General features: G+C 28.7%; 4 protein-coding genes across 10 annotated transcripts; 2 read left to right on the forward strand and 2 right to left on the reverse strand.

The window, feature by feature from the left end:
- The first annotated feature begins 12,318 nt into the window (after positions 1-12,318).
- LOC111291880 (putative protein phosphatase 2C 60) lies at positions 12,319-16,645 on the forward strand. 6 transcript variants are annotated; one of them, XM_022883991.2, is made up of 6 exons: positions 12,319-12,637; positions 13,075-13,504; positions 13,687-14,054; positions 14,595-14,831; positions 15,499-15,772; positions 16,178-16,645. In XM_022883991.2, the coding sequence occupies exons 2-5, from the start codon at positions 13,186-13,188 to the stop codon at positions 15,769-15,771; spliced, it is 1,197 nt and encodes a 398-aa protein (XP_022739726.2). In that variant the 5' UTR covers positions 12,319-12,637; positions 13,075-13,185; the 3' UTR covers position 15,772; positions 16,178-16,645. The 6 variants fall into 6 exon arrangements, with proteins under 6 accessions (XP_022739726.2, XP_089622863.1, XP_089622865.1 ...); XM_089766737.1 differs by having other exon boundaries at positions 16,311-16,426; XM_089766739.1 differs by lacking the exon at positions 14,595-14,831 and having other exon boundaries at positions 16,311-16,645.
- An 18,680-nt stretch (positions 16,646-35,325) lies between these two features.
- LOC111292284 (protein ALTERED PHOSPHATE STARVATION RESPONSE 1-like) lies at positions 35,326-39,794 on the forward strand. Its single transcript, XM_022884579.2, has 4 exons — positions 35,326-36,932; positions 37,357-37,580; positions 38,375-38,598; positions 38,676-39,794. The coding sequence occupies exons 1-4, from the start codon at positions 35,999-36,001 to the stop codon at positions 39,529-39,531; spliced, it is 2,238 nt and encodes a 745-aa protein (XP_022740314.2). The 5' UTR covers positions 35,326-35,998; the 3' UTR covers positions 39,532-39,794.
- On the reverse strand, positions 39,777-41,840 carry LOC111293296 (putative serine/threonine-protein kinase PBL11; the record flags this gene model as incomplete). The annotated part of the gene is made up of 7 exons (XM_089766740.1): positions 39,777-40,247; positions 40,332-40,654; positions 40,751-40,813; positions 40,920-40,979; positions 41,087-41,155; positions 41,276-41,479; positions 41,681-41,840. Coding segments are annotated over 7 exons (1,350 nt in total), but the record flags the coding sequence as incomplete, so codon positions are not given.
- A 6,307-nt stretch (positions 41,841-48,147) lies between these two features.
- Positions 48,148-50,277, reverse strand: LOC111293001 (NEP1-interacting protein 1-like). 2 transcript variants are annotated; one of them, XM_089766742.1, is made up of 5 exons: positions 49,848-50,277; positions 49,128-49,306; positions 48,834-48,917; positions 48,573-48,740; positions 48,148-48,470 (listed from the first exon to the last, which is right to left on the reverse strand). In XM_089766742.1, the coding sequence occupies exons 1-5, from the start codon at positions 49,999-50,001 to the stop codon at positions 48,348-48,350; spliced, it is 708 nt and encodes a 235-aa protein (XP_089622868.1). In that variant the 5' UTR covers positions 50,002-50,277; the 3' UTR covers positions 48,148-48,347. The 2 variants fall into 2 exon arrangements, with proteins under 2 accessions (XP_089622868.1, XP_089622867.1); XM_089766741.1 differs by having other exon boundaries at positions 48,148-48,491; positions 49,848-50,206.
- Between the last annotated feature and the right edge of the window lie 21,812 nt (positions 50,278-72,089).

The raw sequence follows: 72,089 nt of genomic DNA on the forward strand, positions 1-72,089 counted from the left end.
AAGGGAATTTGAAAGAGGACCATTTTTCATTTCAAGTATAGATACTTCCATTGAAAAATAGTTCTTAAGAGATGATATTCTTTTCTCATTGATTTTAAATTCATTTCATGTCTCACATACATGAGGTCATCATCTTTTTTTCTTTGTTTTCTTTTGTTTTTGTTTTTTTTTTTTTTTTACAACCGTGCATCAACTTTCTACTTATATGAAGCCTAGCATTTTTCTTTTTCACAATCCAATTAGATGTTCATAAGTTAAAATAGTAAAAAAGGTTATCAAAAAAATTTGATTTTTTAGTAAATTTGCCTAAAGATAAGTTTCGAAAATCACTTGGTGAAGGGTTGAAAACGAGAAGAATGTTGCATAGATCAAGATACTAAACAACCTAAAAAAGTACGAGAGTTGGGATTTATGAAGAAATTTGGGTGGTGAAGTATTTGAGATAGCCTTAACATTTATTAAATCACCAAAATTAGAAAACTTAAAAGAGTGCTTTAAAAGATTTACAAATAAATCCACCATCCCACCTCTCATAGCCTCAATGAAGATCAATAATTTTTAAGGTTCATCAAGGTCAAGTAGGATGAAGCATTGAAACTTTCATCCTTAGAGATTCTCAAGGTTTTTTAATTTTTCAATTTGATAAGAGCGAAATGTTTACGGAAATGGCTCATGATGCTCATTCTTAACAGTAATCTCCAAATTTCTTGAGATTTTTCACATGCATTTGAAAAATTAATTATGCAAGAATCTAAACAATTAAAATTGAAACAACCAAAACTTATTACAAACTTATAAAATTTTCTCACAGTGGATTTATGTTCGAGAAAAATCAACTTTTGGCAATGCAGATTTCCATTTCTCAAAAAACTGTTGGGCCAATGTGCCACTTTGATGAGACTTTCAATCTTTTCTTTCAATTGCCTGCATTTTTGGTTGAGTGCCCAATTGCCCCCATTTATAATTTAGCTCATAACTCTTTGTTGATAGATTTGGAATTACTTTTAAAAATACTGAGATGAGGTACTAATACTTTACCAATAAAGGTAAAAGATCATAAATTGGAATTAATATTTTTTAAAGAATGTTTCTTAATTTTCTTTGATTATTCAATGGTCAAGCAATAGATTGGGAATAAAAACTTGTATAAAGAATAGACTATTAGGCTGGTTGATGAAGATAAGTCTTTGGGAAAAGTTATTTATGGCAGGTAGTAAGGTTGGTATATCGAATAAAATTGGTATAGAGTCAAGTCTTCAACTTGTTTCCCTTCATAAATCATGACTTAAGCATCTTCTCTTTTCTCTCTTGGTGCACCTACTTCTTTTACAATAACTATATCACCACTTTTAAACTTTTCATTTTTTATGGCATTCTTTATTATCTCCCCAGATATAACCATGTTGGCATAATTATCAGTTGCATTTTCAATCATCATTTCATATTATGAAACTTTAAGAATGTTGACAAACAAAACTATTTTTTTTGGTTAGAGGTGGTTGAACTTAGATAACAACATCCATTTACCTTTAGGCATATTCTCTAAAATTTTCAACATCTTTCTTCTCCATGCTTTATATAGACAAATGATTTAGGGTCAACTTATGATGTGTTTGTATTGGGTAATAAATGACCTAACCAATTCTTTTCATGAAGTGATGTGAGTTCTGTCTAACTAAGCATATCATCTAGTAATGGACCCTATAAGACTATCTAGGAATACAAGATCAAGAGCTTGTTATCACGGGCATAAGCAGCCATATTTTTGTAATACATAGTGACAGGGATAGGTGAAAATTTATCCTATCATATTTCTTAAATTTTAAGACCTTGAACTTGGGTGAAACAATCACTTCTAGCACCAAGCTAAGCTTTAATGCATCCATATAACCATAAAAGTTTGTTCCTTTAATAACTTGAAGCCTTTTTTTAAAAAGGTTTAATTTATGATGAGAACTTGCATATTTTATTTCTTTAAATGATCTTACCTTTGATTCGATCTTATCAAGAACTTGGATTGGATCTAATATGTTTTTTACCCAAAATAGGATCAGTGTATCCTTGGAACTATCTTTGTGTAGCCATTAAAGACATTTATGGATGATGGTATACCTTAAAGAGTGGAGCTTATTATGATGATGCCTCTCAGGATGTTTGAGCTTCACATGGATCAAAACTAGAAAAGGTTAAGAGATCTTCAATATTTTGTGACTAATGCCCATTTTGTGTATGAGCTTTTTTTCCTCTATTTTATTTACCCAGTTTTTTCAACATATCCATTATTTGGGCCAAGCTTTCTCTAATTTCTTATTAAGCTTTCTCAACTTTCTTAATTCGGCTATTTTGTTCTGGTTTCATAGGTGTTGAACCTTTATTACTATAATTAAGAATTAAAATAATGTCTAACTTGAAATTTATACAAAAGAAAAAAAATCTATATGAATGAATAAATAGATGCATGCATTGAATGCTATCAAATAAAATAAAAAAATATTTAATTAAAAATAGCTTGAGAATAAAAATCTCTAAATAACATTCTTAAACAATCCTAAAATCTATTGCCTGATCCTATATTTCAACTTCAAGATCATGGTATTGCCATTGATAGGTTCTTCAGCTAATATGATTAGGCAATGAACTCTCAAGGCTCCCCTTCGTTCCTGAAACTCAACTGACCAGTTTTGATTAAACCCTACACTTTATGTTTGAAAGCAAAGTAGTTTTCTGTTGAATGACTAGTATTCCAAAAATGATCATCACACCGAGTATCAGTATCATATCACTTAGGGTAAAGAGATTTTAGTGACTTTGGAGGAACTGTAATGATTATATGGTTTTTAAGGAGTTGTGGGAATAACTTAATGTAAGTTACGAAGATTGGATCAATGATGGCTCTCTCTTTTTTTTTACTCAATGATTTTTTATGTTAAGTAATTATTCGACTTACAGATGTGGGTTTAAAGTAGAACTGGGTGCATATGCCTAAAGATTTGTTTGCCAACTTGGTTGCTGGGTCGGCTAATAAGCATAAAAACTTTATAAGGCATTGTACATGATAGGATGGGGATATGGATTCAGGCTAATTTGTGTGGGTTGGGTGTGAGCAAGTTTTGCTTGGGATATCAAAAAAGGAGGTTGAAAAGTAACCAGATGGGAATAAGGATTTGGGTGTGAACTAATTTGTGGTGCCTAAGTGGAATTGGAGATTTTTGTCTTATCCACCTCATTTCTAATTTGATTTTCGCTTGGGCTACTAGTAAGACTTAGACAAGTGTTGGCCCTTGATGTTTTTCCAACATATAGATAGGTTGAAAGAGATGAAGATTCTTTAGAATGGGTCACATTAAGATTTTCAACTGTTTTTAGTAGCTTGGCAAGTTGTCTTCACCTTTCGTAGTTCATGTCCAAATTTTTTTTGGTCAAGTTTAAAGGCTTGAATCTACACTTCTAATTATATAATGATATGACGAATACATTATATGAATGATGATGATCTATGAATGAGTGAGATGCATGAAATGAATAAAAATAAATAAATAAGTAAATAAGATTTAGGCAACAAAAATATAACATATAATAAAAAAAAGTATTACCTAATATATGTACATATAAAAAGGTATGCAACCTAATTTTGGACAATTTCTACAAGGGAAGGATATGGCTATACTTACAAGTAAAGTTTCTTAAAATTCACTATATATGTGATTTGGGTTCACTATTTAAAGGTTTCCAAATTATTTCTTACATCATTGTTTATGATAAACTAGTAAGGCACCCAAATCCTCGCCTATTATAAGCTACAAAAGGAAATGATTCAATTTGAGCGAAAGTATTTCATTAGCAACTATAGAGGCATTAAAATCTCATGAAAGCATAGGTACTTTATTCTTTCCTAGAAAGACAGAGCTAGGGTTTAAAGCTTTTATTATACATGTGTGCATGAATGACATAATAAATACTAAAAAAGAAAGAAAATAAAATATTCTTACAAAAAACAAATTTATTAGGCTTTGGATAACATAAATTTATTTGCTGGCTTGACTCTAAACTAGTCTCCGATGGAGTTGCCAAGCTGCTATAATGTATAGATTCGTGGACTTATCACCAAACCTGATTTTAAGAAGTCATCATCAATTTTTTTTATTTAGTTTAATTGATGACCTAATTGAATTTATCATTTTTTTAAAGAAAAATGTCAAGCTTGACTTAGGTATTTTTAAAAGATAAGATTCTAGTCTACGAAACTAAGATTAGTTTGGGAGTACAATTATATGTGAGGAAAGTTAAAGCACCCTCACAATGCCCACCCAAAGGATAGTAACAATTTGATTTCATGTTATTTAAAACTTTACAAAATCTTACCATATAATTAATTATCAAAAATTATCTTTAATTGACTCCAATCTTTTGGTAGAAATTAAAAAAATCCCATCATCTTAAGAGTATTCAAGAAAATAATTGTTTTTTTTTTTGCAAAAACTTCGTTGTCGGATTATTTAACATTTATCTTATTAGTATTTATGCATTTTAGAAAATTTTAATTTTGAAGGAAAAATTGATATTTCAACATTTTCCTTAAAAATATTTAAACAAAAAAAATGATATTTAAACTTTTTCTTAAATTCTTTGAAATTGATTTTGAAAAGGAAAATTAATATTTCAACTTTTTTAATCACGTTTTAAAATTATTTTTTGTTTAAGGAAAAATTAATAATTTAACTTTTTCCTCAAATTTTTGAAAATTTTTTTTATTTTAGAAAAAATTGGTATTTCAATTTTTTCCTCAATTTTGAAATTATTGTTTTATTTAAGGAAAAATTACACTTTAACTTTTTTCTAAAATTTGAAATTATTTTCTTTTAAGGGAAAATTGATAATTTAACTTTTCCCTCAAATTTCTTTGAAATTTTATCTTAAGGAAAATTTAATATTTTAACTTTTTCCTAAAACTTTTTATTTCAAATTATTTTTTTGTTTTAAAAAATGATATGTCAACTTTTTCCTTTTTTTTTAAATTATTTTTATTTTAAAAATAAAACTCACTCAAAACAAAAAAGAAAATTAATAAAAGATCAAAATTTACCAAAAAATATATCTCAGCTCAACTAAGGAAATCAACTCAAGTGGCTTAACTTGGGAAATAGAATATGGCTCGGCTTGCTGCAAAAGATGGCTCAACTTACGGCTCAATAGAATACAAGTTGGTAGGTGGAGCGCGATTGAGTCAAGTCGCTAGAAGGTCAACACATGGACCCTTAAAAAATCATACTCTTTTTATCCTAAAATGACGTAGTATTTGGCCTTGTATAAAAATTATAAATTTTTTTCCTTCACTTTTCCTTCTTGTTTTTCTTTCTAAAAAATAGTTACTCTATCTTTCTTTCTAAACATTATGAACTCTAGTGCCTAAAACCCAAAATCTGGTGAAGGTTGCCATAGCTACCACACTCTCAATCGTTGGCCACGCTACTGGCCACCAACCAGCTTCAAATTTTTTAGAAAAGATTCTTGGCATTTTTTTCTTTTGTTTTTAGCCTTGGTTTCCTTTAAAACAACGTCCAAACTTGCAAATCTATAGAAATAGCCTGTGGTTTCAAAGGCTTGAAAACACTCTTTTTTGTCGCTTTTGTTGGCTTAGACTTTTACTATGTTGTTCTCACTCCTTTTCGTTGACAGATTCCCTTCTCTATTTGGTTTTCCCCAAAAGTTGACCAACTAACCTAGACCTAAGCTTAAAATCGTGGTTTCAAACAAAAAAACTTCCTTTTTGTCATTGCCACCACTTGCCACCACTTAGTCAAACCTAAAATTTCTTACTTTTGCCTTTGTTTTTGGTTTGAAATCCCAAAGTGAAAATCTTAAAGACACCTAGCTAGAAAGCCAAAAGAACAACTGACCATTAAAATTTTTAGATTCTTTATGTTTGTTGGGTATGATCAATCACTAGGTGTGGTGTGTAGGTTTCTTAGTTTCTTGGTAGCTAATCAATTCTTATAGGTTTGATGGTTGGAAATTGATTGATGAAAAATTGGTTGTTGGGATTTGTATTTGGGTTGATTGGAATTGAGTGGTTGTCGAACCAAAACTGAAGTTTTTGTGTTTTTTGCTACTGTATTTCTGCTTAATCTCTTTTTTTTTTCTTGTGTAATTATTGGTCTTGTTCGATTGTGGTTGGGAATGAATTTTTTGGGAATTTGGGTGTAATGCTTCTATCTATTGTGGTGGTTTTGTATGGAATTAGGCTATTTATGGTTGTTGGCTTGATAGATGATTGTGAAATTGATTGCAGGATCATGGCTTTGGATTGCTTGTGATTTGAAGGTTAAGGGTAGTAATGGTTAATTAGCTAGGATGAGTAATCTATAGGATGTGGTTTGATTTCTATTTATGGATTATTGGGCCTTAAAGGATGAACTGTTTGACGGTGTTGTGATAGATTAAGGACTCATGTGGTGCTTGTAATTGTGCCGGTAGTATGGTAGAGATCGATTTCACATGAAGCAATGGTTGGTGGCTTTCTAGAAACTTTTATGGTGGTTTGGATGTGGTCAATAATGGTGATAGGTTCTTCAAAGGCTAATAGTGACAAGTGAGTGGCTTTTAAGCTAATAGCTTTCTTTTGTAATTAGTGGTAGTAGGATAAAGAGGTTTTGTAATATGGTTAAGCTATGGTGGATTGGAGATGATCCCTTCAAGCTAAGCTATGGTGAATTTTATAAGCACTTTGATCATAATCCAAAGAGAAATTTAGATAAGAAATAATTCTTTTCAAATTTTACTATCTTTGGGAAATTTTATGTTCAAGAGATTTAATTTCAAATGATTTTATCTATAAGTTATTTTATTCAGATCAAATCCATATTTTTTTCAAAATTTTCTTTTTATTTTATTATTAATAAAATAATGAAAGAAAAAACTTTAATGAGACAAATGAAAATAAATAGCCAAAGATAACCACTAGTAAACTAAAAAGGATAAACAAGATAAAAATCAAATCAAATAAAAATAAAAAGAAGTTAAATGAGATAAGTATATATATATATATATATATATAAATACAACACTAGTAAAAATACATAGTAAAAAAACAAAATTCAACAATTGGGCTTAGAGCAAGTCTAAACACAACTGATTTGGGTCTTGAATTTAAATAAGGTATTTATAAGTACCTCACAAATTTGGGTTTAAATGTCAACTTATATATCATAGTAGATCTTCATAATATCCTAATGTGAGATTAAAATGTCACAAACTCTCCTCTTTAAAGCTTGACATCCCCGTCAAGCCTAACACAAAGCATAGAACCACAAAACCGCACACACAGAACCACAAAACTACACACATATAATCACAAAACCAAGATTACACCAAATGTTAAGAATCTAGAGGTAGCTCCTACTATGTAGCACTTAGCTCTCTTAAGATTCTAAAAGTGGCTCATAAGGTATAATACTTAGCTTTCATTTGATTAGTGACTACTCTGATACAAAATGTGAAAATCATACTCAACTTGTGAGGTATTGTCTGATTTAATTAAAAAGTCTCACGATTTTATCTCATAAAAAAATTTCACAACTATGAATTTAAGCATTTATTTATATATTAGAACAAAATTTCGAAACATTCCGATTGGGATGTTATATTTATAATTACAATGTTGAAGAGTTAAATTAAAAGTTGTTTTATTATTAGTGTTTCTCATTATTATCCCTTGTAAGGGTTTTTGTTGTAAAGTACAAATTCTCTTCGATTTGCCGACTTAAGAAGTTGAACTTTCCACTTCCACTCCACCTACATATTTGGGAGTTTTGATTCGATAAATGTCATCAAGTGATATTGCAATTTGCCAAAATTTATTGCTTTGAATCATTGTGACCATCGTCAATACTGGAGAAAGCGATAGATGAGAAACAAACAGCTAATTTCTTTGTTCTGCAGAAATTGACTAAATAATATCAAATCATATCTGATAGACTGTGTTGATCCATCTCATTCAAATACATCTGCATTTGCGTTTTCTTTCCATGTAATGTATCTTTTAGGATCAGATTTTGTTATTTGTTTTCCTTCTCTTAATGGGCGGCTAATACTTCAGCGGACCCAAGATTTCTAAGTTCAATATATTATTATTTATTTGCATTAAGATTCTTTTATATATTATTAACGTTGTGGTTTGACAATTTGGTTTCCAAACCTTACATTTTCTTTAAGTTGCTTTCATATTCATGGTTCATTGTCTTTGTTGCGTTCCAAAGCCAACTTGAGTTTTGTCATGCCTGTTAATGACTTTCAAATTCCATTAAAAAAAAAAAACACCACAATTTTCAGTTTGGTAAATTTGGTCAAGGTGCCTCTAACTTAATTTGTGAACCTATTCTCTTCTCCGGATTAAAAAAAAAAAAAGATGGGAATATATCACTTATAATTATTATAATACAATTAATTAATTAAAATTTAATCTTGTATAAATTTATAAAAAATTATATAAATCCTACACTTTCAAATGATGGACAGTCATGTAATTTGTTATTTTGATTGATTAATTATAAGATTATTGTAAAAAAAATATAAATGAAATATTTCCTGATGTGGTACATTTACAATTTGTATTTATGAAGTGCTATTTTGCTTTCTCAATGAAAAACTGGTCATTTGGTATAACTATATATTTATCCAAAAAAACTATGATTTTATCCGATCTAAATGGTTGTTAACAAACAATGAGCAACTTTGGCAAGCAAATGGATAAAAATATTAAATGGATTATTACGTTTTGACTTGATAAATGAATATAATCGTACGGTGTCTAATTATGGTGATTATGAAAAGTAATCAATAGCTACCTTACACATGCACGTGTGGATTGAATTTTGTGGGCGATTCAATTTCTTTTCTTCACCTTCTCTTCTTATTTATTTAATTTAATTTACAGAAATTATACCGAAATTTTTTAACTTTACAAATGGATTAAGAAATTTATACATATTTTATTTTTAATTATTTTTTTATTTTTAATATATTTTAAAGAAAATATTTCATCCTATTAATTCAAATCTAAAAGCTTCACTCAAGTGTTTTTAATAATTCTTTTAAATAAAAAGTTTTCATCATTTTTTTTTTTTAAATTCAACTATGATCACTTGAACTAAAATATCAAAGATTTTACCAACTTTATGCATCGAAATACTCGGTTACGATTTAAAGAAAAAACAACAATGTTATGTTATCGTATGCGGAGGCACGTTGGACTTAATTAGGGGCAATTGCCTTGCTAAAACCGGGGTGAGGAAGGGCCTTTGTTGGCGGCTGAGTTTATAAAAATTTAATCCACCCATCCATTAACCCATTCAAATGCAGATCCCAAAGTCGTAGGCTCAAATTTCATGTTAATTAAGTATATGCTATATTCTTTCTGAACAAGTATATAATATATTCTTAAATCAACTCAACCTGTCAAAAGAATAGCTGGATTTCGCCAGTTGGATAGCTTGCCTCGATTTTGTGCTGCCAGTGAGCGATGGCCGGTGGATGAGGTTTTTCATTTTTAATTTTAGGCTTGGTTTAAGAAAATATATCTATTTTTTATTTTTATTTTTATGAAAAATAAAAAATAATAAAGAAAACATATTTGATAAATTTTTAGAGAAACTGTTTTTTAGAAAATAAAAATGAAAACCTAGCCAATTTTGAGAATAAAAAATATTTATTTTCATTATTTTTTAACAAAATAAGAGAATTAAAAGAAAACGATGAAAACACAAGAGTTGCACTCTTTTTTACGAATCTCACTCCCCTTCCGAGTTGGAATCTTCTAAAAAAATAATTGTATAAAGATATACACCGTAAACTTATAAATTCATATTATTTTATTATGATTATGTTCTTTTATAATTGGTTAGTTACTCGACGATCACAATTATGGGATCTATTTGTATTATTATCGAATATAAAAATTTTAATATATCAAAACATTTTTATTATTATCATTTTAAAAAAATAATCTTTCATATTCATTAATCAAATACGTTTTCAAAAAAATTACAAAAAAACTATTTTAAAATATAAAAATAAAAAATAAAACATATTTTTAAAAACCAAACACTACCTCCGGCGAGATGATAGTGCCGTCAGTACTAACACCAGCACCAGCATCAGCACCAGGACCACAGCCCACAGGCACGTGTGAGGGTGAGACCAGATTTTCATTTTTTTTTAACCGACAATGATATAAATCCACCCAATATTTGCCACTTGCTTATTGACATGCAGCATACCTGTGCCTTTGCCTTCAAAGAGTTGGACACCTGTGCACTTATGTCTTCCTTTTGATGGATATATAAATTAATTAATATATTTGAATACATTGAATTTACAATCTTATAATAGTAAATATTCAATGTTTTCATTAACCTGACCGTGTCGGTTGATTGAATTGGTGTTGAACCGAAACTTATAATTAATTTACATTTTTAAAATGATACAATTGGATAGTTAAAAAATTCATCAAAATTCGTTTAAATTGAATATCGGATGATATTAATAGGATTTGACTAATTTTTATTATTTAAATTATAATTTTAAAATATATTTTATAAGCGATAGAATATAACTTTTTACTAATTTAAAGCTTCGTTAATGTAGTAACTATTTAAATCAAATATATTTATTAGTTAAATAATTATCATAGTTAATATATTTAATAAAAAATAATATGTTTAAATTTTAATTAATATTTTAATTGAATTGATCGATTAAACCCAGCATCCAATCTGTTCAATTTTTTTTTTTTTAAAGAAATCCGTTCAACCTCTTAAACATTGCTAATGCTCCATTCCTTAGTATTATGTTAATAAGAGCAATGCCCATTACTCAATCCACAAGTAATAATTAATTGGCATAAAAAAATTACTTCTATCAAATGAGACTTTTACCGAAAGAAAAATCAAATAAGATTGGTCTTTTTTGTCCAAAATAATCAATAAATAACAACAAATAGCACTAGCATTTTTAGATAATTTTGAAGAAATGCTAGGGCTTTTAAGGATTGAACCATTGCCATATAAATATAGGTCACCTAAACTAGATAGTTAATTTAGTATTGATTGTTATTAAGTATTATCTATTCATTAAAACCAAATCTAAAACTTCCTCAAAAGCTTCTCTATAATAAAAGACTTTGAATAGAATATTAGTTTCAAAGGATGCTTTTTCCAACAATAATTACCAGAATGGTAGTGCAACAAACTTGATAAATTTAAATTTTAAAATTTAATTTAATTAATTTATATAATTATTTTTTAAAAAATAATATTTAGCATTTTTTATATTTAGATTTAATATTTATAATCTATTTCTTTATTCTTAAATTACAATTTTTTTTTTTTTTTGTAAATTAAAAACTTGATACACTCAAAAGAAGTAGGGAGCCGAATAAAATAGTTGCCATAAAGTCTTCATTATTGGTTTTATTTGGGATAATAAAATTATTATCAATGAAAATATGATTAGATGAAGATCAGTTGGACGGGTAAAAATTTTTTTTAGCAAAATGGAAAAAAAGTTTTCAAATAAAAATTTAATAGTTATTTAAATTTTTTATATTTATTTTAATTAATTAAGTCTTGAATTTTTTATTTAAATTAATTCAACTTTTAAATATTTATTTTTATCTAATTAAATCTTTTAATATTCATTTTCACTCAATTAAATTATTGATTAGTTGAAAAAATTAACTATTTTTTCTCTGACAAAGATTTAATTGACGAAAATAAATATTTGAATGCTTAATTTATTGAAAAAAAATTAAAAGATTATTAAATTTTAATTCATGATTTTTTATCCTTTTATTTTTTTTGTATATATATAAAATATCAAGTTCCAATATAGTTACATTTATTGAAATTAACAAAATTAGGGTCAAATTCAAAACAAAAAATGAAAGTTTTTTCTTGACAAATAAATAGGTATAAAATTCAATATTAAATTGCTTTAAAACGTGATGGAGGTGAAAATCAAAGACTAAAATTCATGAAGATAAGAAGAGCAAATGTGCAATAGGATAAGCACAGAAGTAGTGGTGGAGCAAAAAAAAATTCATTGACCCAACTTACAGTACCTTGGAAAAGTGGGGTTGGATAGCAAATAACAATAAAAAAGGGTGGGGTGGTTCAGTCTCCAGTTGTTCTCTCTTTCTATCGACTTTCTCTTTCTTTGGTTATGTATATATGTGGAGCCCATGGCTGCCCATATGCACTGCTGGTTATCAGCTATAGCTTTGTTTTGTTTTCCTTTATAAGCCGTTGTCTACTGAGGAAGACCAAACACCCAAGTCCAAACCAATTTCAGTTTGTTCATTATTACACCGAGTCATAACTTTCTTTCTCCTTTTCCTATCTTCCTCTTCTCTTTTACTTGCAACAAAGAAAGGAGAGAAAGGAGGAGTGTAGAAAGGAAAAACAAAGAACCCAAAGTGGATATAAAAGGCCTATCAATCTGGAGTGTCGATTTGATGGATCTATAGATCTAACCCTTGAAAAAACCCGCATGTATTGCTCTGTTTCTTTTAGATCTCCGTCGTTTTCATCTGCTATTATTCAGTAGATGAAAACTCAACAGTACAAAACAGCTTAACTCTATTGTGAGTTTTTTTTTTTTTTTATCTTTTTTATAGTAATTTGTGATTGATGTTTTTCCTTCCAGTTAGTTCTCTTCCTTTAAATTTAAACTCTGAATAGTTATTGAGCATTTATTGTTGTAGAATTTTGATTGTCTAACCATTTTTATTGTTTTGTTCAAGTGTGGGATTGTAAAAGTGGATTTGAGTTTCTCTACTTTGATCTTCGTCACTTTTCTTTTTAGCCACAACCTGTGTCCTTTCTATTGTTTTTATTTACTTAACTGGCAGTATTAGCTTATGGATCCTTTTTTTTTCTTTCCATTTTTCATGTTAGGCAGAAATGGATGTGGGTTCTCCTTTCTTTGGGTGAAGGGATCAATTTGATAATAAGTTGGAAGTTATATTTGTTCAATTGGATTTTTTTTTTAACAGGGGTGTGTATTTTTTTGAGTGTGCAGGGAAGGACTTTGTTGGGGGTTTATTGATTAAGTATTAGTTTTTGGTGGGTATATTGCATCCAATTTGGGATGTTTAGGAGGAATTGGAAGCTTGCCCGGGTGAGATGAGGGATGTTATCAAGGTTGGTCAACTTTCTGAGGGCCTGCTGGCGACCGTCCTCGGACCTTTATGTCCACAAAGGTTCGGATGCAGCAGGCCGGCAAGATGGGCTCCTTTGGTACAAGGACAGTGGGCAGCACTTGAATGGTGAATTTTCCATGGCTGTTGTCCAGGCTAACAATCTGCTTGAGGATCAGAGCCAGATTGAATCTGGCTCCTTGAGCACTCTTGAGTCTGGTCCATACGGTACCTTTGTAGGAATATATGACGGTCATGGTGGCCCTGAGACATCGCGTTATATCAATGATCACCTGTTCCAGCATTTAAAGAGTAAGTGACCTTAAAACCAAATATAATTATTGGCATAGGGGATTTCTTATGCATAGATTGTATTTATTCCCCTCTCTATGATAAGCTATTAAACTCACAATTCAAGTTCCTTTAATGTAAAATTTTTAAGTTGAGAATCAGGTTGGTACCACAGTGACTCAGTTGATATTATTATTTTGCAGGGTTCGCCACAGAGCAGCAATCAATGTCTGTGGATGTCATAAAGAAAGCATATCAAGCAACAGAAGATGGTTTTTTCTCTCTCGTTACAAAACAGTGGCCTATGAAGCCCCAGATTGCAGCTGTTGGATCATGCTGCCTGGTTGGTGTTGTTTGCAATGGGACCCTTTACATCGCTAACCTTGGTGATTCTCGTGCTGTGCTGGGAAGGCTTATCAAGGCAACTGGAGAGGTTCTTGCCATCCAGCTGTCATCAGAGCATAACGTAGGAATAGAGTCTGTCAGGCAGGAGATGCATTCTTTGCATCCTGATGATTCGCACATTGTAGTTTTAAAACATAAAGTTTGGCGTGTAAAGGGCCTGATACAGGTAAGTTCTTTGCTTGGATTTAAGTGATAGACATAGGAAGGGATCTATGCAATTTATATTTTCTTGATATCATTACAACAACAACAACAAACTAAGCTTTATCCTATAACTCTGGGATCCGCTGTACGAAAGGCCAAAAAAAAAAGAATAATGTTAGGTCATGATTTTGAATCTTCTTGCATTTTCTTGATATCATTGACTGCTATAAATGGATTTCGCCAAAAAAAGCTATAAATGGATTAAAAGAATTAAATAATAACATCCTTACTCAAGGAAAATCTGCTTTTTTTAAGTCGTGTCTTTTTCATCCTTATGTGAAAATCTAGATTTTAGAGCTTTCATTTGGTTGAAACATTATAATATATTAAAATATGCAAGCTAAATTAAAAGGAATTTGTATATTGTGGTTGTTAACTCATTTTGTTGCTCAGTTATTTTCCCTTAATCATCATAGTTTTTTTTTTTTTTTTTTTGGGGGGGGGGGGGTGATGCTGAGGGTTGTTATATACATAGGACATTTACAGAACCTTTTCATTGCAGGTTTCTAGATCTATAGGTGACGTTTATCTTAAAAAAACTGAATTCAACAGGGAGCCTCTGTATCAAAAGTTTCGTCTGCGTGAACCTTTTAGAAAGCCAATTTTGAGCTCTGAACCATCAATATCTGTGCATGAATTCCAACCTCATGATCAGTTTATCATATTTGCTTCTGATGGGCTCTGGGAACATCTCAGCAATCAGGATGCAGTTGATATAGTTCAAAATCATCCCCACAATGTAAGATATACTTATGTTAATCGAGAATTTAGTGTGGGTGTACTATTAAGTCTATAATCTACTTATTAACCGCATGATTTGTGGTTTATGGAGCCTATTGGCAAAATTGGGAAAGCATGCGTTCTTTCAATTAGTTGTGACTTCGTGTTAACTTGAAGCAATCTCATCCTAATGCAATTTGAGCTTTTTTTTCGTGTCTGCTTTGAGATCATTACTTCTATGTTGCTTCACTCAGTGTGACATCAATACTCATTTTGACATTAATTTTCATTTCATGATCTTCTATTAAGTTCTGCTAGACTGCTAGTGCTGCTTTGAGCAGCCTGGTTTTTCTTGATTACATTAGCTGTTTCTTAGCTTTAGAAGTTTTAGCACAAATTGATCCATGATTGAATGGTGACATATGCTTATGAAATGTAAAACAAAAAGTAAATCCAGACTTACAATCTAGGCTTAGAGATCATTGAATGGAGCCTTGAGCAACCAAGGCCACCTATTTTCTTTCTTATGTCATATGTGTGTTTTGTAATTTTTGTACAATGGATGGATGCATATGTATCACTCCTTTAATGCAGCCACGCTTATATTATTATTATGGAACCCTGCTGGACAGGTGCATGGAGAAGAGTAATTGTGATTTGATTGTTTTGTGCTTAACTTCTTACAGGGGAGTGCTAGGAGGCTTGTGAAAGCTGCCTTGCAGGAAGCTGCTAAAAAGAGAGAAATGAGATACTCAGATTTGAAGAAGATTGACCGAGGTGTACGGCGGCATTTCCACGATGACATCACAGTTGTAATCGTATTTCTTGATTCAAATCTTGTAAGCAGAGCCAGCTCAGTAAAAGGCGCTTCATTATCCCTTAGAGGAGGTGGAGTGAACTTGCCTGCAAAAACTCTGGCTCCCTGTACCACACCAATGGAACTGCATATCAATTGCTGAGGTTCTCCACTCATACTGTTGTATCTAGTGCTGGATCCTTTTCTGAATTTCCATGATACCATCAGTTCTTGCTTTTAATTAATTTTTAATTTTTTTAATGTACAATGTAACATTTTAACTTGAGATATATTCTATTTAGTTTATAAATCCTTGAGCTGGAAAAGGAAAGAATCAGAAAAATAGTGCTGCAAAGGTGGCAAAACAAAGATAATTTCTCTAGGATGATCATCTCTAGCATTCATATTTGCTCTCAAACTGAGTTTTTGGTTTTGTAAATTATGTTCATCCTGAAAATCAAAATTGCTATAATTGTTGTTTGCATGTTGCAAAAATTTCGAGTTTTGTTGCAGCATTGTAGGCACGGACTGGAATGAACGCTAATGGAATAATTCATCTCCTTTTCTAGGTTCTTTTCTTGACCAGCTGTTGTTCTGGAAATTAACAACGTTAGCTGGAGACTTGCTGGCGGTTTCCTGTTTAAAAACCATAGGACTCTTATAATTAATGTGGCTGATTAAAGACAAATGTCTCTTTTTTAGGGCCATGGGTCATGGGTATTGGACTATTTTGGGCCCTGATGGGCCGTGGAGGTTGTTGCTTGGTGAATCATTTCTTATGGTGTTAGGAAGGGAAGGCAGTACAAAAGCGACGGGTCCTTGATCCAAAATCTAAGTGGGACAAGACTAATGCCAATATGCTGCCTTCTTTTGCCCTTTCTGGCAAATCATCTAAGCATTGGACGGAACAGCTACTGCTCCAGTCCCACATTTTTTAATCTCAAACCACAGACCCAGTCCAAGCCTCATCTTTAGTGCTTTGATAAGGGAAGAATGATTGAGGTGAACCAAGAAAATTTTAGTAAATGTTTCTTCCATGTGATGTACTGGTCCATTCCATTTGTTTTCTCTTCTGCTTTTTTGCAAAATTAATCAATGACCATGAAAGTAATTCAAGCCAAATACAAGGATATTGACCTAATCTGAAGATGGAGACTGCTGCACTGCTAGATGACAGGTTCAAGAATATAACCCAGTAATAAATGGTAGAAAAGCTAAGCGAAAAAGGATGGTTGAAACGATTTTCTGTCATCTCACTTTCCTACCAAAAGCCATTATTAACACATGAAATATCTATGGAAAATTAAGTAATACTTGAACCAAGTGTAATTAGTGTATGGTTAAATTCTTTACTCTGAAAGATTGAGAAAGGCATCATTATATCTGTGCCTTTTAGAGATGAGTTGTGGACCATCTGTTTCTGATACTTGTAGCTTTCAACAGGTAAGATGACAGGCAAGCAATAGTCACATTAGTTTAATCCCATCTAGGAGAGATTGCCGAGGGGAATCTGAGAGAGCCGGTGGGCCACCTTTTTCCCACCAGCTACTGCATATTCATTCCAGCCCATGAGAGGCCCCACACTCCCTCCCTATATTGTCCTTTTTCTCATAACTTTTTAGTGACACAATTCTCAATGCCTTCCAGGGCTCCAAGTTCACTTCTCGTCAGTGTTTCACGCAACTTATTTTGTCAATTCCTCCTGCTACTAGTGCTAATCCCACTCCAACCAAACCTAATCTTTTTGCAAAGTTTAAGAAATACTCTATAAAAACCCATTTTATAAAACCAAAAAAAAGGCAAAGTTAGCTAAAACTTGACTTGGCCAATGTTTTTTTATTGCTCTAACAAATCCTCCTTGAGTAAAGCAGAAAAGTTACAAACATGTGAATGTACATGTGATCGTTCAATCATAAATGCACTATTTCGATCAGAAATAGGTTTAATTTGTTTGACTTAAACGAGTAATGAGATACTATAGAATAAGATTACCCCTAAAAAGAAATTTTTTTAAAGAATAAGCTGGACATTTTGGAAAATAATATGCAAAATATGGCCCAAGAAATACAATACTCCTAATAGTGCTTTACAAAAGAATAAAAGCATTAAGTTTTTCATCTCTATACCTTGTGGAAAAATCATAAATATATATATAATATTATAATATACATAATTATCATGTAGTAATTACTGACGTACAGGTTTATATAAATAATTTTTTTTTATACGTAAGATAAATTTTAAAATTTTTTATTATGATGACACATAAGATATTTATTAATTTTAAATTATTTATAAAAAAATATTTTAAAAATTATTAAATTATAAAAAATTTTAAAATTTAATCAGAAATCAATTTAAATTCTAATAAAATTCTTTTATCATGTATATCACTTTATCTTAATTTTAAAATAAATTTTAAAATAATTTACCTTTTCTAATTTATCTACAATTAACATGAGTATTTAATTACTATAACAAACTTAAATTAAACTGTAACATATTAATGCATCTAAATTTGGGGACAATTAATCTAAATATGTATTATATATGTTTCTCTCATGCATGTACCCACACAAAGATATTTTATATGTTTCATTATGCCAAAAAAATTAAAAATAAAATTTATGTTTTTCATGTTAAACAAGTAATAAATCTTTAATCATGTTATTCATGAGCTACTTAAATAAATAAATAAATAAATATATTTTATTGTTTGGAGCCTTGATAAGTTAGTTGTAGGTTTTTGTTGGTAAAAAATATAGTTTATATATAGCATTTGGCATGAAAAATACATTTAATAATCTCTTACAAAAAATTGAATGGGATTATTTAAGACATTTCTAGTCAAAAATATCTTAAATAATAAAAAAAAAGGCAAGAAATTATTCAAAATATTTTTGACAAAAAACGCCTTAAATAATCCCTTATCTTTTTTTTTTTTGAGATTATTCAATGCATTTTTTATTAGAAAATGCCTTAGGGTTATTCAAGGCTTTTTTAACCAAAAACACATTTATTATTCCACTTCAATTTTTATATGATGATTATTCAATATATTTTTGCCAATATACATAATTACCATATAGTAATCACTGATGTGGACGCTTACGTGGCATTTAGGTGGATAATTTTCTTTTTCAATACGTAAGATAAATCCTAAAATTTCTCATTATGATGATACATAAGATATTTATTAATTTTAAATTATTTATAAAAAATATATTTTAAAAATTATTAAATTATCTAAAATTTTAAAATTTAATAAAAAATCAATATAAATTCTAATGAAATTCTTTTATCATGTATATCACTTTTTCTTAATTTAAAATCAATTTTAAAATAATTTCTTTTTTAATTTATCTACAATTAACATGAGATTTAATTACTATAACAAACTTAAATTAAATTGTAACATATTAATGCATCTAAATTTGGGGACAATTAATCTAAATATGTATTATATATGTTTCTCTCGTGCATGTACCCACAAAAAAGATATTTTATATGTTTCATTATGCCAAAAAAATAAAAATAAAAATTATGTTTTTCATGTTAAACAAGTAATAAATCTTTAATCATGTTACTCATGAGTTGCTTAAAATAAATAAATATATATATTATTGTTTGAAGCCTTGATAAGTCAGTTGTGGGTTTCTGTTGGTAAAAAATTCGGTTTATATATGGCATTTGACATGAAAAACGCCTACAATAATCCCTTACAAAAAAATTGAATAGGGTTATTTAAGATGTTTTTGGCCCAAAACACCTTGAATAAACTAAAAAAAAAAATGACAGGAGATTATTCATGGTGTTTTTAGTTAGAAATGCCTTAAAACACCTTGAACAACCTCCATTAAATTTTTTGTAAAAAATTATTTAAGGCGTTTTTTGCCAAATACGCCTTGAATAATCCCCTACCATTTTTTTGGGATTATTCAATGCGTTTTTTTTATAAGAAATGCCTTGAATAATCCCTTACAAAAAATTTAATAAGGTTATTCAAGGAATTTCTGACAAAAATATCTTCAATAATCCATTTCAATTTTTATGAGATGATTATTTAAGGTGTTTTTGCCCAAAAAATACCTTAAATAATCACTTCATAAAAATTGAAAGAGATTATTGAAGGTATTTTTTACCTTTGTGACAAAAAATGCCTTAACTAATTCCTAACCTTAAATTTCAAACCCTAAATTCATAAAATTTAAGGGGATTATTCAAGACGTTTTTGCCCAACAAATGTCTTGAATAACCCATTCAATTTTTTTATAAGGATTATTCAATGTATTTTCTGATAAAAAATACTTTGAATAATTTTTTTTAATTAAAAATCAATAAACCATTTTTTTTATCAATGTATTACAGAAAATCATGACAATTATCATTAAGACTCCCATCGTTATAAGAACTAAGGCACATTTTTTATAGACATAAGATTGATGAAGAAATTATCACAATATCGAATGGATCCAAATGATGATGATATTGTGAAGCACATTATCAAGGTCAGTCACATGATTAGGGAATTGATATGGTCTGGATGTATGCTCATTAGGAAAAATGAGAAGAAATATCAATTGTTGAAAGATACACTTTTAACCTCTATACAAAAGAATCTTTTACATTAGATTTGGATGAAGCATCCCAAATATAAAACATTGATTAAGAAATTTGTGAAAAATCTGTGAGCATGGGAGCAAGGAAAAGTACAACCCTTTCTGTTTGCTCGAGCCTTTGTAATGGAAAAAGCAAATTTTTTAGATATCTATGGATAAGAAATGGAAATGTAAAACTATCAAAGAAATTTTTTAGATTTCATTCCCGTTATTAGAAAAGTGCTAAGTACTAATTAGGAACAAAGCTTAATGAATATTTAGTATGATTTATTAGGAAATTTATTTATGGATTCAGTATTGATATACTATGTTTCAAATATATGTATGATAACTTTTGAATTTTTTTATTTCTCAAGTATTATCTATTAAGTGACAGCAAAAAATGAAATCTTTTTTAATATATAAAAGCATATATTTTCAAACTTTCATCAAAATATTTAGTTATGATTTTTTTACTGAATAAAAAAAACATATTTATTCCCTTGATAGAAAATCACTCAATGGATTAATATTTAAATAATTATACTAACTTTTTTTTCCATAAATTTAATGAATCAAATGGATCAAAATATTTTAGAAAAGAAAATTTGTGACAAAAAGAATTTTGAAGAGATATCATCAGAAGAAAAAAAAAACCAGTAGCCAAATGAGTTATTATAAGTTTAAGGTTTAAAGTTTAGGAATTAGTCAAACGTTTTTTACCATAAACGCCTTCAATAATCCTTTCATAAAAATTGAAGGAGATTATTCAAGACATTTTTTGCCACAAATACCTTGAATAACCCCATTCATTTTTTGCAAAGATTATTCAAGGCATTTTTTGACAAAAAATGCCTTGAATAATCATTTTTGATCAAAAACTTGATTATTTAAATTATCATCGTATATGTCAAAGAGATTATAATAATTATTAAGATTTAATATATGTGAATTTTTTTAAACCAAAGGAGTAAATCTGAACACAGAATGCCCTGAAAAATGGAAGAAAATCTCAAGTATTGTATTTTTTTCGGGGATCACACTTTCTTCCGAAATCTAAGATTCCACGAACCAAAAGTTATCAAAATTACGTAAGACAAAATTTTTTGTCATAAAAAAATACTTAAAGAAAAATAGATAAGTGTGAGTATTCTAACTTATTATTTTTAAATGATTGCATATGATAGTGACTAATGTAATATTAGATAAAGGTATCAAGATATAAAACATAAGATAAACTATCAAATGAAGATGTAAAATAATAAAATTTAAATATTATTATCTGATTAGGTATCATTTATAGATAAATTTATTATTTAAATAAAATCTATCTATTATATAGCTTAATTCTTTATCGTCTTTTCATTCAACTTACTTTTCAAATAATATTCCATCTTCTCACATATTGTAGCATTACTCTTTTATTACTCTTCCATTTAAGGTAAATTTATTTTTTCTTTTTTATTTTGTTGAGGTAAGCCCTTTTAGTTTAATTTTGACTTTTTTTTTATTGCACTCAAGTAAATGAATAGAACAAAATGCCAAGAACATGTAAAGCAATACAGAATGTAAATGAGCTTTGATATATTGTATGTTAGAGATCACTTCTGGAACTTTAACAAGATTACAAAAAGAAGCAAGATTTTTGTTACTAACTGATGAGGCCATAATCAATTTATTAGAAAATAGTAACAAATTATGAATAACCTTTAATCCTTTCATTAATCCAAAAATAAAAATAAAAAAAAGAAAAGATATACAATAGATTGTCTTTCATATTACTATCATATCATTATTTTCACATCATGTTATTAAAATGCACATTGCTTTCTTTCCATGGGAATTAAGATTACAAATTTTCTTATGTTTGAAATAAACTAACATTTATTGTTTACTAGATAGTTCTAGCAAAAAGAAGCTGCAATCTTGAGGCAATAACTACAGAAGTTGTGGGAAAACCATCAATACATCCTTCTCTTTGAGCTTAAAATTCCATAATATTTCTTCTGAAAAATGTTTCTTATCTTAAAACAAAATTTTAAAATAAAAACTTAGTCACATAAGTTAGCTTTGTTATCTTTTCAAATGCCATAAAAAGATTATTTTAGTTTTTCAAATATAAGACAAATAGTATAAAGAAAAAATATTATTGCAAATAATAAAAAACACTAATTAACATTCTAGAAATGATGAAGAAAACATGCAAGAACAAACATTTTTAGGAAAAAGAACGAACAATACATTCAAATTGCCAATGCTTGAAATGTATAAATGAGTTAGCAAAACACAGATAGTGAATAATTCAGTATAAATGAAATGTATGAGGCAAAAGAAGAAAATAAAAACAACTAAGTAAGAAACAACCCTGCCATTGCACTGCAAGAGGTATTGAATGAAATAAAACCCTCAAAAAATACATTTACACTAGTTATGAGTATTATATTTACTGAGGTGATATATGATTTGAAAGACATAGAGGAAGATAGAAGCAGCATTGAGATTTAATTGTGATTGTTTAATCTAATATATCATATTTCCCAACAAAACTGATTATACTAACTTTTATAAAACATCTTTCGACTGCTTTGGGTCTTTGATCCAGTCTAGAATCTATTAATTGATAGGTATAAGTTCCAAATAGGCTCTTATACAATCAAACTTTGGATATTCAAGCAACACAAGATTCTTATCCATGGCATCCTTCATCATATGTCCATATCTAACCATGAGCCCCTAGGACTAGGTTTTAAACCTAAAAGCCATAGATGATTGGAGTAAGCTTCAATTATGCTCTTCTATCACTTAAGCTTGAGATATTCTAATCAAATTAAATTTACAAATTGATCCTTTTCTACCATTATATCCTAAATTATCAAATTTTCACTAACCTTTCAAACTCAAAAAGCTATAAGGATGTTCTGATAAAAAATGCCAATTATTAATATTACATATATATTCCAAGTCAAAGTGACAACAATATTGATTGATGAAAGCTTTAATAAGGTACCAGATGGGACAGGATATATATTTGCAATTTAGAAAAAAAATTATAAAAAAAAATATTAGTTTTTTTTTTTAAATTGTCAAATGAAAAAGAAAATAAAAGTTTTTTACATTGATTGCATTAAAAACATAAAAAAAAATTATGCCAAAAATTCATTAAAATTAAAAGTGAAACAGATCGAACGACAAAAAAAATATATAAGTTCCTAAATCCTGAAACTATGAACTGATCACTCAATGAAACATAGGTTAGATAAAACTGACATGATTAAAACTTCAATGCCATTCATCACCTTTCAATTCATGATTTCAAGTACAAAGTACAATTTGTGAGTTAAAAAAATTAGTTCAACACTTGCTATGAACTTATCTAAACACAATTAAGCAACTCAGATAACATAGAAAACAAGCATAACTATGAAGGAATTTCAAAGTTCTCAAAACAAGGTAAGAGTCACAAGGAATATTTTGTCCATATAATAGAAAATTTTTTCAAAACACCAAACTGCATCACTTCACCAATTAATGCTAATCTTATTGAAATGGCTTCCTTAAAGTCCTGTTAATGCAATTTCCCTTGCCTGTCTTTACCTTCTATGAGTTTCACAAAACCTAACAAATATAGCATAAAAACATTAGCAAGATTACTCATGCATTATTACTAATAATGAAATAGTCAAATGTATTGGCATTTTCTCTAATTTGGGGCCAGAAATAGAAAAAAGAATGAGTTTAATTGAAATTTCAACTATATAGTCTAGATAACATGGTAGAAGAAAAAAGATAGGAAATTGACAAGAAAACATGTTTGTGCCAATTTTTTCAAGGAGTTACGCAAACTAGGTTTATAAGGCATGTCAAGAAACCTAGGTCTTACATTATCCATGATCAAGAGTTTTCTAGTTTCTACTTCCCTCAACAACAACCTATCAAATTCCTCAGTCTCTATTTGAAAGGCACAATAATAATCCAAACTGTAAATAGAAAAAGAATGCTTTCGTTTGTGTACAACTTTGAAAACTAAGAAACAATAAACCAACAGAAAAATAGAAAAAAGAAATAATTGACGCAATTCCATCAAGAGAGTTACTATAGATACAATTTTAAATACATTATCCATATATTGCATATCTGAAAATCTATTCGAGTAAAATAGATGCTCAAATTCTCACACATTTTCTTAATTAATCCCAAATCCCAATCAAGTTTCTATTCACTCAAATCTATAACAGCACCAAGACGCAAGCAACAAATTAAAATTGAAACCATAAGTAAAAAAAAAAAAATTACCTCTGACAATAACGATATATCCAATGGTCAACTTCTAGGACATAGACAAAGCCATGTTTTTTTTACCCTTGTTGTCTAAAAACTCCACTTCTCTTTTTTTTCCACTATCACTTCCGTCACTATAATCCCCACAGCCACCACCTTCTCTACTGCTTTTAATTTTTTTTCTAATATTTACCTTTGCCTCTAATGCTTTTTTTCTATTTTCTTTTCCCATTCTTAGACTTTCCAGAAGAGTATTATTTTTAGGCCCAAAAAAATGGGCTCATCAGTACTAACCTAGCTTGGCTCAGCCTTTTCAGGCCATGTAAGGTGACGCAATGAAGCCATAACCATGTTTATGAATGTGAAAGAATTATTTTTTTTTTTAATAAAGGAACTTATAGATTGGAGATAGAAAAAAATTAAGGGTATTATAATTTGAATATTAAATTTATTAAATGTAATTTTTTAAAATTAAATGTATAAATTAATTGAGATAAATTTTGGATTTGCAAATGAATTATTTTATAATTAAGATATGTTTATTATGAGCTTAACAAATTAATATGATTAAAATTTTGACAAATTAAAAAAATATAATCTATTACTTACTAATAAGAAAATTATCTCATTTCATTTAGATTTTATTAATGAGTAGCAATATAATATATATCTTTTAAAGTCTATTAAAAAATAAAAAAATTAATTTAAAAATAAAACATATGAGGGTATTTAATTTAAAAATAAAGCATTATTTTTTAGTTGACTTACATTGAGTTTGGGTCAGATTCAAATTATAGTGAGATTGATAATTAATTTCTAAGCAAAGAAATTCTTATATTCTTTTTTTTTTAATAATTAAGTTTTCCTTTTATCTTATTTTTATTCATGAATAAATCTTTTATTAATAATATTATAAAAGAAGTTCTTATCATGTGATCTTTTGTGTTTGCAATTAATTAAAATTATAGGCACGTCATAAATCAATAAACCATTTTTTTTATCAAATGTATTACAGAAAATCATGACAATTGTCATTAAAACTCTCATCGTTATGAGAACTGAGGCATATTCTTTGAAAGCCATAAGATTGATGAAGGAAATATCACAATATCAAATGGATCTGAATGATGATGATATTGTGAAGCATATTATCAAGGCAATCGTATGATTCAGGAATTGATATGATCTGGATGTATGCTCATTAGGAAAGATGAAAAGAAATATCAATTGTTGAAAGATACACATTTAACCCTTATAAAAAAGAATATTTTACATGAGATTTGGACGAGGCATCCAAAATATAAAACATTGATTAAGAAATTTGTGAAAGATTATGTGAGAATGGGAACAAGGAGGAGTGCAACCCTTTCTATTTGCTTGAGCCTTCGTAATGAAAAAAACAAAATTCCTAGATATCCATGGATAAGAAATGTAAATATAAAACTATCAAAGGAATTTTTAGATTCTATTCTCGTTATTAAAAAAGTGATATGTACTAATTAGGAACAAAGCTTAATGAATATTTAGTATGATTTATTAAGAAATTTGTTTATAGATTCAGTATTGATATACTATGTTTCAAATATATGTATGATAAGTTTTGAATATTTTTTATTTCTTAAGTATTATCTATTATGTGATAGTAAAAAATTAAATCTTTTTTAATATATAAAAGCATATATTTTCAAATTTTCATTAAAATATTTGGTTATGATTTTTTTACTAAATAAAAAATTATATTTATTCCTTTGATAGAAAATCACTCAAGGGATTAATATTTAAATAATTATCTAACTTTTTTTTCACAAATTTAATGAATCAAATGGATCACAATATTTAAAAAAAAAAATTTTGTGACAAAAAGAATTTTTAAGAGATATCATTAGAAGAAAAAAAAATAACCAGTAGCCAAATGAGTTACTATCTTCAGATGAAAACTCATCCAAATTATATCTTTAAACCAAGAAAAGTTCTTATTTTTAGAGACTTTTTACCATTTTGTGGACAAATTCTCCAAAACTTGCAAAGGAAGAGTTGGATAAATTGTAAACTACCCTGAGTCTGAAAGCCAAAACAATTATAATTGATGAAATTAAACATGATCCTTAAGAAATAATAAATGATAAAAATTATTATGCAAGTGATGAAGCTAATGTTAGCAGCAAGTATAAGCCTTTTTACGATAGTATTAGGAATAATTGTATTACATATTAAATTTTATTTTATTTTTATTTTAAAATTTATTTTATAAATTCAATAAATGTATAAAAATTACTGTCTTCATCACTTGATGTTATGCATCATTTAGTTTATATTGTTTATAATGAAAATTTGTTTTTTTGTTATTAGGTTGTCCTTAAATGTTATCAATATATTTTTTTCATTTGTCTTTATTTTACAATCTATTTAATTGCTTATTGAATTGAATTAAAGATTAGTTTTTATGTGTAGATTTTCGACCAACCTTTATAATTATCTCATTCTTGACAAATCAACCTAAGGTATGTTATAAGCTAACTTTGCTATATATCTTTTTTTTATTATTAAATATGGAAAAATCTGCATGGTCATACATAATATTATTTCACATTTACATTGATAAAAAAAATAGAAAGTTAGATATATAGATAGATTTTGCGATATATGATGTATATATACATGATCTCAAAATAATTTTATTTTTTAATTACATTTTTTAATGGAGAATTTTAAATAGGTCAATGGAATCGAAAAAACATAGGCAACGAAGGCGGGATATTTTAAACCAATGTGAAACTAAGAGAGATGTCTGTTCACGTAACTCTTTGTTTGGAAATTAAAAAACTTATCCCATTTCAATTGCTTCATTGTTGACGATTTCAACACCAATTGGACCAATGAATCCAATTTGGTTATTCCAAATAAATATATAGAATGTTTGTCCAAATATTATCAGATTTGCTAATGAGTCACCTTTATTGGTCACCTCTACTGGTAATAGTTCAGTAACACAACCTAATTCATGGCAATATTTGTAACAAACAATAGCCATTCCATCAACGCCGCTAATGCCGATGGAATCACCTTCCATTCCAATCAAGACTCTAACATCTCAGAGAACAATGCAATTAGCAAAAAGATTATTGTTACAAACTTCATAACCATTGATGATGTCAAGAAAAGATTCTTATACACATTCTACCCTTATTAATTCCTCTTTAAGATTGCTGTTTAGCTTGACATGTCCATCAACTACAACTTAGATAGATTTAAACTTTGATTTAGCTTTTTATCTTTAAAATAATGTTGATCATTCCTCACAAACTACATTACATTCATTATGTGAATAAATCATTTTTTTTAAAATACAAAAAAAATTTCTTTATTATTTTTATTTAAATTTAAACTGTTAATGTAGACGATAACGAACCTATAGAGGTAGATGGTTGTCAAGTTGAGTTTGATGACAAAAAAAGTATAAATTAAGTGACATACACAAGTAAGTTACAAATAAGTTATATTATAATAGTTAAAAAATAATTTAATTAATACTAAATTCAAACAATTATAAATATTATTTATAGGAAAATATCTAGAACCGTGAAACTTTGAAAGACCCACAGAAGTTTGTAGAAGTTGTGGAGCAATAATGTGGTATTAAAAAAGAATTGATAAACATAAAAATACGAGAAATCCAAGGTTTAGGTTATGTTGTCTGAATGAAAAAGTTCAACTACCTCTATTGAAAGAAACTTTTGATTTCTTAAAACGATTGCTTGATCATAATGGAGGAAAATGTGCTGCGAAATTTAGAGATAACATTTGAGCATATAAGTCCATGGTTGCATTCACCTTTACTGATGGGGTTATAAATAAGAAGATTAATGATGGTGGTGGTCCATATGTTTTTAGAATTAGTGGATAAAATCATTATAAAATAGGTTTTTTATTGCCAACTAATGGTGCCAGGCCTAAGTTTGCACAGTTGTGTATATCTGATACAAAATGAGATTACCAATAGGTTGGGGACCATGAAATCTAATGAATTTAATAATAGTTTGGATAATGAAATTGTTTGTGGCTTGCTGGCAGTGCTTGATGAGCACAACCAACCAGCAAAGGTATTTAAGATGGCAAGAGATAGGTTTCAAGAGTCAGATTATGTGCCTGTAAGTATCAAGCTGATTGGTACACGCAAAAAAAATGATCGACAATATAATTTACCAACTGCATTAAAAGTTGCTACTCTAATTGTTAGAAATGGTGATGAATCGACAAGTAAACGATATGTAGTTATACAAGAATATGGACGTGGCTTACTATGTATCAGTGAACTGCATCTAAGTTTTATGATAATGCAATACCCGTTATTATTTTCATATGGAGATGATGGGTATCACACTGACATAATGCATAGAGAAATCAAAAGTAAAAATTCAAAAAGAAAAAAACTTACCTAACCACAATACCATGCTTTTTGACTACAATTTCAAGAAAATGAATTGCATACTCTAATTGGTAGTGGTCATTTAACCCATCAATATTTGGTTGATTGTTTCATGAGCATGCAAGCAGAAAGATTTAGTTGGGTAATAAGAAATCAACCAAAGTTACGATGTGATGTCCTACAATGATTGAAAAATACAATCTTGAAAGGAGACATAAAATCTTCTTTTGTTGGGAAAACGATCATTTTGCTATCATCTATCACTGAAAGTCCAACGTATATGATGCAAAATTATCAAGATTCAATGACAATATATAGATAGACAAGTCCTCTAGATTTATTATTAACTTTCACATGTAACCTAAATGGCCAGAGATTAAAAAATTCTTAAAGTTAATCCTTAGACAAAAGCCTGAAGATAGGCCTAATGTGGTCATCAAAGTCTATAAGATTTAGTTGGACCAGTTAATTAGAGACTTGATAAAAGGAAAACATTTTGGACGAGTTAGAGCAGGTTAGTAAATTTTATCTTTAAAGTAATTTATTTATTCAATCTTTCTTAAATAACAATGACTAAAATTTACAAATATCTTGGTACAGTAATATACACCATTGAATTTCAAAAAAGAGGTCTACCACATGCTCCAATTACATTTTTTCTTATTCTAGATGATAAGTTAACAGATGTATCCTTAGTAGATCATTTGATATTTGCAGAGCTTCCCATTAAACAAGTAGATCTTATTACTTACAAAGCAATTGTTCAATTCATGATACATGGTCCATATGGAAATGCAAACATAACATCTCTATACATAATAAATGACACGTGTTTTAAGCATTACCCAAAACAATTTTAGTCTCAAATAATTATTAGTGAAGATGGATTTCTTATATATAAACGAAAGAATGACAATAAGACTACAACTATAAGTGCTATTGAATTGGATAAAGCATGGGTTGTTCCTCATAATGTCGATTTAGTTGTAAAATATGATTCTCACATTAATGTTGAGTTATGTAACCAGTCTAGATGTATCAAATATTTATTTAAGTACATGTGTAAGGGAGAAGATAAAACGACATGTTTGATTTAAGAGAATGCATCAATCGATAAAAAAATTGATAAAAAATTTGTCACTGAAGTTGATGAGATCAAAAGATAAGTAGTATTGTCATTATGTATTAACTTTCGAAGCATGTTGGAGAATATTTCAATTTGATATACAACACCATGAGTAAGCTATAGAACGATTAATATTCCATCTACCACGTGAACAAAATGTCATTTTTCATGATGATGGAAATTTACATGACGTTTAAGTAGGCCAAATGTAAATAATACAATGTTCATGGAATGGATGCGAACAAATGAGTTACAAGAGGATACAAGGAATTTAACCTATGTTGATTTCCTAATAAGTGGGTTTGGTGCGAAAGTAAGAAGGAATGGAAACCTAGAAAGAGAGAAAAGTCTATCGATAGATTATTTTATACTTATCCATCTTCTAGGGAGAGATATTTTCTAAATATACTCTTCAATGTCGTAAAAGGCATTTGATCTTTTAAAGATATAAGGATAGTTAATAGGATTGTTTATCCAAATTATAAAGATGTTTGTAGAGCATTGGGATTGCTTGAAGGTGATTATGAGTGGCATGAAACGTTACATTAAACATCTCTATGGGGACATCAACTACATGATCTATTTGTTACCATTCTTTTGTTTTATGAAGTTATAGAACCAAATGAGTTATGGAACAAGAATTGAGACTTACTTTTTAAGGATATTTTATATCGATAAAAAATGGCATATAGATGACTAGACCTAAATTTGACTCTTGAGCAATTGCAAAACTATACTTTGTTTGAGATAAAAAAAGATAATGAAACAAAATGAAAGATCATTAAGGGATTTTAAGACTATTCCTTACCCTAATTTTGTGTCAGTCATTTATGAATGCAATTGTTTAGTTTTGAAAAAAATGAGTTATGATAGAGATGTGTTATTATGGAATTATAATAACCTATATAATAGACTCAATGGTGAACAAAAAGTTGTATATGATACTATTATTCGTTCCGTGGATAATGTTAGTGGAAAATTTTTTTTATTTATGAAATGAAGGTACTGAAAAGACATTTTTATGAAGAACAATTATTTTTAAGATCTAATCTCAAGGTAATATTATTGTTGCAGTTACATCTTTAGGTATAGTTGCTTTATTATTACCTGAGGGGAGAACAGTGCACTTTAGATTTAAAATTCCTATAAAGTTAGACAAAGACTCATGTTGTGATGTTAAGCAAGGTAGTTCACTTGCTAAACTATTCTGCAGGGTAACTTTGATCATATAAGATGAAGCTCTAATGTCACACAAACATGCATTTGAAGCTGTTGATCGCATGTTATGAGATATTATGCATTCCAAGGATCCTAATTCTGAACAAAAGATTTTTTGGAAAAAAACTATGATATTAAGAGGTGATTTTAAGCAAATATTATCAGTGGTTTCTCAAAGTAGCAGAAGTGACATTATAGTCGTTACAATTTCTAGATCTGAAATTTGGGAACATTGTCAAATATTTACTCTCTTTATTACTATGAGATTGAAAAATCAATCATGCAACTCAATATTAGACTTTAGCTAATGGTTATTAAACTTGGGTGATGGCAGGTTGTCTTTAGTTGGACCAAGTGAAAGTGCAAATTCAACATAGATTAATATTTCAGATTAGTTTTTAATTCTGCATGGGAATGATTCAATATGGCAAATTGTTCACTATACATATCTTAATTTGAAAAATACATTCAATTATCCATCTTATTTAAAAGATCGAGTTATATTAGCACCGACTAACGAAGTAGTTGATCAAGTCAATACTTACATACTTTCAAAGCTTCTTGGTGAAGTAAAAAAAAATCTCAATGCTGATAGGATTTCACCTGCCTCAGCTAATGTTGAAAAACAGTCTATTTTATATCCTCCATAATTCTTAAATTCACTTAAATTTCCCAAGGTACCTAATCATGAAATTGATTTGAAAGTTAGGGTTCCTGTTATTCTTTTACGCAACATAAATCAAAGTGTTGGTCTTCGCAATGGTACTAGATTGGTTTTCACAAAATTGGGCTTTAAGATAATTGAAGCTGAGACAATAATTGGGACTGATGTGGGGATCAGTTGTTCATCCCTCGAGTGGAAATATCCTATTCAAAATCAAAATGGCCATTTACTCTAACACAAAAATAGTTCTCAATCAAAGTTTGCTTTGCAATAACCATAAATAAGAATCAAGGACAAACATATGAAAATGTTGGCATGTATTTGCCAAAAGTGGTTTTCACTCATAGCCAATTATATGTAGCTGCTTCCAAAGTAACATCACTATAGGGATTAAAATTTTTAATTGAAAACAATGATCATGATATTCATTCAGGCATAAATAATGTTGTATACACTGAGGTGTTTAATGATGTTTTCCAAAAGTGACACACTTGATTTAATATTTAATTGTTTAATGTATGCATATATTTACAAATTTTTTGCATTTTTATTCTAATTATATTTAATATTTAAATAATTCAAAATTTTCATTTTTTTTCTTATAGGGCATGATGTAAGGTTACCAATACTTGCAACAGTTTCAACAATTGAAGACTAATGGAAGGTTAAAGTAAAAATCACTAGAATGTGGGATGTTGTGAATGCTAATAAGAATTGAGAAGTTATAGGTTAGGGAATGATTCTGTTGGATGAAAATGTGAGAGCTTTATTTTCCTAATTTATACATAATAGATTATTCATTTTATATATCTCTAATAAAATTATTCAATAAACATTTTCTTTTTTTTACAGGATGATCACATTCATGCAATGTCATTAAAAAATTTGGCAGACAAGTATCGTACACTACTAATGGAAGAAAATGTTTGCATGATTCAGAATTTCAAAGTTTGTAACGTGTCTGGCTCTTATTGAATTGTGAAAAACAATTTGATGGTCTACTTCAAACCCAATACATTTGTCAAGATTGTTAATGGTTTGAATAGTTCACTTAAGTTGCATAAATTTGAGTTTCTAGAGTTTGATGCTATTTAATCACATTATCTTGATAAAACATATTTGACAGGTCCATTGACTTCAACTTTATATAATTCTTTTTAATTTTGTATTTTATATTAATTTAACTAATTATTCTTTGAAACTATTTGATTCTTAAAGATGTTTTTGAAAAATCGAGCAAGATAAGTTCAATTATGAATCAAGATGTTTAAGGTGAAAAAGTTAATAAAAGGGTATTAGAAATAAAAAATGCAAGGTATGCATTGAGAAATACTTAATTACATAATGCATATGTGAAATTAATTGTTTAACTAACTATTTTGATTTTTTTTTCTTGTAGTGGAACTCAATGGAAATTGCTATTTGGGGTGGAGTTGCATATCAACTTGATGACAGTATTCTAGCAAGAAATAATGAAAGTATCATATTGGTTGTGACATCCACTGTTGCCAAACAATTTAAAGATAAGTAAAAAAAAACTATATTTTAATTAATTTAGTTTTAATCCCAATTATTTAAAATAATGTTTCTTATATTGAATATTTAGTTTAGGTAAATACAATTTATCATCTACATCATCAACAAAGTTATACAAGAATTTGGATATATCTGAAGCTGCTATAATTCTAAATAGGTACTTCAATAATAGATATAAAGTTATGTTAAAAAATATTGAAGCATAAAAAAAGATATAATGCATTTTACAAAATATATATTTATAATTTTGGATGCAAATACAGTTAAATTATTGGTGATTCTTAAGTCCAAAAGTATCTGACACCAATAAAAGAAGTCGTATCTTCTAAAGAAATATTATTTGCAAATAGGATATTGATAGCTGATATTTATCATGTCATGAATAACAATTCATACAAGGTAAGAACTATAGACTTTAGTTAAATATATTTCAATTTAAATATATATTGTATTAGATAATTGTTTATAATTTAATACTATTATTTAAATTTTAAATACTATTTCATTTTAGTTTTTACAAGAACATAATTTCGTATTATATATTAACCTCAAAATAATTGAAAAAGACAAAAATTTGGAAAACCATATAGATGCTGAATATTATGATATTACTGGAACTCCTACAAACAAAATGTACATGAGAGTAAGTTATTACGTATATTATTTAAATATTTAAAATTATTATTTCTCTTAAATAAAAAAAAAATTTATCTTAAAATTATATAAATTTGCAAGTGTACAAAAATAATAAAAAAAGTTGAAGATGTTATAAATTGAATAAAATTAATTTGAAGTGATAAGACTTTTAATTTTTATTTTAATATTTTGTTGGCATAATTAATAATATTTTTTACAATATTTTTTGGATGATTTTTCTTCTTCCAATATTATTTATCATATATTTTAAAGTTTATTAATTTGTTAATTAAAATTTTATTTTTATTATGATTTGATGTTTTAATTATATTATTTATATTTTATATATTTTTTAAACATGTTAATAATTTAATAATATTATTTTATATTATTTTAAATTTAAATAAAATAAAAATAATTCGTGCATCATATGGATAGTAAGTTAATTTAATAATATATTTTTATATTTAATATATATAAATTATTATGTTATAGTTTGTATTGATATATTAATATAATTTTTTTAAATTTTTTGAAAAAAAAAATATAATTTTATTAAAATTTTAAATAATATTATTTTTATATTCATGATTTATAATAATTTAAAAGATAGTTTTTTATGCCGTTGACAGTAATTCTATAATAAATTTTCAGGATGTACCAAATTCTTGTCTATATTTTAGTGTACCGTGTGACGATGAAAAGATGAACGAATATACTTTAGATTGATTTTTATATAATTTTGTACCATGAAGATTAAAGTCCCATGTCAGCAATTGGATTGTCCACTGTCCGTCCTGTTTACTACGCTTTGCTGTAGTATTTTCCACCCTTCTGTTGAATGATGATGATTACAAAACCAACGGCTGTAATCTCATAAAGAATCTGATCCGACGGCCACAAAGGGCCAGATTATGAAATTTTACGTTACCATAAGCTGTAACAAAATGCAATTATGACTTCCTAGGGAAAACTGAAGTGAAGTCCCCGCCAAATATCTTCCTCAGTTCAGTTAATACCTCTTTTAAAAGGGTAAAGAGTACCCCTGCCCTTAGCCCCATAGGCCATAGCCAGTTTACGCCCGCTTGTTTTTACTTTCATATTCAAGACACCTGTTCTTTGTGAACTGGACAGTGATTATCACGACCCTATACAGAGCTTGGACTTGATTTCTCTCTCCATAGACAAAGCAAGAAACAGAACTTACCGTATTTTTTTTCTCTCTTACCCAAGACAAAAAGTGTTGAGGTTAGGCTTTGACTCCGGGGGACTCCTAGTGTCTACAGTTTTTGATTTTTTTTTTTTTTTTGGATAAGCTCGTTTCACTTATTGGTTTCCAGCATTTGTCTTAAAAGATCTCTGCCATATCCACAATCTCTTTCTATGACAGCAATGGAAAGGAAAAGTAAGGAAATTTACTGCCTTGTTAGAGACCCATTTGCAGTAAATATACACCAAAGAAAGTAATCTTCATTTATTGTTGTTGCAATTTGCAAGAATGCAAGTTCATGTTGAACAAGCAAGAGCAATGGTTTGAAGTTTCAACCCCTGCAAGTCTAAAAGTGCATTTAAAAAGCAAGAATATCAGTTACAGTGTGTCACTTTATCTCATCCTCTGACAGACTCATCCAGTCACCTTCATTTTCCTAAAGGTTAATTGGCTCTTTTTTTCTTTTTTTGAGTTAAACGACTACGTAAAACCCAAAACGCCCTCCAGTACCAGGCACAGGTCAGTGAGCACAGCTCCAGTGATTCTCTACAACTTTTCCAAGACACCTTTCTGCCAAAACCAAAACCCAGTCTTTTTTTCCTGCTAAAAAGGGTTCATTATATGGTCTAATCAAGAAACCAACTTCAAATTTAGCAAAAAGCCACCATAGCATTTAGCAGAGTGAAACAAAAAAAGAAATGGGTTGTGCTACTTCAAAGAAAGAGGAAGATAACGTTGTGTTACTGTGTAAAGAGAGAAAACACCTCTTGAAATTAGCTGTGGAGCGTAGATATGCTCTTGCTGATGCTCAATGTAAGTATAATCAGTCTCTTTATGCGGTTGCAGCTGCAATAAGTTTATTTGTAGCAAGACATTCCTCTCCTTCTTCTCCTTTCCTCATCACTTTCCCAGCTGCTTCTAATAATGAGGCTGGTGAGATCCCTATTATCAATCCAATGTTCCTTAAACAAAGGCCAACTGAGCTTACCCATGAAACCATTCCTTGTCAATCCTCTCATTCTAAAGTTTTTCTGAAGAAAGGAAATCAAGATCAAGGACAAGAAGAAGTTCCAAGAACTCAAGATGATAAAGAGGGTTGTCTTGAATCCGTGGAAGACGAGCAAGAGAGTGAAGAGGAAGAAGACGAGGTTATTTGTGAGCATTTTTATGGTGAAGAAGCTCCGCCAGCAATGCCATCACTAGAAAAGGAGTTTGCATGGGATTTCTTCAACCCTTTTGATGGAGTGAAAACAGAGGTAGTGAGTAGCGTTAGTGGCAGTTCTGATGAGGAATTGAGAGTGGTGAGAGAGAAAGAGGGAATTCCTGACCTAGAAGAGGATGGCGAGAGAGTTATGAGTGGGAGAAAGGTTGAGAATGTGAAACATGATGGTGATGGGGAGAATAAGAATACAGATTTGAGAAATGGGGATGATCAATATGCAAATGTGAGCCAAGGTGAAAGAAATAGTTTCAGAATGATTAATAATACACCCACAAATGAGAGGGAGTTGTTGGAAGCATTGAAGGATGTTGAGGACCATTTTCTTAGAGCATATGATTCTGGTTTGGATGTCAGTAGAATGTTAGAGGCCAATAGAGTTCAGTTGCAATCTGGTTTGGAGGAACTTAAAGGTGTGCTATGTTGTCTTTCCCTTTTGTTTTTTTATTCTTTCTATGTCATTTTTTCTGTTTCTTGAACATGCTGAGAGTGTTCATGTGATTTTCTTAGAAATATTCATGTTCTTGTTTCAGGCAATAATTTTGTTGTTGCAAACGGTTTAAGAATAAGAATTGGTAATTTTCATTTAATTGAAGAGCTTGATTGATAGGCCATTCCATTACCTAGGAGACCTCTGAACTAGGAATATGAATTCATGGGCTTATTTACCATCCCCTGGACCTCCACAGCAATGTATTAGTAATACTTTTCTTTTGATTTGAGGAATATATATACTTCCATTTCATTCAAATGATGTCACCTGTTCCATGGTCTGCACATATCCATTTTTGGCATGCATTAGTTCGTTAAATTGTTTAACATGCTGTCTGGCTGCAGAGAGCTCGAATAAACTAATCCGGTCAATTACTTGGAGCCGGTCTCCATTATCCCGATCTTCTTCCTGTAAAAGCCTTGTTTCATGTAGTTCCAGAAGTTCTTCTACATGGACAGAATTAAAGACTGATCTGTTTGATGATTTTGGAGGAATGGAATCTGGAAGCCACTCATTGACCCTAGGAAGGTTGTATGCTTGGGAAAAGAAACTCTATAAGGAGGTGAAGGTATTATAAACATAATTCCATTGCTGACCAAAGATGGAAACATTTCCTCTCTCTTTTCTCGCACGCAAACACACATTTTAAATGTTTTCTTTCGTTTTACTTTTTCGCTTGAACCACTTAAATCCTTTTGCATTATTTACCATGGATGGTTGCTGCCATTACTGCACACTATTCTGATGTTTAAGTTCTAAAATTTGAAAGTAAAAAATTAGATTATTATTATTATTTTTTTGGTTTAGACAGAGATGTGAAAGCCTGTTGCTACTCTGTAAAGCTTACAAACTGAGAAGTTGTTTACGGATAACAAATGGAAAATATTATATTTGCTTGATAAATTTTTGTCCTGCCCTTGCTTTTCACTTGGTTTCGTTTCCCTTGATCATTCAATTGAGAATGTAGTCCGATGTGGTGAAAAGTCTTCATGATCTATGAAGAAACCATGTATTTATTTCCCATAAAATGCTGTCTTTAGACTGCTACATTTACACAAGAATGTTCTCCATGCTCATGTGGATAGTCTTTCAGACAAATTGTAACTGCCTTTGACACAATGAGTCTAGCAAGTTTGATTACATGTTTAATGATTAATATGAGTTGAGATTGATTGGATTGCAAGTTTAATAAGCGAAGTAGCATAAAACTAAACATATGATGTGGATTCCAACTTTATAGTTTTGAAATGTTAAATTTGCATAAAAATGAAATCAGTTTTTGAGTGCTTGAGTACATCCAAAATTCATGTTTTTGTAAGCATTTGCCATAGCTGCCTAACATGTTATAATTCACATGCTCAGGCTGCAGACCAGACCAGGAAAACTTATGCTAAAAAATGTTCTCAATCGAGAAGCCGTAGTGCTAAACAAGATGGCCTCTATGCCGGAGACAAAACCAGAGCTGAAGTGAAAGACTTGCATAGCAGAATCTTGGTTGCAATACGTAGTGCAGAAACAATCACCGAGAGAATTGAAAAACTAAGGGATGAAGAGTTGCAGCCACAACTTATTGAGCTGCTACATGGGTATGAAAGTAAATGACAAAAAAAATTCAGATGTATCAGATTTATTCATTATGATAATTTCATTTCTTCTTCTGCAGCCTAATGAGGAACTGGAAGATTATGTTGGAATCACATGAAACCCAAAACCGCATCATGTTTGAAGTTACGTCTTTCAACTGTCCTGCTTATGGAAAGTTTTGCAATGACTCTCACCGTCTTGCCACTCTTCAGCTTGAGGCAGAACTTCATAATTGGCTTTCTTGCTTTGTGGCATATTTTTCTGCACAAAAGGCATACATTGAAGCCCTCACTGGATGGCTTTCCAAGTTCATTGCCCCTGAAGTTGAATTCTGCTCCAAGAACAGGTCTTCAGCCCCAGAATTAGGAGTCAATGGACCACCATTACTGGCAATATGTCATGAATGGTTGGCTAGCTTTGAGAAGTTGCCAAATGAGGCTGTAATTTGTGCATTGAAAAGCTTTGGGAGGGATATCCGGGGACTTTGGGTTCAGCAGGGTGAGCAGCAAAAACAGAAGAGGAAGGTCGATGGACTTGCCAAAGAACTTGAGAGGAAGGTCTTGGCATTCCAGAGAACAGAGAGCAGGATTCTTGGTTCAAAACTCTCTGATCAGGAATTAGGAGTGAATGTACGGAATCGGATTGAGTATTTGGCGGAAAGAAAAAATCTGTTGGATATGTTCAGGAAAAGAATAGATGCTGAGAAAGTAAAACACCATGTTAGCATGGAAGAGACTCAGCAGATAACTGTGAAAGGATTTCAAACAGGATTTTATTCAGTTTTTGAATCCTTGGCTGAGTTTTCAAAGGCATCTGTGAAAATGTATGCTGATCTTGTGGCATATTGTGAAAATGCCAAGGTACCCGAAGATGAAGATGAAAAGGAAAGTGAACCAAGCTATGTAGAAGAAATGAGCTCCTATCTCTGGTGTTGAATTGGCTGGGAAAAAGAAAGTACTAGAGAAGAAATTGATCATCTTAGGCCTTCTATTCTTGCAGTTCTCACAAATGGAGTTTCATAATATTTATAGCAAGCTATTGTTGTTAAATTTGCTAATTGTAAGTATTAATAGTCTTATCCAGATGCTAAAGGATTTAAATTGCACCAAATTCTCACTGATTTTGAGGTCATGACTTTCTTTATTTTCCTTTTTTTTATTTATAACTTTATAATGGGAGATCACGATTGGTTGTGTTCCTCACTTGTTCCTCCCAAGTTCTTCTTATCAACATCAACGCTGTTAATGGTGTTGATCTCAAAACATCTTAAGCTGGTACTTTGAAGTGAAACGCTATCCATCTCAACGAGAAACTTTTGAAATCCAACGCCATCTACGCTCACAAAGCTTTGAGAATAATCCTGGTCCAATGATCTACGATGTCCTTGTTCTGATAGTGGAGGAAACTTGCCAATTGTTCTTCGAGAACCTCTTGAAGGCTGCTTGTTCATGAAGTTGTCAACTGAATAAAATGTATCTTCTAGTTCTTGCCATACCTGAGTCATTGTAGGACGGTCTTTAGGCATTTTCACTACACATCTTAAACCAAGTTCACCCATCTTCAGCATTATTTCCATGTTGCAATCTGGCTCAGATAAAAGACTAGTATCAAGGATTTCGTCGATGCTGCCCCTCTCTATACTGGGCCTAGCCTGCATTTTTAACAGCTTATTTTAGCACACGTGTAGTGTATAAATTGGCAGCTTACCAAAATCATAACGGATAAATTAACTAACCCAATCAATGATATGGAAATTTGGTTGATTTCTAGTTGAATCCACAGCCGGCCGGGCACAAACAAGTTGCAGAAGGATAACACCAAAGCTATAAACATCACTAAATGGACTCAAATGAAAACTTGTACAATATGCAGGATCAAGGTATCCTGGTGTTCCTTTGATCTGGCTACTCACATGTGATTGATCTCCTATAGGTCCCATTTTCACAAGTCCAAAATCTGAGACCTTGGCTTCGAACCCGTCTCCAATTAAGATGTTGCTGGGTTTTATATCACGGTGGATTATGCTAGGCTTAATCCCATCATGTAAGTGAGCTATTCCTGTTAAAAACAATTTAATTTCAGGGTAAATCTGTTAACAATATTTTATACATATTTTATATTAAAGTTAAACCAATTTTTCTGTAGGAAATCTACCTTTGGCTGCTCCAATAGCTATGTTTACTCTTTGCCTCCACGTCAAGTTTCTTCCTCCTCTTCCTGCACTCCAAAAAGTGAGCAAAACATGAGGTTTTTTTTTTTTTTTTTTGGTTTCTTGTCTCTGTAAAAGCTGTTTTTGTGACTTGAAACAAAGTGGGGAACTTACCCATGATATACTCTAGTAAAGAACCATGAGGTACATATTCATAAACCAATATTTTTGCACCTTTTGGTCCTGCTACAAATGCAATAAGAATTTTCCTTTCTTAGATTCTTAGTGCTAACTTAAACAATTGATCAATTATTCAATGACTTGGAGCATAATTTACGTACCAGATTCTTCACAAAAACCCACCAAACTTACGAGATTGGGATGATTTACTGTTGACAGAAGCCTGACTTCTGTTTCAAGAAACCAGTAAAACAAATCAATTATCCACTCCATGATCTAAAGTCCCTCAACTAAACTTTAACCGTGATAAATTATACTATAATTGTGCATGTAGAATTAAGGCGGCTTACCATTTGTAAATTCTTCAACGCTTTGGTATGACTCAGCATGAGCTCTCTTGATTGCTAACGTACCTTCAACTTCAAAGGTTCCTTTATAGACATTTCCAAATGCACCAGACCCCAACAAACAGTCTTTGCTAAAGTTCTTGGTAGCCTTCTCTAGCTCCTCTAACTGGAAACGCCTCAAATTTAATTTCTCAGCTTTCAGACTTCCTATTGGTTTATTTTCCCCGAGAATAAAGATTAGTTCATGAAATAAGGAGCAAGCAATTTAATGGAAGAATAACTTTCGATTGAGAATAATGATTAAGCACTTTGACATTCTGAAAGCTGTTAAACCTACAGAATTGACATTTGAAACAGAACTGCTAAGCATGAAACGTTTCTAAAGCAAGATAGGGGTCTAAGCATAACCTTGACGGCTCCATCTCTGGCAAATCTTTCTTCTGCAAAAGAAGAACAAGGAGGATCCCAGCAAGACTGTTAAAATGGCAACAATAAGAACTGCCCACATTTGGTTATGATTATGAGCATGATCAGGTGTTTGAGAATAATCTCTTGCCCCTGCATGTAATAAATAAGTAAATGCCCCAACCCAAAAAACAAAAATTTGTTAAATCAGCTCATTTCTTCCATTGGTCCATTTTTTGAAGACTTTTATTTAATTTTCTTATGGACTGAACAAATTCCTTGACTGAAAATAGGCAGTCAGAGGATATAGGAAAAAAGAAAGCAGGTAAGCTAAGAGCAGTTTCGTAAAAGACTGATCTCTAGCCGGCAAACCTTATTTTCAAACACAAGTCTATATATTCAGGAGTCACTCTCCAAGTTATCATGGACTTGGTCTTCTTTTGAGACGGCACATAGGCCAAAGAATACATAAAATTTTAATGCCATTGTTGGAAAAAAAAAAGTGCATAGAATCTCCATGTTCTTAAGTTCAAAAACTGTCATGTAAACACAATAGACAAGAAAAATCAATAACACTAAGTCTCTGCTGTTCCTTGCATCACATCTTTATTTTCTTCTGTTATTTCAGTGCATGATTCCCGGGACTAAGTTAGTGTCACTAATGGTAGTATGCAGGATTAATCTCTCCTGCATAGGGCAAGAGCTGTCTCGCCTTAAGATCGAAACATAATACGGTTATATTACTTTGAAATAAAATCTCAAAGTAATACAAAATTTATTTTTTCATTCTAAAATTCTTCAATAAAATAATCTGTTTAAGAAAATTCGTAACTTTAATTTAATTAATGAGAAATCTTCATATTTCCAAAAGCAAACTAATAAAAATATTAAACTAACTTTATAAGAGCTTACTAACTAATAATGTCTTCAATGTCTGAATAATCTTTCTAATAAGATCCTCTAGCTTCTCACATAACTAAGCAAACTTATCACTTATTCATCTGTAAAGAAAAAGTAAAAGAGGAATGAACAACCTATAGCTTAGTAAGTATAAGCTTAAACGCCTTATCAAATCAAACATTATTTTTATACATATCATATATACCATTCAAAACATTTGTTAAATTATAATGTCAAAACATTTCAAAGATCATTATTTTGTCAAATATTTTATAAATTCATAAATTAAAATTAAAACCTGTCAATTCATAAATCATTGTAAAATATGCTACCATTCAAATATAGTAATCAAACCAAATTATAGATCAATCTTTAAATAATCACAAATCATTAGTTCATCATTAGCTACGATCATTGTTATAATCTATGAAATTGGTCTTATCAATAATTTTATCATCATGATCATTGCTAACTATTATAACCCGTTAGCCAGAGCTTAATGCTAACTAATATAACTCATTAGCCAGAGTTATATGATCATATATATGCTAACTATTATAACCCTTAGCTAAGGTCATAGAACTAGTTTTGGTGTCGATGATTTCACTTCTTAAGAATGTAAAAACGTAACTATCATAAAATTATTTTTTTTGCATAAATCCTTTTATCATTTCATTTATAAGCATGATCCATCATTTACATAGCAAAATATAAAATAATCATATGTTTGATCCTATTTTCATATATCGAAAATAAAGAAATAAAATATTTACTGATTCAAAAACATACATATATACATATGTTTGAAAGTAAACAAAATGTGTGAGATTCTACTTAACTCCTTTCGATTTCACCACTTAATTTTTCCTCCAAAATAATTAATGGCCTATCCAAAATCATTTCGATATATCAAAAATTAATTAACTCTTTTTTGAGATCATATATACTAAAACAATTAAGTTACACAAAAGTTAACTCAACTAACTAATACTGGCAATCTAACCTACTTTCATTAAAATGACCATATCTCAATATATCCATATTAGAATTAAGATCTTTTTAATGTGTTAGAAACTTAACTCAATAAACTTTCTAACCATATATGACTTATCTCGTGATTCTTTGTAGATTAATAATAATAATTTTTGCAATCCATGTCATATGTTGCTATCAGATAGCACATATACCTTCTAATAAAAATTACACATTTATTTATAGGAAACTCCAAATTCAATTCTGCTTATTTCGTTAGAAAGCAAACTCAATAAGCTTTCTAAACATATATGATTTAATTTGTAATTCTTTGTATAAAAATTAAAAAAAATTTTGAAATTTCTCCTTGCTGTTATTATGAAATAGCCTGCACATCCTTAGTAAAAAATTAAACTACTCTTCATAAAAAACTCAAAAATGACTTTCTTATATTACATTGGAAAGGAAATTCAGTAACCTTTCCAACATATATAATAATCATGATAATATTTTATTATGTAATATAAATTATTATCTTAATCTACAATTACAAACATTAAGATTCATACGAAATACAAATTTTTTTTTTTTAACCTTATCAAATTTTTGTTTCCTATTTTTATATCCATAAATCCACGTTATTAAATTTTCTCAACATTTTATTAGATCTTGATTAACGTCTAAATGATTTACTGATAATAAATTTCTTAAAATTTTAAAATTTTTCGATTACAAATTAAATCTTAAGACTTAACAATTAATATTATTTTTTTAAAATTAAAAAAAATTATTTACTCACCTATGAAAAAAAATTCTTTTTGTAGATTTTATTCTTATCATTTACTTGAAATCTTTCTGACTTATTTATTTTATATAAGAAAGAAAGGTAAAAATAACACTTTATTTTCTTTCCATAGACCAAAAATAATAATATAAATAAATCTAATTACAAATTGAATTATTTATTAATAAATCTTTTTTTTTTTAAGTTTTATTAGAAGCTCCCCTCACTTATAAAATTCTTAAAATATATATATTTTTTACGGGTATTACAAGAGCGGTGGGTTATTATAAGAATCCAAAATCTTTAATTAATCAACGTCTTAATTAGTGGCAAGACATGCTTCCAAGGGTCCAGAAAAGACCCCACAAAAAAAATGATCAAGTGGGAGATGGACCAAGCAATTAATTATCATAAGTATTTTTAATGGTGTGATTAAGATTGAAAGCAAGTTTGATCCAGCTATTGGATGTCCTACTGTGGTTGTTTTGATCTTTTGACTTCATTATCAATTAAGTTCGTTAATTTTTGAGGGTTTTGTTCATTGCAATTTCTTCGGTTGTCCTCTGTGCCAGATTCCCTAATTCTGCTGAGAAATTTAAACCCATGACTTATTTTCTTGGTTATTTTTAAAATCCATACCTTGAAAACTTGATCTATTGTTGATGTTTCACGGGTTTCTCTGTGTGGGCAAGATTCTAACATCAAATTCAATAGCAAAGGTCAACCCATTGTGGTTAAGGTGGGAGATGAAATCATTTCTTTTTTAAAGAAAAACATAGTACCAGTTACTATCAACTTCAACTTAATGTAAAGCTAGTCCTATAAGGATTATGCCAGGTTAATTTTAATTTAGTTAGATTCTAAAATTTTTGTCAGTTGTGTGGAATGTGAGTTATTGTCTACTTGATCCTTATATATCCCAGGATCTTATTGTCAGAATATATCTGGAAATTTTGATTGAGGCCTGAGGCCTGTATTCTTTATACAGGCGTGGAATCTGTTACCAAGAAATTTTGCAATGTGTAGTTCGAGCTTAAATTTAAAATATTTGAACTGGAATGGTGGAATGAGCAAATTGAAAAGGAAATAGAAGCACAGTAGATTTCTTTGTACTGAAAATTTTGATGAAATTTGATAATCGATTGGCCCTTTTTTATAACGATTCCCAAAAAAGTATGGTTTCTTAAAAACCACTCCTTTTTCACCATTCATTTGTGGACTGAACCGTGAGATAAATAATGTTCATATAGCTCTCGTGAACTTTGACTGCTAAATATTACCCCAAGACTGAAGGCATAATCTTCAAATGTTTTCATGAGGAAATGAATCACATGAAACTGACCACATGAGTACAGGAAAAAAATTGCCGTTTCACTGTTTCAACTTGAAATTCGAGAAACATCCGTTCCATATTGGAAAAGGATATATAAACCTTGTTGATCTCTAGTTATTTATTTATTTATTTTTAAGTTTAGAGGACAAACCACTAAGTTTAAATCTAAGGGAGAGCTTACATTAGATTTATAAATCGCTTACTATAAAATTTGGTAATAACGTATTCAAATCTAGAACTTACAACATAGTATTTAACCTTACAAATCAACTAACCCTGTTGCCATTAATCTTTAGTCTTCTTCTTTTTGCTGTTATTTCTGCAATTATCATGAGAAGAAACATCAGATTCTGACATTTGATGGAGGAATGTCATCTCTGCTACAATGTTGACCGCTGAAGAAACGTTTAATGAATGTAATTCATTTGAATAATATATTTTTCTGATTAAAAACTTTAAAAAGAAAAAGGTTAATTTCCACTATGTAAACATTTTATCTACCAGATTTATACCTTTCATTTTTGGTAGACCCAGATGTATTTTTATTTTTTTTATAATGGGGGGGGGGGGGGGGGGGGATTGATACATCCAAAGCACAACAAAATGCATAGGTTGAAGTAGGTGAAAACATTTGCCAATATATATTACCAGTATAATTTTGCAACCAGTACGCTATTGGCTGGGACGCCATTGCTCCAATTATAAATGTACAAGATCTTAATGTGGTAGCTGGATGGCTGTCCACAAGTTAATAATTCCTTTTGTTTAACGGCTTTGCATCTGTGTCTGTACTCTGCAATCTACTCCCGCGCATGCTTGGTTATACTTATATATCATTTTAGCCTTCTATTTTTCAGCTGTTCATCAAGTTTTTTAGATCTTTGATTATATTAATGTTACATTACATTAGTGAACTTTTGTAATTGAAATATTTCCGATGAAACAATCTAATCCATATTTAGATGTCAATATCTTGGGCTTATGACGATGGTGAGTCATTGCAGTGAGGAAGAACCAGCAGTGCTGCCTCAGCTAGGCATGTTCTATTGAAGAATAAAGATCATTAGGAAAAGAAATTAAACTCCAACAAAATTTGAGAATACTCATTGGTTGTTGTTCAATGATATTGTAGGGCAGATTTTAATTGCAAATTGAAGCTTGACTGTTTATAATTTAACTGAGGATTTTTCTATTCTTTTCCGCTGGAGAGGCGTGACTTTTGCAAGCGAGACTAGCTTGATTTGATTTTAAATAATCAAACATGAATATTTTTTTCCAAGTTCACCAACTATTTGGTCAGAGTTAGGAATGTGTCCCGATTGTTTAAGCATTTTTTTGACGATATAACCGGCTGTGAGGAAGAAAAAAAATCCGAAAAATAAAAAATTAATTCAAAATTATAGTATTTGGATTGATTTTTTTTATTGGATTTAAATTTGGATATTTTATATTTTAACTCGATTGAAGTTTTAAATAAAAAACAAAAAAATTAAAAATATTTTAATTGAACTGAATTATTTATTATTTATTAATTTATATATATTTTTTTAATTTTTATAAAATAAAATAATTATTTTTATATCTAAATTTATTTAAAATAATATGAAAATAATTGCAAAAAATAAAAATAATTAATTTTTATAAAACATGAACCAAACCAATAAAATTTGATTTTATTCGATTCAATTTTTGGAGAAAAAAAACGATTTAAATTCAAATTAAGTTTTGAAAATCTGTACTAACGAAAATAATTGCCCAAGTCTTGCAAGTCGGCAAAGACAAATTTCGACCCATTCCACTGGGTATGCAATTCAATATCCTGTTCTAACTTCTAACCCATTTCACTTTTCGCTCTAATCTCTATCAAGCAAGAGCTTGCGGCTTAAAATATCTGACCAACTATTCCCTCAGCTTCCCTATATATATATATATATATATATATATATATATATATATATTTATTTATTGCAAGACCCTGCAGTTTCATAAATGAGACTTGCAAACTGGCTCTGAAAAATATTTTCAGAGTTAACATGTCATCTGGCCTTTGCATGGTTGATATCTGAACATAGTTGGATTCGATTCATACTGTCGATGGCTTCCTCTGACGAACTTGTATTAACAATAAAGACAATAATCATTGAAGTAGAACACTATATGGTCCTTGCTACGATTCTTAGCTAAACTGGTAAGACTCGAAAAATTTGTCTATGATTCTCAACTATATACAGAAGAAGCAACCAGCAGACAATAAATACATTTGGATCTGAATTCTGATGCGCATCGTTTGCCTTGAATCTATTGAAAGCTTTTCTATATCAGGAATTAATACAACTAAAAAACTGGATGTTTCAATCCAGGATGAAACATCTTGAGAACTTAGATACCAACACCATGATCACATGTATGCACTATCACTCTTTACAACAAACTCATTTCCAGAAAGAACAAGAGTCTATTTCAAGTTAGGCAATTCAGAAGTTCCAGAACTGTAAACCAATACCTTTATACAAAGGGCTAATCGAGTACAATGTTCAATCCCGCGATATGATATACACGGACTACTCAAAGAGACAGAGTAGGCAAGCATTTGATGAACAAATACAAAAGCCCTGGCAAGTGACATCGGTATAAATAAAATATAAACAACTCTTCTAATTATATAATTTACAAAAATAAGATTACAGATCCCTTCTGCACAATGGACAAGAACCATGACTAAGAAGCCACTTATCTATGCAAGGCAGGTGGAACATGTGATGGCACTGCGGCAAGCTCCTTACTGTTTCTCCAAGCTGAAAGTCCTGCAAAAGATAAAGATAACTCTAAACCTCGATTCAATAAGCTTCTTATCCAACTAGTTTTGCTGAGAATGGGGTGAAATAGAAAATACAGTATGGTTAGACCTGAAGGCAAACTGAACAGGAAACTTTCTCCCCAGAAGCATCTATATTGTTATTGCATGTGATTATGATTTTTGGGATTTTTTCAACCAAATCTCCAGCCAATCCTTTATCACCACCAGTGTCAAAGATGTTCTGGACCTCATCAAAAGTTGTTTCAGCAGCTCCCATCTGATAACAGAAACTGAGATCATAAGCAAATTGCTTTGATGGAACCATCACTTTCTATCACAGAGACTACTATCATTTTGCAGAGCATTTTACCTGACTTTGGACTGCACTCAGCATCGCTGGACCAATTCGTTCACGAACAAGCCTCCCACTTAGAAGGCTTGCAATGACATCAATCTGCACAATTTGCAGGAAAATGACTAGGATTGCCTAGAAGCATTACTATAACCAAAGTAGGTTGAAATTTGTGAACATGGTATCAGGAACTCATCAATTTAGATGAATCAAGTGTTTTTTTTCTTTTTTTTATCACTCTTTCAATTAAGTTAGAAACTAGCAACCAAACATATAAAACCAGGGCAATAAAATAAACTGCTCAGTGCTCACCAAGTAAAGCAAACATCCGATCCCGGATTCGTCAGATTGCCAAAGAACAAGGGAAGATTCAAAGACTTCGATTGAGAAAACTGCTCCAGATATAGCCCCAACAGCAGCCCCTCGAACGAACCCACTCTCCGTCTCTTGTCCTATCAAAGCCCCCGTCATGGCCCCTAACAAGGTGCCCACTGCAGACAAAAATGTCAATCTCTTTAGCAAAATTTGAGTACAAAAAGTTTTAACTCAGGCATTAAAGCGTTTTACATGTTAAAATTCTAAGAAACCAAACATGTCATTAATTCTAGGCGTATGTTGGAAATAAAATATAAGACAAATTAATCCAAACTGCTTTGTCTGCACGCAAAACATTTTCATATCATTGCAATCCAACAAAAACAGAACAGCAACTTAAATAGATTTATCTTTTATCATATAATAACACTGGCCAAATTATAATAATTACTATAAAATAAATATGATACCTATATCAAAAAAGCAAAAATTCAACCAAAAAAATTGAACATATCATTTGAGCTAATAATAGGAGAGAAAAACAATTGAAGCCAAATTCAATTTGTTCCAAAACCCATATCAAGTGCAATGAATAGATCAAGAATCAAATGGATTTCAATGGGAAAAAGCTATAAATTAGATCAGCAACGAGAAATCCAAAAAAGCTTTTACAGCAACAATGAAGCAGAACAGAAAGAAAGAGATAAATAAACCAACCTAATGCAAAGAAGAAGGTTAAGATCGCAGAGAAAATGTTCCCAATGATGGCAGAAACAGCGAAATTGCAAAAATCTTTGACCTTTTCAATGAATTCCCCAAACAAAGAAACTGGAGACATAGAAAAACGAGATGGGTATTCGTAATAATCCATTATTTTCCCCTTCTATTGTTCAAAAGAGAATTGAAATGAAAAGGTTTGGTGATCTACAAAGAACAAGGTTTAAGAAGAAGCTTATATATAGACAAAAAAAAAAAAAAGACAGAGAGAAAGAAGAGAAAGGTGTGCTTAGTGCTTAAGAAGAGAGAAAATCAACCAACTAGCATTTAAAGCTTCAATTTTTTTTATGCAACCCTCTTTCTCTCTCTACCTGCTTTCTTTGAAACATGAAAATTTCTGTCCTGTGGATGAAAGAAAATCCCTCTTTTCCTCTCTCTGTCTATACTAAACAAAAAAGTAAAATATACTGTCGGTCATCATATTTCACAATGTTTTCAAAATGCTAATTTAATTATTTAAAATTTAAATAATATTTTTTTATCATTTAATTGTTTGCGTTGATATAATAATAGCATTTTATGCGTCAGCTGATATTGTCACAGTATTTAATACGCATGTGATATTATTTATATAATATTATAAATTTCGAAAAAAAATTTTATTGATTTGTAACATCAGATAACATCTAATAGCATATATAAAATTATCACATTAAAATATTTTTAAAAAAATAATAATTGAATGATAAAAATATTTATTTAAATTTTAATGACTAAATTAAAATTATTTAATTATTTTAAAATATGATCATAATTATGTAATTAATTATGTAGTTTAAAAAAATAAATACAAATTAGTTAATTGAATAGTGTAATAAATTTCATTTTCAAAAAAGACACGAGAGAGAGAGAGAGAGAGAGAGAGAGAGAGAGAGAGAGAGAGAGAGAGAGAGAGAGAAGGGAAGCTTCTTTTTTGGCATTTGGAGATGTAGCATGGACTCTGTTTGACGTAGGAAGATCGATGATGGGTCACTCATTTTCCTCGATCGTTTGTTTTTGGCTGAAGTGATTGGCTACATCTGACAACTTGTACTACAACCTTTCAACTTAACCTCTGTTTGGTTTATTTTTGCCTTTTTTTTTTTTTTTTGGGTTTTGATAACTAATTCAAAGTATTTTTTAAAGATTATTATATTAAATAATTATTGTTTTCAATTCATTTAAATTTTGATTTAGCTAAAACTTAGGAGGTGTCGGCTACTATTAGCAAAATCCTATTTTGTTTTTACTTAGGGTTTGGAGGGATAGCTCATTTTAGACTTTTTGGCAGTGAAAATCATCCTTGCATTGCATCCCCATTGGTGGATCCCTTTGTCAGAAGTATGTATAATTCCAGGAAGGAAAGCAAGGTTGCTCGATATAGCTAATTAATTAGAATATCAATCTTCTGTTGTCTTCTCTAAGCTTCTACCTAGCTTCTATTTTGGATGTTTTCTATTGTGATTTTCATATTATTTGTACCCTTAATTAGGTTTGTGATTAATAGTTGTTCGCTCTCTAACATTTAATTAATAATTCATTGAAATTATATAGTTATTTTTAAAAAATTATATTTAATATGTTTAGAGTTTAAATTTTAATATTTGTAATTTTTTAATTTTTCAATTACTAAATCTTTTGTATAAAATTATTTATTTAAATAAAAAATATAATCCCTTTTATAATAAAAAATTATTAGGTAAATCACTTTTACCATGCATGTCATGTGTAAGTTCATTCACTATAATAAAATGAAACATCATTGAACAAATGTCACATTTTTTAACCATGTCATATGAAATTGACTGACTTGGATTACTTCCAAACCCATGTTAGATTTTAATGTCTATTACATGATCAGACACCAGAATGAGAACTGACAAGAAGAAGATTTGATAAACCCTATTCTTTGTTGCTCCCATGATACTAAGCTCCAAATGAGTTTTCTTTGAGCGACAAGTCTTTTTATAGAAGTAATCGACACCATATGGATGAACGTACTGTTTTTGTTTTGGTATTAATACATGCAAGTGTTTCGGTGTGCCATTTCGAATTTATTGATATCATTTAATATTTTTTATAAAATATATATACACAAGCAAACATATCTTAATCACAAACCTCTATATGTTTATATGCAAATATAGATTTTATAATTACAAATATTTAAAATATAAAATTTTTAAACCTTAGATAAATGAAAAATAGTAGAAAAATATGGCAAAATTTTGATCAATAATCTAATTTAATTAGATATTATTTTTTAAGAAATCATGAAAAAATAAAAATTTTATGAAAGAAAAGGTATGATTAGAAATGAATTAAAATAAAAAATAAAAATAAAAAGATTAAAAAAAGAAAAAGAAAATCTTGTAGCAATTCGAGCAGAATGATACATACACTTAAATGTACCAATTTTGTTTTTTTAAATCGATATCCATTCGGAATCGATAACATTGCTTTTTAATCGTTTTGGATTCCATGCAAGGACAAATAAATGGTGGCGGGGAAAAAATATTCAATGATCAAAGAAGGAAAATCAAAGGATATCCTTTACCTAAAAACATATATAAATAAACAAAAAGAAAATGAATGATATTCCTAAAAACATGGAATTTTTATCAAGGGAGAGTTTGAATTTTGTAAGGAACTCTGATTAAAAAAATTATATACACATAAAAATTATTGTGTGTATATATATATATATATATATAATTTAAAATTTTCACTCATTTTTTCTAAATTAAAAAAAAATTTAAATACCATTACAAAACAATTATTTGTACATATTTATGTATATTTTTTTTATGTCTATATAACATTGTCCATAAAAAAAAAAAAAAAAAGCTTGCAAAAGTGATGGCTTCAAAATTGTTTTCAAGAACTTGCTCGATCATATTTTTTTTAATTATTTCGAATAAAAAAAAAGAGTACACAAATATCAAAAGAACCCAACAACTAAAATCTCATTGCACGTCGCTAACACTAAGATGGTGATGCAATGGATGGAAAAATGATATGCATCATTAACTAAACTGTCGATGACCTTGCACAGCCATCACCTTTGGAACATGATTATACAATATCCTTCCAACTAGTTTTAATTTTTAAGCACATGAGCCTATGTCCATCTTTTCGTATCTCAATCCCATCATCACGTAATTTGAAAACGAATTTTAGGTATGGCTTAAAATTGTAGCTTCTCCTTTTTTTTTTTTTTTTTTCTTTTAATGCTTCCTCTGTAGTATTGCTTACATTTCAAATTTGTTTCTCGATGATATATATTGCTAACATGATAATCAGATGGATTTATTCCTAGTATTTCTTCTTCTCGCGCGCGCGTGTGTGTATATATATATATATTAGTATTAACTTTAAAAATATTAATAGTGATCGATCTAAATATTTTTATAAATATTTTTATAAATATTAATAGTGATCGATCTAAATATTTTTATATGATTAATTTATATATCAATATTATTTAATCTTTCTCAATTGTATTAAATTACTCGTTTTTTTTTGTCATCCAAGTGATTGAATAACCTAATGTGAATTATTATAAGTAAAAAATTATCAAGTGAAATAAAATTAATTATTTTTGGTAATTCTTTCAAGACATGACAAAATTCATTAGAACTATCTTTTAAATGTGTTTATGTCAAAGTTATATTCATTCATGAAAATATATGTTATTAACGTTGAAAATGAAATCATTATAAATTGTGTACGCATTACATAACAAGTTTGTTATTCTTAGAATTGAAATTTTCTTAAGAAAACATGATAAGTACCAAGACTAGGAATTTGTTTTATTTTATTTTATTTTTCAAAATTACATATTTCAATAATTTTATATAATAAAAATTTATGTATAATAACTTTTTTAAATAAAAGAAAATTTAAACTTTCAATTGATAGAATGTACAATTACATTCAATTAATGTAAGCACTAATAGAAAATTATTCTAAGTAAAAAAATTGATTGGTTATGCGTAACTCTATCTTTTTCATATGATAAATAAAGTTAATACTATATAATGTTTTACTAGAAAATATAAAAATATATTGATTTTGAATTTCTTTAGAATTAATATTAAACTCTTTTATTTGAAAAAAAATTTTATACTAATTCATTTTCTCTTTTATGTCAGTTGAAAAATCTTCATTGTTTTATCAAAATTTTTAAGGTTGCCATATCAAGTAATATTTGCTTAAAAGAATAGAAATTCATCAAATTAATTATCATTATTACATTTAATATAAAAATATTATTATAAATTATAATTTAACTAAACTTAAAAGTGATTTAAGGGCACTTATTAGCAAAATTCATTTAATAAATCTTTATTTAACTGTATATTTAGTATTTCAATCATTTTAAATTTTAACTTTTCATAATTTTGAGTTAGATTTTTTACTTAGGATCAACGATCAATTAGCTTGAGTTAAGTTTTATCATTTACTTTTATTAATAGTGTACTCAATTATTCACTTATAGAACTTAGAAAATTTGGCTCAAATATTGATGCATTCTTCTCTTTATTTAAAATACAAGATTTAAATCCTTCTAAATCAAAATAAAAAAAGAGTATACTCAATTACTTATAATTGTAATTTCACTTTAGAAATACTCTTAAAATTAACTAAATAATTCAACCACAAGGATAATAAAAATAAGGCATTGAAAATGAAAGAAAAAATTTTTTAAATAAGGAACTTTTAAATTGTTATAGAAGATCAATAAAAAATATCAGATTTTGATTACGTTACTATTTCAATTTGGATGTTAGTTATAGTCAATCATTTTGTATTTTAAATAACTACTAAAGGTCCATTTAGATGGACAATAAGATTAGCTCTGGTGAGATTGCAAACAAAAGTGAAGGCAAGATTAGGTATTATAGCAGTGAGATTAAAATCATTAATGTGATATATGTTTAAATGCAAAAGCAGCAGTAACAGTTGTCATAACGTATAAGTCTTAAAACTTAACACTGGACATAGACTTAGAAGTCATCATCAATTTTTTTTATTTAAGTACGATTAGTCACCTAATTAAATTTGTCCTATTTTAAAGAAAGGTCCCAAGCTCTACTTACATATCTTTAAAAGGTATATTCTAATTTATGAAACTAAACTTGGGTTCAGGAGTATAGTTACGTATAAAGAAGGTTATAGCACCCTTACAATGTCCATCTAAAAGAACATTTCCAATATATTAGTAATAATTTAAGAATATTGTCTCACTTCATGAGTATTCAAAGAGATTATTTATCATGCTTTGAAGAGATTCCATCGTCGGATTTCATTTAATTTTTTTTTTAAAAAAAAACTCTTATTCACCACCAAATGGGATATATAATCTTGATATAAAAAAATTCTTATATAAATTCCCCAATATGTTGGTAAAGTTCAAAAAAGATTTCTCACCTAAGAATTTACATAGAAATTGTTATTTTCAACGTTTTTAGTAATTCCATCATCTAATATTTAAAATTCAATTAAAAAAAATTATTTGAAGAAACATATTCCATTATGTTTGTAAGATTTTCTATCAAAATTATCCTTTAATATGTTAGTAGAATTTCATGAAAATTATTTTTTTTAAAATTTAATTTTTGTCAAAAATTAATAAGAATTTCCAATATATTGACAAAATTTTATTTTAAAATTTTCTAAAAATCACAAATCTTTCAATATATTGGTAAGGTCTTTTTTTTAATCAAAAATTCATTTTTAAAATTTAAAACTTCCAATATGTTGATAAAGTTTATTTATTTAAAAACATTATCATTACTTACCTTTTTAATTTTTTTTTTACAAATAAACAACTAAAAAAGAAAAATATATATATATATAAATATATTTACAAACAAACAAATAAGCAAATAAAAGAAACAAAAAAAAAACCAAAAAATTCAGGTCGACTTGGTAGCTAAAAGGGAGCTTAGCTCCAGACAAAGGTTAGCTTCACTTAGTGGCTTGGCTTAAGAGACTAAAATGAGATATGTTATGGGTCAGATGCATGCAGTTTGGGTTTGTTACATGGTAAAACACACGGATCTTGGGGAGAATTAAAATCTTCAAAATGTCATTGTTTAGCTTTACTATATAAAGTTGAATTCTTTTTTCCTCAAAAAATTTTTATGCTCTCTCTCTCTCTCAATCCCTTCTATTTCTTTCTCTAAATAGAAAAAACTTATGGTCATATTTCCAAGCTTTGAGGGGATCTAGATTTCGCAGTCGGAATCTCATCAGAGTTTGGCCAAAGTCTGGGTTTGGTCACCATATTCTAGGATGGCCACTAATAATTGGAAAGCTTGCCTAAATGTCACTATAAATTGGCGAACTTACTGAAATCTCATCTAAAAATTCAATCGAAAAATTGAGATTTTCTAAAAAAAAATTTCTAGAACAAAAAAAGATAGATTTTAATCCCATTTCCTTCCGTAGACTTCAATCCTTTGAACACATTTTCGAATCAAATCCAGACTCTAATAAACTCCTCTGAATAAGATTCACACTACCCATTGTTTCTCGACTTCTTTTTATATTTTTTTCTAATTTTCTATGTGTTTTTTTTTGTCAATTACACGTTTATTTATAAGAAAAAATTAGCAATCCTAATTCAATTAGAATTGGATTTGTTTTAAATAACGTTAAAGATTATCTCCAAAGTTAATCCTAAATTATTTTTGATAAGGATTATTACTGAGTATTAGTCAAATTTACAAACTTCAAGCTTGTTGGTTTTTTTTGTCCTTTTTTCTTTTTTTTTTTAAAATATAAACAATAATATTAAAATAAATGAGATAAAATAAAAATAAAGATAAAAGTAAAATAAGAAATGAATAAAAATAAAGAATAAAGATAAAATAAAATAAAAATAAAGATAAATACAAGGATAAATATAAACTATAAAATAATGATAAACACCTATAAATATAAAGATAAAAATAATAAATAAATAAAATGTGATAAAATATAAAATTGAAACTTTTAGGCCTGAAACTAAACCAGACCCAATTGACTTAGACCTATAAGTAAATAAGGTGTCTACAGTTGTTCTTCTTTACGTATTTTTTGTGTAACAAGAATTGTACAAAAACACAGACATCTATTATGTATAGGTTCGAAAATGAAATTACTTGGAGTGAGTTAAAGTTCAAAATGAAATGATTTGGACAGAGTCAAAAGTTTAAAAAATAATTACTTGGATTTAGCCTAAGTTAGAAAATAAAATGACTTGGTTTTAATCAAAGTAGAAAAATAAAATGACTTGGACTTAGCCAAAAATGATTTGACTTGGACTAAGCCAAGTCAAAAAATGATACGACTTGGTCTTCGTCGAAGTTAGAAAATGACATAATTTAGACTTAGCTAGAGTTAAGAAACGAGATGGCTTATACTTAGTCGAAGTTTAAAAATGATATAACTTGGACTTAACCAAGGTCGAAAATGAAAATGACCAACCTGAGTTAAAGTTCAAAATGAAATGATTTGGACAGAGTCAAAAGTTCAAAAAATAATGACTTGGATTTAGCCTAGGTCAAAAAATAAAATGACTTGGTCTTAATCAAAGTAAAAAAATAAAATGACTTGGACTTAGCCAAAAATGATTTGACTTAAACTAAGCCAAGTCAAAAAATGATATGACTTGGTCTTAGTCGAAGTTAGAAAATGACATAATTTAGACTTAGCTAGAGTTAAGAAAAGAGATGATTTGGACTTAGTCAAAGTTGAAAAATGATATAATATGAAAATGATCAAATTAAGCCAAGGTCGAAAGTAAAGGTAAGCAAATTGAACCAAGGTTGAAAATGAAGGTGACTAGATTGAGCCAAGTAAAAAAATAAGCTAACCAAATTGAGCTAAGGTAAAAAATAACGGTGACTATACCGAGTCAAGGTTGAAAATGACTTGGTTTAAGCCTAAGTCAAAATGAAGATGACCGTACTAAGCTAAAGTAAAAAATGACTTAGTTTGAGCTTAAGTTTAAATGAAAATGACAAGACTAAGCCAAGATAAAAAATGACTTGGTTTAAGCTTAAGTCAAAATATAAAATCAAAGATATTGAATATAACACCCATAGATTTAAAGATCATGTTCAGAAGTTTTAGAGATTTTGCTTGGAGACTTTACAAATCTTACCTATTTTTTAAAATATGCTCCTTAAGATAAAAGCCAACAACTTTTCAAAAATTTTAAAACTTTCTTTTGAAATATTTCTTTCATTTAAAGGTTAAAACCTTATTCTTGAAACTTTTCAATCAAGAGTTGAAGTCTTATCTGTTTCTTAGCCAAAGATTATCTTTTGAAAATTTTTCTCATTTGAGGATTTATAGATATAAAATTCCTTTACTAGATAAATTCTTAACCTTTCTCAAATTTCAATTTCAATTTCAAATTTGAAGTCAAAATTTCTTGTTTTTACTGTATACAATGAATGTCATGAAAGTAACGCATGAAATGTAATGAATGCATGCATAATTATGGTAAAAAAGTTTTCAAGACTCTTTTTTCCATATTTAAAACTGGTTATCTTCATAACTTCTATCAATCACTCTAATTTCAATGTAATGTCCTCTCACCAAATCTGAACTTTTCTCAAAATGCTTCTTCTTTATTTTAAAAGTTCTAAAGATCGACATTTTTGCATGTTTCTTTGATCACATTATTTTCTTTCTACCCTTGTCATTGTTAATTTTCTTTTCGAAGTATTGTAGGGATCTTTTTATGTATTTTACTATTTATTTCTCATCATACACTTAAATGTACCAATTTTGTTTTTTTAAATCGATATCCATTCGGAATCGATAACATTGCTTTTTAATCGTTTTGGATTCCATGCAAGGACAAATAAATGGTGGCGGGGAAAAAATATTCAATGATCAAAGAAGGAAAATCAAAGGATATCCTTTACCTAAAAACATATATAAATAAACAAAAAGAAAATGAATGATATTCCTAAAAACATGAAATTTTTATCAAGGGAGAGTTTGAATTTTGTAAGGAACTCTGATTAAAAAAATTATATACACATAAAAATTATTGTGTGTGTATATATATATATATATAATTTAAAATTTTCACTCATTTTTTCTAAATTAAATTTTTTTTTTTAAATACCATTACAAAACAATTATTTGTACATATTTATGTATATTTTTTTTATGTCTATATAACATTGTCCATAAAAAAAAAAAAAAAAGCTTGCAAAAGTGATGGCTTCAAAATTGTTTTTAAGAACTTGCTCGATCATATTTTTTTTTAATTATTTCGAATAAAAGAAAAGAGTACACAAATATCAAAAGAACCCAACAACTAAAATCTCATTGCACGTCGCTAACACTAAGATGGTGATGCAATGGATGGAAAAATGATATGCATCATTAATTAAACTGTCGATGACCTTGCACAGCCATCACCTTTGGAACATGATTATAGAATATCCTTCCAACTAGTTTTAATTTTTAAGCACATGAGCCTATGTCCATCTTTTCGTATCTCAATCGCATCATCATGTAATTTGAAAATGAATTTTAGGTATGGCTTAAAATTGTAGCTTCTCCTTTTTTTTTTTTGTTTTTTTTAATGCTTCCTCCGTAGTATTGCTTACATTTTAAATTTGTATCTCGATGATATATATTGCTAACATGATAATCAGATGGATTTATTCCTAGTATTTCTTCTTCTCATGTGTGTGTGTGTCTATATAGATATATATATATATATATATATTAGTGTTAACTTTAAAAATATTAATAGTGATCGATCTAAATATTTTTATAAATTTTAAATTAACAAATTTATCCTTAAATATATAATTTTTATTAATTTATTTAAGTTTAATTTAAATCAATTAGAATTAAAAATAGTGTTTATATAAATTTATATTATTTAAAATTTTAATTTCAAAAGTATTAAAAGTGATTGATTAAAACATTCTTAGTAAATGTTTTTATAAATTTTAATTTAAATGAATTTTTTTATTATTAGATTTTTTCTATAATTAGACTAAAAAAATACTAAAAGTGATTGACTAAAATATTCTTAAATATTATTAATAAAATTTTAATTCAAAAAATGTCAAAAGTGATTGATTAAAATCCTATTAGTAATTTTTTTATAAATTTTAACTTAAATGACTTTTTTATTATTAGACTACTTTTTTTATAAGTAAAATGATTTATTACATCAAATGAAAATACAAATAAAAGGAGATCAAAACTTAATGTGCATAGGAATAAAACAATTATATGAAGTTTGTTTCTATATGTAGTTTATATTGATCAATAAATTCATTAAAATAATCATAATTAAGTCATTTAAGCATGTTTTTTTATTTTTTGCCTTCTAATTTTTTGCATCAATATATTAAATATATATGTATGTTAATAATTGTATTATTTATATGTTTCATGAGTTGATCATTAGATTATTGATAACATAATTAAATTATTTAGTTTGTTGAAATAATTCTTTAATATATCATTTTTACAGTTTAGTTTGACCTTTAAAATTAATTTTTCTTTTGTATTTTTTTGAAATTTTATTATTGTTATTCCCATAAACAAAAATCAATATCAAATCAAATATATATTAATTGTACCCCCTCCATCAATAATAATTACTATGTCATTTATTGAACAATTTAATTAGATTTTTCATCTATAAAATTAGATTATTTATGATGTGGTGGAGCTAAGAGTAGCTTAGGATTAGGTCCCGTCATTGCCATAAGAATTGTTTATTTTGATTGAAATAATAATTGATTTAATTGTCTTATAACTTTTATCTTAATATGCATGTATATGATTAATTTATATATCAAGATTATTTAATCTTTCTCAATTGTATTAAATTACTTTTTTTTTTTGTCATCCAAGTGATTGAATGGCCTAATGTGAATTATTATAAGTAAAAAATTATCAAGTGAAATAAATTAATTGTTTTTGGTGATTCTTTCAAGACATGACAAAATTCATTAGAACTATCTTTTAAATGTGTTTATGTCAAAGTTATATTCATTCATGAAAATATATGTTATTAATGTTGAAAATGAACCATTATAAATTGTGTACGCATTACATAACAAGTTTGTTATTCTTAGAATTGAAATTTTCTTAAGAAAACATGATAAGTACCAAGACTAGGAATTTGTTTTATTTTATTTTATTTTTCAAAATTACATATTTCAATAATTTTATATAATAAAAATTTATGTATAATAACTTTTTTAAATAAAAGTAAATTTAAACTTTCAATTGATAGAATGTACAATTGCATTCAATTAATGTAAGCACTAATAGAAAATTATTCTAAGTAGAAAAATGAGACGAAAAATTGATTGGTTATGCGTAACTCTATCTTTTTCATATGACAAATAAAGTTAATACTATATAGTGTTTTACTAGAAAATATAAAAATATATTGATTTTGAATTTCTTCAGAATTAATATTAAACTCTTTTATTTGAAAAAAAATTGTATACTAATTCATTTTCTCTTTTATGTCAGTTAAAGAATCTTCATTATTTAATCAAAATTTTTAAGGTTGCCATATCAGGTAATATTTGCTTAAAAGAATTGAAATTAATCAAATTAATTATCATTATTACATTTAATATAAAAATATTATTATAAATTATAATTTAACTAAACTTAAAAGTGATTTAAAGGCACTTATTAGCAAAATTCATTTGATAAATCTTTATTTAACTATATATTTAGTATTTCAATCATTTTAAATTTTAACTTTTCATAATTTTGAGTTAGATTTTTGAATTAGGATCATCGATCAATTAGCTTGAGTTAAGTTTTATCATTTACTTTTATTGATAGTGTACTCAATTATTCACTTATACAAGTTAAAAAATTTGGCTCAAATATTGATGCATTCTTCTCTTTATTTAAAATACTAGATTTAAATCCTCCTAAATCAAAATAAAAAAAGAGTATACTCAATTACTTATAATTGTAATTTCACTTTAGAAATACTCTGAAAATTAACTAAATAATTCAACCACAAGGATAATAAAAATAAGGCATTGAAAATGAAAGAAAAAAATTTTTAAATAAGGAACTTTTAAATTGTTATAGAAGATCAATAAAAGATATCGGATTTTGATTGCGTTACTATTTCAATTTGGATGTTAGTTATAGTCAATCATTTTGTATTTTAAATAACTACTAAAGGTCCATTTAGATAGATAATAAGATTAGCTCTGGTGAGATTGCAAACAAAATAGAAGGTAAGATTAGGTATTATAGCAGTGAGATTAAAATCATTAATGAAATATATGTTTAAATGGCGGTAACAATTGTCATAACGTATAAGTCCTAAAACTTAACATTGGATATAGACTTAGAAGTCACTATCAATTTTTTTTTGTTTAGGTACGATTAGCCTCTTAATTAAATTTGTCCCATTTTAAAAAAAGGTCCCAAGCTCGACTTGGATATCTTTAAAAGGTATATTCTAATTTATGAAACTAAACTTGGGTTCGGGAGTATAGTTACGTATAAAGAAGGTTATAGCACCTTTACAATGTCCATCCAAAAGAATATTTCCAATATATTGGCAATAATTTAAGAATATTTTCTCACTTCATGAGTATTCAAAAAGATTATTTATCATGCTTTGAAGAGGCTCCATCGTCAAATTTATTTAATTAAAAAAAAAAACTCTTATTCACCACTAAATGGGATATATAATCTTGATATTGAAAATTCTTATATAAATCCCTAATATGTTGGTAAAATTCAAAAAAGATTTCTCACCTAAGAATTTACATAAAAATTATTATTTTCAACGTTTTTAGTAATTCCATCATCGGATATTCAAAATTCAATTTTAAAAAAATTATTTGAAGAAACTTATTCCAATATGTTGGTAAGATTTTCTATCAAAATTATCCTTTAATATGTTAGTAGAATTTCATGAAAATTATTTCTTTTTGAAATTTAATTTTTGTCAAAAATTAATAAGAATTTCCAATATATTGATAAAATTTTATTTTAAAATTTTTTAAAAATCACAAATCCTTCAATATATTGGTAAGGTCTTTTTTTTTAATCATAAATTCATTTTTAAAATTTAAAACTTCCAATACGTTGACAAGGTTTATTTATTTAAAAACATTATCATTACTTACCTTTTTAATTTTATTTTTTTTACAAATAAGCAACTAAAAAAGAAATATATATATATATATAAATATATATTTACAAACAAACAAATAAGCAAATAAAAGAAACAAAAAAAAAGAAAAAATATACCAAAAAATTCAGCACGACTTGGTAGCTAAAAGGGAGCTTGGCTCCAGACAAAGGTTAGCTTCACTTAGTGGCTTGGCTTAAAAGACTAAAAAGAGATAGGTTATGGGTCAAATGCACGCAGTTTGGGTTTGTTACATGGTAAAACACACGAATCCTAGGGAGAATTAAAATCTTCAAAATGTCATTGTTTAGCTTTACTATATAAAGTTGAATTCTTTTTTTTCTTCAAAAAAATTTTATGCTCTCTCTTTCTCTCAATCCCTTCTATTTTTTTTCTCTAAATAGAGAAAACTAATGGTCATATTTCCAAGCTTTGAGGGGATCTAGATTTCGCAGTCGAAATCTCGTCAGAGTTTAGCCAAAGTCTGGGTTTGGTCACCATATTCTAGGATGGATGGTCATTGATAATTGGAAAGCTTGCCTAAATGTCATTATAAACTGGAGAACTTACAGGAATCTCATCGAAAAATTCAATCGAAAAATTGGGATTTTTCAAAAAAACTTTTCTAGAACAAAAAAAAAAAAATTTTAATCCCATTTCCTTCCTTAGACTTCAATCCCTTGAACACATTTTCGAATCAAATCCAGACTCTAATAAACTCCTCAGAATTAGATTCACACTGCCTATTGTTTCTCCACTTCTTTCTATATTTCTTTTTAATTTTCTATGTGTTTTTTTTTTGTCAATTACACGTTTATTTATAAGAAAAAATTAGCAATCCTAATTCAATTAGAATTGGATTTGTTTTAAATAACATTAAAGATTATCTCCAAAGTTAATCCTAAATTATTTTTGATGAGGATTATTACTGAGTATTAGTCAAATTAACAAACTTCAAGCTTGTTGGTTTTTTTTTCTTTTTTTTAAATATAAATAATAATATTAAAATAAATGAGATAAAATAAAAATAAAGATAAGAATAAAGATAAAATAAAAATAAAGATAAAAGTAAAATAAGAAATGAATAAAAATAAAGAATAAAGATAAAATAAAAATAAAGATAAATACAAGGATAAATATAAAATATAAAATAATGATAAACACACCTATAAATATAAAGATAAAAAGAATAAATAAATAAATGTGATAAAATATAAAATTGAAACTTTTAGGCCTGAAACTAAACCGGACCCAATTGACTTAGACCTATGACTAAATAAGATGTCCACAATTGTTCTTCTTTATGTATTTTTTGTGTAACAAGAATTGTACAAAAACATAGACATCTATTATGTATAGGTTTGACAATGAAATTACTTGGAGTGAGTTAAAGTTCAAAATGAAATGATTTGGACAGAGTTAAAAGTTTAAAAAATAATGACTTGAATTTAGCCTAGGTCAGAAAATAAAATGACTTGGTCTTAATCAAAGTAGAAAAATAAAATGACTTGGACTTAGCCAAAAATGATTTGACTTGGACTAAGCCAAGTAAAAAAATGATATGACTTGGTCTTAGTCGAAGTTAAAAAATGACATAATTTAGACTTAGCTAGAGTTAAGAAACGAGATGGCTTGGACTTAGTCGAAATTGAAAAATGATATAACTTGGACTTAATTAAGGTCGAAAATGAAAATGACCCAACTGAGTTAAAGTTTAAAATGAAATGATTTGGATAGAGTCAAAAGTTTAAAAAAAATTACTTGGATTTAGCCTAGGTCAGAAAATAAAATGACTTGGTCTTAATCAAAGTAGAAAAATAAAATGACTTGGACTTAGCCAAAAATGATTTGACTTGGACTAAGCCAAGTCAAAAAATGATATGATTTGATCTTAGTCAAAGTTAGAAAATGACATAATTTAGACTTAGCTAGAGTTAAGAAATGAGATGACTTGGACTTAGTCGAAGTTAAAAAATGATATAACTTAGACTTAACCAAGGTTGAAAATGAAAATGACCAAACTGAGCCAAGGTCGAAAGTAAAAGTGAGCAAATTGAACCAAGGTTGAAGATAAGGGTGACCAGATTGAGCCAAGTAAAAAAATGAGCTGACCAAACTGAGCTAAGGTAAAAAATGAAGGTGACTAGACCGAGTCAAGGTTGAAAATGACTTAGTCTAAGCCTAAGTCAAAATGAAGATGACTGTACTAAGCTAAAGTAAAAAATGACTTGGTTTGAGCTTAAGTTTAAATGAAAATGACAAGACTAAGCCAAGGTAAAAAATGACTTGGTCTAAGCTTAAGTCGAAATATAAAATCAAAGATATTGAAAATAACACCCATAGATTTAAAGATCATGTCCAGAAGTCTTAGAGATTTTGCTTGGAGGCTTTACAAATCTCACCCATTTTTAAAAATATGCTCCTTAAGATAGAAGCCAACAACTTTTCAAAAATTTAAAAACTTTCTTTTGAAACATTTCTTTCATTTGAAGGTTAAGACCTTATTCTTGAAACTTCTAAATCAAGAGTTGAAATCTTATCTATTTCTTAGTCAAAGATTATCTTTTGAAAATTTTTCTCATTTGAAGATTTACAAATATAAAATTCCTTTACCAGATAAATTATCAACCTTTCTCAAATTTCAATTTCAATTTTAAATTTGAAGTCAAAATTTCTTGTTTTTACTGTATGCAATGAATGTCATGAAAGTAATGCATGAAATGTAATGAATGCATGCATAATTGTGGTAAAAAAGTTTTCAAGACTCTTTTTTTCATCTTTAAAATCGGTTATCTTCATAACTTCTATCAATCACTCTAATTTCAATGAAATATCCTTTCACCAAATCTGAACTTTTCTCAAAATGCTTCTTCTTTCTTTTGAAAGTTCTAAGGATCGACATTTTTGCATGTTTCTTTGATCACATTATTTTTATTCTACCCTTGTCACTGTCAATTTTCTTTTCGAAGTAATGTAGGGATCTTTTTATGTATTTTACTATTTATTTCTCATCATTCCAATTTCATAAAAAAAAATTGCAATTCATCAGACATTTTTTTAGTTCCTTATGGGAAATAAAAAATGGTGAAGAATAAGGTGGTTGAAGAAAAGGGATATTTGATGCAAGAACAAATCTAGTAAAAGATAATAGACAGATGATCAATGTTAAAGCATATTGCTAAGATAAGTGTTTGAGTGAGATTTCAACATCCAAAATAATAAATACTCATACAATTTTTAACATCAATCCAGAATTCTTTCTTAAAAACTCATTTCATTACTCCCTTTGATCTCTTCAAACTCATCAAACCAAATCTTGCCTTTTATCTCATTAGATTCCTAAATACTCTCAATCTTCTTATTTCAAGCTATCTTTTCATATTTTCAGCCATTATATCTTTTTTTACTTAAATTACCATTTTGGTTTTTTTATTTAAGTCTTCATTTTCTTTCTTTTTCATATTTTACTTTTTTTCATATTTCATCATATTTTATATTTCATTTTTTTTGCTTTATTCATCATAGGCACTCCCATTGAATTCCATATCAATTCCAAAATATAAGAAGACCTTATTGTCATTTGATTATACCATAAGTGCGTCTCAATTCATGTTTGATCAAAATAAACCTTTAAGGCACATAATTTAGGCTATAGTGAAGGGTTACGACAAAATGAATAAACTAGGCTCAAAATATATGTTTGAAAGGTGTGACCAGAAGGATCATCTCTCATCATTTAAAGTACCTTGGCATTTTGCCATATTATTTATTAAGTGCCTTATCATTCTCCTCTTTCTTTTTTCATTTTTTTTCATTTTTTTTCTTTTTCCATTTTCATTCTCATTTTTCATCTTTTAATCTCATTTGTCTTCTTTTCAATTTTTTTCCAAGAAAGATTCGCTCACAATAGAGTCTTTTTTACCCCAGTAATCATTTATGACACATTTTTTTTATGAATAGATCTTTTTCCAACTTTTGCTTCCCAATGTGGAGGGTGATCCCTAGTAAGTTTCTATCAAAGAAATCATAATAGATTAAAAAATGGTAACAAATGGATGATTTTACTTTTTGTGCAAAAGGTAAAAAAAATATGATCATTTTTCATTTCAATTATGAATACTTTTTTGAAGAATTTATATTAAATAAAAGCAAGCTTGTGGATATAAGAGACCACATTCTCCTAAAATAGCTCTATTTCTGCCTTTAAATGGATAAGGAACGTATGTCAACTTTGATTCACCCTAATAGATTAAGGGCCCAAATCATCAATGAACTTTTCAAGATTGAATTCTAAATTATTATCACAATTATCTGAACATTCATCACTTGAAATATAGGAATGAGTGAAATATGAAGGGGTATATAAAAGTAAGGATAAAAAAAAGAATATGTAATGAAATGCTCTTGTCATTTTATTGAAATGCAAGATAAATATAAGATAAATACAATATAAACATATAAATGACCTCTTTAAAGTTCATTACTTCTTGAAAAACTCTTAAAACATCTCTTTAAAATTATGCCCTTGTATTATTAGGCAAATGATTTTCAGTGACACTTGGCCCTTATTTATCATTGAACTTTATCAAACTAGCATTAATGAAATCTTGTACCTTATGTTTTAATGTAACACAATTCTCTGTTGAGTGATTTGTAATCCCATAATGATAGTCACATCGAACATTAGCATCATATTATTTTGAATAAGGAGTTTTATTAGCTCAACATGAAAAAGGGCCAACAAATGATTTTTCACTAAATATGATAGCAAATCCATGTATATCATAGGAATGGATCAAAAGAAACCCTCTCTTTATTGTTTCATGGTCCCCTTGAATTACTAATCTGATTATAAAGTTTTGGGGCTAACTTTACAATAAATGTAAGGGTGGAGTTATATGTATGAGTTGTCGACCTGAAGATTAGTTAGTAAGTGAATAGGTAGGATGGTTATGGAATAGGTTGGTGCGAGATGGATGTGGTGTTATTAACAGTTGGGTAATAGATAGAATAAACTGGTTGCAAATAAGGGGGTAATTTTTAAATTGATATCCTTTGAGGCATAGCTTGAGCCTTGTTGTATTTCTTTTTAGGCATTTTTTCAATGTTGACATTTTTCCTCTTTTAAGTTTGTCATTCTTTATGGCATTTTCGATAATCTCACCTAAAATCACCATGTCAGCAAAAATTTTTATTGCATTTTCTATCATCTTCTCATAATAGGACAATACTGTAGTTTCTTTCTCAATTAAAAGTGGTTGGCCTTGAGCAACGGCATCTTTTCACTTTTAGGCATACTCTTTGAATGACTCTGTCACCTTTTTTTCTATACTTTTTAAAGAAAGATGGTTAAAAGTCAGGTTTATGATATTGTAGTATTGATTGATGAACACTTAGGCAAGCTCTTTCCAAAAATGAATACAAGTCCTATCTAACTAAACATACCACCTCTCTATCGAATGAGTGATGCTATCTTGGAATACATGTATCAATAACTTTTCGTTGGTAATGTACGTGGTCATTTTTTGATAGTATATAGCGACATATATGATTGGACACTTAGTATTATTGTACTTTTCAAACTCTAAAACCTTTAAATTTGAAGGAATCACAACATCTGCGATCAAAAAGAGCCCAACAGCATCCATAAAACCATAAAAGTCTATTTCTTCCACAACTAGTAACCTCTATTTGAGTAGGTTCTTTTTTTGTTCAGATTTCGAATCTTCTAAATATTCAACTACCTTTAGTTTGAGTTTTCCTTTCTCTTTTAGATCATCGAAGCTAGGGACTTAAATTGGCTTCACTATATTTTTTGTGAAAACAAGGTTATCATAACTTTGAAAATGACCTTGGTTTGATGTGGATGACATTTTCGAATAGGTATACCTTGTAAGGAATGCGAATTATTATGAAAAAATCCCTTGGGTGGATTGGGCTTGAGATGGGCCATACCTAAAAGGGTACAAGGTGTCAACTACATCTTATGGTGGATAGTTTTTAGGGCTAGCATATTCTTTTATGACTTTTCCTTTTTTCAACTTGTTTAAGCTTCTAAAATTTTACCCAACTCTCCTTTGAGCTTTTTTGGGCCTTTTCTATTTTCTCAAAATGGTTTGCCTTTTCTTACTCCATTTGTTTAGCTTGGGCTCATATATTGTATTGATGGCAAATTAGTTGGAAGGGATTCTCAAGCAATCGAAATATCATTGAACCTCATGTACCACAATTTTAAAGTTAATAGACTATTCATGCACTAATGTGATCAAAATTAATTATGAATGGATGTAATGCATGAAAAATAATAATTGTCCTTTTAAAAAATTTCAGCAAAAAAAAACTTTCATTATTTCGCAAAATTCCATTTTACAGAATCTATTATTTTTAATATGTAAAAATGCTTAATCTGTTCATATTGGTCCTTAGCCTCCTCAATGAAGTTTAACAAACGTTATCCATGCTTTCCTATTAGGTTGCAAAATCTTCTTAGCACTTTAACCTTTTTGACCATTTCTTCTACCTTGATCACTACATTGCTTATTTGAGTCACAAGATGCTTTATATACCTTGTGAATGCTACAATGGTATGACAATTCTCTATGCTCCCTTATGAGTTTAGCAATGTGATCCCCTTGCTCATTCGGTTTCTACTTTAAAATCTAAAAATACTTTCTGAGTGCGTCATTTTTTTCTTATATTTCAACATATTTTTATTCCATCTAAAAACATTCTTTCTTCACTCTTTCGTTCTCACATGTAAAATCAATGATGTTTATCTCTTTGGCTTTCACTTAGATACATAGTCTTTTACGCTTTTGATGTAATTCTGTCAACTCATTAATGGTAGTGTCACGTTCTCTAACAATATTTTGGGTCCTAACCTTTTGCTTTACTGCCTCAGTAGTCATTTATTTGTATTTTTTGTGCAACTCTGTCATACTATTAATGGCCATGTCTGATTGCTTGATGACCTTGCCTATCTTGACTTCTTACCTCTTTGTTTCTTCTCTCATTTTCTCTTTTTTTTTTTTTTTGTTGGAGCCTTTGAATTTATTACTTCAATTTACCACTTTCAACTTCGAACTCTTTTCTTGCAAGTTTCAGTTTTGAGGGTAATTTTTTCACATTCTTATCCATTGATTGCCAAGAATCTCTAGAAGCGAACACAACTCTTTTTGGGTTTTTTCCATGCCTTGATCACATTGTCCACCGTTTATAGCATTTTTGGCTTACTATAGAGAAAATCTGATAAAGTGAGCTTGCATGTCATAAGGAAGAATTGCTCAGCCTTAAACTACTTTCGTACCATAAACAGTGCATAGCTTATTGCTTCCATAAACTTAGAAGTGGAACTCCAGTCCTATCTCTTCATTGATATAACATTGATTAATGATTCATCCATAGGACTAACTATTTCACTTGGATGCAAGTAAGATTTTGTAATAAAACCATCCATTCTTCCTTGGATTTAGGCTTTGGCCATTCACTTTTGCAAAGCTCTTTAATTAAGGCTTGGTTGCAAAAGTAAAGCTTTGAAAATACATTCTTGTTGCATTCAAAGTGGCTCTTTATCCATAAATATAACAATGGTGCATATCCAACAAAGCACTATTTTTCTTTTTGGTAATAATAGCTCAAGGATCTAATTGTTTCAACTAAGATTGCAAGTAAGTGTCATAATATCTAGGTTGGAAGAACTTACTCATTTGACACAAAAAAAAATCATGGAATCACCACCAAACATTTTTATCCATGTGTGATTGACCACCTATGCGAATCTATCTTTTTTAAAGTTATCCTAAGTATAAACTAAAAGTTCCTAAAAAGATTAGGTTCCTATCTATATCAACAGAACTAAGGTTTGAAAATCGGTTACATGCAATAAAGTTATTAGCACCCATTTATGCTCAGAATTGGTACCACATTAATCATGTGTTAAAAGATGGTTTTTATCATGCAAACAAATCAACGTCAATCTTTTTATTTATTTACACCATATTATCATACAAAAATTCTATCAAAATCAAATCATGTAATCATGCAAATATCCTAAATATCTTGCCAAAATATCATATCATAAACATAAAATCATGCAATGCAATAAATCATGTAATAAATATGAAATCATACCATGTAATAAATCAAAGAAAAAATTGTCATGCAATAATATTATGTAATAACCATAGATCATACAATGCAATAGATTATGCAATAAATATAATTAATCATGCAAATATATAAAATATCATACAAAAATTATCATGCAAAAAAAAAAAATCAACTAAGAGCATTCAAAATACATATCATAAAAACACTAAACTAAATATTACCAAAGTATTTTTTCTATTCAAGCAATAATAAAATATATAAATAAAAATAAAAAATTATAAAAAAGAAAATAATGAAAGGAAAAAATAAAAAATAAAAAAACTTTACCAAATCAGGTCCGGTCGAATCAATGGCACGTAGATCTTTTTTTGCTGGTTCAAAACACTGCCATTTTTATTGGAACATAAAATATTGAAAATCAACAATCTTTCTTCGTTTTCACCTCTAACTTCTCTCGAAAATCAAATTCTCTCCAAACTCTTTTTAACTTATTCAATCCAGCTAAGAATCAGTTTAACACCAAACCTAAATTTCGATTATACATCGTCGCAACCTCTGCCAAATGCCTTCGTAGCCAACGCTAAAGAACCCAAAAACCTCTTTACCGAATCTTCTCTTTTTTTTTCCTTCCTTGCCCAAAAACTTTTCTTTCTGCCCTAGCCATCCAAATCCTTAGCCACATTACTAAATGTCCAAACTTTGAATTGAAAAATCTTAATAGCCTAGAAAAGGATCGCCGGATTCTCCTTCTTCTAATCTAGCACACGTTTGGATTGAAACCCAAAAATCCAAGAATGTGACAAACCTAAAACCTAGCTTTTCCTTTTGTGCTATCTGTGTGTCTACTTTGCTGCCTTGTGTATGTTGAATGTGTCGCTTATGGGTTTGTTGGGTTTCAATTATTTTTGTATGAATTTTTTGGTATTGCT

The sequence above is a fragment of the Durio zibethinus genome, chromosome 10 (assembly GCF_047325235.1).
Source record: "Durio zibethinus cultivar Kanyao isolate XHJ-2024 chromosome 10, ASM4732523v1, whole genome shotgun sequence".
In the NCBI taxonomy this organism is placed as follows: Eukaryota; Viridiplantae; Streptophyta; class Magnoliopsida; order Malvales; family Malvaceae; genus Durio; species Durio zibethinus.

Excerpts from the sequence above, each read along its gene's own strand:
- LOC111293001 (XM_089766741.1), bottom strand. The coding sequence starts at position 50,001 with ATGGATTATTACGAATACCCATCTCGTTTTTCTATGTCTCCAGTTTCT. Across the intron at positions 48,918-49,127 it reads TCGGATGTTTGCTTTACTTG|ATTGATGTCATTGCAAGCCT; the intron begins GTGAGCACTGAG and ends CAAATTGTGCAG. Across the intron at positions 48,741-48,833 it reads TGAGTGCAGTCCAAAGTCAG|ATGGGAGCTGCTGAAACAAC; the intron begins GTAAAATGCTCT and ends TTCTGTTATCAG.
- LOC111291880 (XM_022883991.2), top strand. The coding sequence starts at position 13,186 with ATGTTATCAAGGTTGGTCAACTTTCTGAGGGCCTGCTGGCGACCGTCC. Across the intron at positions 13,505-13,686 it reads CCTGTTCCAGCATTTAAAGA|GGTTCGCCACAGAGCAGCAA; the intron begins GTAAGTGACCTT and ends ATTATTTTGCAG. Across the intron at positions 14,055-14,594 it reads GTGTAAAGGGCCTGATACAG|GTTTCTAGATCTATAGGTGA; the intron begins GTAAGTTCTTTG and ends TTTTCATTGCAG.
- LOC111292284 (XM_022884579.2), top strand. The coding sequence starts at position 35,999 with ATGGGTTGTGCTACTTCAAAGAAAGAGGAAGATAACGTTGTGTTACTG. Across the intron at positions 37,581-38,374 it reads AACTCTATAAGGAGGTGAAG|GCTGCAGACCAGACCAGGAA; the intron begins GTATTATAAACA and ends TCACATGCTCAG. Across the intron at positions 38,599-38,675 it reads CTTATTGAGCTGCTACATGG|CCTAATGAGGAACTGGAAGA; the intron begins GTATGAAAGTAA and ends CTTCTTCTGCAG.